This window comes from Anabas testudineus, chromosome 18, assembly GCF_900324465.2.
Source record: "Anabas testudineus chromosome 18, fAnaTes1.2, whole genome shotgun sequence".
Taxonomy (NCBI): Eukaryota; Metazoa; Chordata; class Actinopteri; order Anabantiformes; family Anabantidae; genus Anabas; species Anabas testudineus.
The window spans coordinates 3,923,248-3,974,498 of NC_046627.1; the positions used below are offsets into that span (position 1 = coordinate 3,923,248).

General features: G+C 40.7%; 2 protein-coding genes across 2 annotated transcripts; one reads left to right on the forward strand and one right to left on the reverse strand.

The window, feature by feature from the left end:
* Positions 1–629: 629 nt before the first annotated feature.
* LOC117153052 (NLR family CARD domain-containing protein 3-like) lies at positions 630–14,007 on the forward strand. Its single transcript, XM_033326643.1, has 10 exons — positions 630–679; positions 840–959; positions 1,844–1,922; positions 2,084–2,312; positions 2,483–4,280; positions 5,015–5,188; positions 7,467–7,640; positions 11,764–11,937; positions 13,274–13,320; positions 13,481–14,007. Exons 2-10 carry the CDS (start codon positions 913–915, stop codon positions 14,005–14,007), a joined length of 3,249 nt encoding a protein of 1,082 aa, XP_033182534.1. The 5' UTR covers positions 630–679; positions 840–912.
* Positions 14,008–33,884: 19,877 nt separating this feature from the next.
* On the reverse strand, positions 33,885–39,067 carry LOC117153113 (NLR family CARD domain-containing protein 3-like). The gene is made up of 7 exons (XM_033326752.1): positions 38,968–39,067; positions 38,625–38,778; positions 36,582–38,379; positions 36,311–36,484; positions 35,767–35,940; positions 35,587–35,633; positions 33,885–34,516 (listed from the first exon to the last, which is right to left on the reverse strand). The coding sequence occupies exons 1-7, from the start codon at positions 38,968–38,970 to the stop codon at positions 33,885–33,887; spliced, it is 2,982 nt and encodes a 993-aa protein (XP_033182643.1). The 5' UTR covers positions 38,971–39,067.
* Positions 39,068–51,251: the final 12,184 nt, after the last annotated feature.

Consider the following 51,251-nt stretch of genomic DNA (forward strand, 5'->3'; position numbering starts at 1 on the left):
GTGTACAGGAATCATTAGAGTAGATTGTTATACAGCAAACTGCTGATTCTCAGTCATTTCCAGACCTACAGTGTAGTAAGTCTGTTTGTAGAAACTCTATTTAGACTTTGATGTGACTGAGGCACAGAGGAAGTTTACTGTACATGCAGTTTTTAAAGTATCTCCATGATTTTCTCAGATAACACAGATGATCAGATTATTTTTCTGTGTTTATCTGTAAATGTTGTTTAGTGGTGGAAAAGTTAGTGAAGTATCAGCGTCAGTCCAAATGACTGAGTGAGTGTAAATGTTGGTCCATCATCCTGTGTGTGCTGGGCTGCAGCTTCATGCCTCCATCTAGTGGACTGATAGTAGAAGTAGAGCAGCTGATGGCAGCTTCCTCTGCCTCCCACTGCTGTCTGACTGCATTCAAGTCACACTGATATGAAAGAGGAAAGAAGAGCCAATCAGTGGAGGAGCAGCTGATCTTTGTCCAGGAGAAATGATGGAAAGGAGGATTTCAGTTTTCACTGCACATCAATGATTTGTGTTTCCTCTCCACATGAAGGTAGAAAGTGTGTGTGAGCTGATGTGGATGTGGATTCAACAGCATGGATCAGTGTGAGGACAGAGAGGAGGGAGTCCCTCCCTCTAAAACCACTCTGTGTGAGGACCATGAGAGCCAGACCAAAGCTCAGAGGTGAGATGACTGAGACCATCGGACTGATTCTGTCTCCACGTCTCATCTAGAATTGAATATTTCATCAGGACATTTTTACTTTTCTTTTGACTCTATTTGTCATTTATGAAGGAAACTTTGACTGAATATGTGAGCGTCACCAAAGTTGTTTTTCTATCAGGTCCTATCAAAGACCAGAATCTCCTGGACCAGGACCTGAACCCAGCTGTGTGTCCTTCAAGAGCGACTGGTCAATGAGTGGTCTTATTGAGTTTAAACAGCAACCTTCATCAGACACAGAGTAAGTTGTTGTGAGTTTAAAATCAGTCTGAACAATATGATGTAAACTTTCTCTGATGATAAATTATTGTGTTCTTTTGATTTCTGGATATTTCTGATGTGAGTAAGTTGATTTCTGTTTGAACTGTTGATTTGAAGGAGAAGCTTTCTTCACTATTCTTCCAGCAAACACTCTGATCATGGATCAAATCTCCATCCAGCCAGTAGCTAAACCACTGATCCTGTAGAGGGTCTCTGGGGGCTGCTCCTCTTCTAATGAAGTGCTGACTTGCAGCCAGACGTCAAAGGAAGCAGCTGAACACCACAAATGTTGAACTCTGATCAAATCTTTGTGATTGAAGTTCTCCAAATGAAGATTTTGGTACAAATGTCTTAAAGAATCTTGACTTCTTCACTTCCTGTTGGAAGACTTTAGTTGTAATGTTGCTGAAGTCAGTGTAGAGGACTGTTTGTCCCCAGTGTCAGTACCAGAGCTGACGTCTGAAGATTCATTTAGGATCCACCAACTAATGAATGAATGAAGTTGTTCAAATGTGAATTAGTCAAAGTGAATTGTGTGAGCAGCAGCACTCTGCCTCATACTCACACAGTTCAACATATTCAGACTGGGAGCTGCCCAGTACAACCAGTGTGATCCAAGCAGACTCTGTCTCTAGATGTCTTGTTCCAACACTTGAGCATTGTTCAGTGAGGGAGGCAGAGATATCTGTTGTTCAGAGCTGCTGAGACTAAACCAAAGTGACTGGTGACAGTAAAGCTTCACCACTACAGGGAGTCTCTGATTCACTGTTCACATCCAATCTGTCTTCATGGACCTTTACCTTGTGTGTGTGTCTCTGTGTGGACAGACATACTGTGACCTCATTCTTGATGATTCCTCCACAGAGTGGACCAGGAGAGCTCAGAGGTTCCCAGTGGTCAGTCTGCCCAGCAGCATCCAACACAGCTGGACTCCATATTTCTGGTCTGTACATGTCCAACTACTACTTCTCCATCTGTTGTGTTCTCAATAATCTCCATGCTGCACTTTTTAGACCAGTGGATTGTCAGTCTGTCCAACATGGATCTGATGTTTGGCTCCATGATTTGAGTTGGATTGTGTCATTCATATAGTTTCTGTTCCAGCTGCTGGAGGAGAACATTGTCATTTTTGTGAAGAAAGAGCTGAAGAAGATCCAGAAGGTTCTGAGTCCAGATTACCCACAAGGCTTAGAGAGTCAGAGGGAGGATGAGGAGGTGTTGGATGGTGAGGATGAAGAGCAGAGGAGGAGCAGCAGAGAGGCATTTCTGAAGATCACACTGAACTTCCTGAGGAGAATGAAGCAGGAGGAGCTGGTTGACTGTCTGCAGAGCAGTAAGAGGATTTCTCTAAACATTTAACATCATGGACAAATGAGACATTTACTGAGAGCTGAAGATGTGGAGTGTTAATATGTTGAAATGTGAATCATTTAGGGTCATGAAACTGTCAAACTGTGTTTTCATTAGAAATTATATTGATGATGTTTTTGTGGTTTCATTTAGGAACTGATGCTGCAGTTTGTCAGCGTGAACTTAAATCTAATCTGAAGAAGAAGTTCCAGTGTGTGTTTGAGGGGATTGCTAAAGCAGGAAACCCAACCCTTCTGAACCAGATCTACACAGAGCTCTACATCACAGAGGGAGGGACTGGAGAGGTCAATGATGAACATGAGGTCAGACAGATTGAAACAGCATCCAGGAAACCAGACAGACCAGAAACAACCATCAGACAAGAAGACATCTTTAAAGGCTCACCTGGAAGAGAGGAACCAATCAGAAGAGTGATGACAAAGGGAGTGGATGGCATTGGGAAAACAGTCTTAACACAGAAGTTCACTCTGGACTGGGCTGAAGACAAAGTCAACCAAGACATACAGTTCACATTTCCATTGACTTTCAGAGAGCTGAATGTGCTGAAAGAGAGAAACTTCAGCTTGGTGGAACTTGTTCATCACTTCTTTACTGAAATCAAAGAAGCAAGAATCTGCAGGTTTGAAGAGTTCCAGGTTGTGTTCATCTTGGACGGTCTGGATGAGTGTCGACTTCCTCTGGACTTCCACAGCAATCAGATCCTGACTGATGTTACAGAGTCCACCTCAGTGGATGTGCTGCTGACAAACCTGATCAGGGGAAACCTGCTTCCCTCTACTCGCCTCTGGATAACCACACGACCTGCAGCAGCCAATCAGATCCCTCCTCAGTGTGTTGACATGGTGACAGAGGTCAGAGGGTTCGCTGATCAACAGAAAGAGGAGTACTTCAGGAAGAGATTCAGAGATGAGGAGCAGGCCAGAAGAATCATCTCCCACATCAAGACATCACGAAGCCTCCACATCATGTGTCACATCCCAGTCTTCTGCTGGATCACTGCTACAGTTCTGGAGGATGTGTTGAAAACCAGGGAGGGAGGAGAGCTGCCCAAGACCCTGACTCAGATATACATCCACTTCCTGGTGGTTCAATCCAAAGTGAAGAACATCAAGTATGATGGAGGAGCTGAGACAGATCCACACTGGAATAAAAAGAGCAGAAAGATAATTAAGTCTCTGGGAAAACTGGCTTTTGAGCAGCTGCAGAAAGGAAACCTGATCTTTTATGAATCAGACCTGACAGAGTGTGGCATCAATATCAGAGCAGCCTCAGTGTACTCAGGAGTGTTCACACAGATCTTTAAAGAGGAGAGAGGACTGTACCAGGAGAAGGTGTTCTGCTTCGTCCATCTGAGTGTTCAGGAGTTTCTGGCTGCTCTTCATGTCCATCTGACCTTCATCAACTCTGGAGTCAATCTGCTGTCTGAAGAACAGTCAACTTCTCTCTGGTCCAAACTGTTTAAACCTGAGCTAAGTCTTCTCCACCAGAGTGCTGTGGACAAGGCCGTACAGAGTCCAAATGGACACCTGGACTTGTTTCTCCGCTTTCTGCTCGGTCTTTCACTGCAGACCAATCAGACTCTCCTACGAGGTCTGAAGACAAAGACAGGAAATAACTCAAAGATCAACCAGCAAACAACAGAGTACATCAAGATGATGATCAAAGAGACTCCCTCAGCAGAGAAAAACATCAACCTGTTCCACTGTCTGAATGAACTGAATGATCATTCTCTAGTGGAGGAGATCCAACAGTACCTGAGATCAGGAAGTCTCTCCACAGATAAGCTCTCTCCTGCTCAGTGGTCAGCTCTGGTCTTCATTTTACTGTCATCAGAAAAAGACCTGGACGTGTTTGACCTGAGGAAATATTCTTCTTCAGAGCAGGCTCTTCTGAGGCTGCTGCCAGTGGTGAAAGCTGCTAAAAAAGCTTTGTAAGTATTTGGATAGTTAAATGTCCACATTGTGAAATGGAAACAGTTTCTCTTTCTTTAAATAACTGGGATAGACCCAAACTGTTTGAATGTTTCCTTTCTAATGTCAAGATTTTTGACTTGCAGAAGTTTCCCATCAGCAGTTTACTTTTATTATATACAAATTCTTTGTTTTCTAGTCTGATTATATTTTATTGTATTTCTTTTTAGTTCACAGTCACCATTAAAGGAGATTATTAAACACATGTTAACACAAATGTTGTCATCTTATACATCACTGTTTTTAAGACTGAGTGGCTGTAACCTGTCAGAGAGAAGCTGTGAAGCTCTGTCCTCAGTTCTCAGCTCCCAGTTCTCTAGTCTGGGAGAAGTAGACCTGAGTAACAACAACCTGCAGGATTCAGGAGTGAAACTTCTGTCTGCTGGACTGGAGAATCCACACTGTAAAGTGGAAATTCTCAGGTCAGGTCAAGTTTCTGTTTAAAATAACTGGAGATATTTAAAAAGTACAAAACTGTTGACATGAGAGAGACCCAACCAGATTAAACTTTCTAATGTCACTAGTTTTAAGTTGCAGAAGTTTTTCATCAGCATTTTTACAATATATATAAAATAACTGTACTTTCCTGTCTGCTTTTATTTCATTGTCTTGTATCTTTTTAGTTCAGAGTCAACATTTAAGGTGATTAGTGTTTAATACAAATGTTGTCATGTTATACATCACTGTTTTTTAGACTGAGTGGTTGTAACCTCTCAGAGAGAAGCTGTGAAGCTCTGTCCTCAGTTCTCTGCTCCCAGTCCTCTAGTCTGAGAGAACTGGACCTGAGTATCAACAACCTGCAGGATTCAGGAGTGAAACTTCTGTCTGCTGGACTGGAGAATCCACACTGTAAAGTGGAAATTCTCAGGTCAGGTCAAGTTTCTGTTTAAAATAACTGGAGATATTTAAAAAGTACAAAACTGCTGACATGAGAGAGACCCAATAGGATTAAAGTTTCTAATGTCATGACTTTTAAGTTGCATGAGTTTCACATCAGTATTTTTACAGTTTATAAAATAACTGTACTTTCCTGTCTGCTTTTATTTCATTGTCTCATATTGTTTTTATTCAGAGTTAACATTTAAGGTGATTAGTGTTTAATACAAATATTGTCATCTTATTCATCACTGTATTTCAGACTGAGTGGCTGTAACCTGTTACAGAGAAGCTGTGAAGCTCTGTCTTCAGTTCTCAGCTCCCAGTCCTCTAGTCTGAGAGAACTGGACCTGAGTATCAACAACCTGCAGGATTCAGGAGTGAAGCTTCTGTCTGCTGGACTGGAAAATCCACACTGTAAAGTGGAAATTCTCAGGTCAGGTTCAGTTTCTGTTTTAAATAACTGGAGATAATTAATATGTTCTAATCTGCTGACATGAGAGAGACCCAAGCAGATTAAACTTTCTAATGTCATGACTTTTAAGTTGCATGAGTTTCACATCAGTATTTTTACAGTTTATAAAATAACTGTACTTTCCTGTCTGCTTTTATTTCATTGTCTTGTATCTTTTTTTGTTCAGAGTTAATATTTGAGGTGATTAGTGTTTAATACATATACAGTGAGGGAAAAAATTATTTGAACCCCAGCTGATTTTGTAAGTTTGCCCACTAACAAAGAAATGATCAGTCTATAATTTCAATGGTAGGTGTATTTGAACAGTGAGACACAACAATGACAAAAAAAATCCAGAAAAATGCGTTTCAAAAAGAGTTATAAATTAATTTGCATTTCCACGAAGGAAAGAAGTATTTGATCCCTTCGAAAAACGTGCTTTAGTACTTGGTGGCAAAACCTTTGTTGGCAATCACAGAGGTCAGCCGTTTCTTGTAGTTGGCCACAAGGTTTGCACACATCTCAGGGGGGATTTTGGCCCACTCCTCTTTGCAGATCCTCTCCAATGTTTGGCAACTCGAACCTTCAGCTCCCTCCACAGATTTTCTATGGGATTAAGGTCTGGAGACTGACTAGGCCACTCCATGACCTTAATATGCTTCTTCTTGAGCCAGTGATTTGTTGCCTTAGCCGTGTGTTTTGGATCATTGTCATGCTGGAGTACCCAACCACGACCCTTTTCAATGCCCTGACTGAGGGAAGGAGGTTCTCACCCAACATTTGACGGTACATGGCCCCATCCATCCTCCCTTTGATGCGGTGCAATTGTCCTGTCCCCTTGGCAGAAAAACACCCCCAAAGCATAATGTTTCCACCTCCATATTTGACAGTGGGGATGGTGTTTTTGGAGTCATAGGCAGCCTTCCTCCTCCTCCAAACACAGCGAGTTGAGTTGATGCCAAAGAGCTCGATTTTGGTCTTATCTGACCACAACACTTTCACCCAGTCTTCCTCTGAATCAGTCAGATGTTCAGTGGCAAACTTCAAACGGGCCTGTAGATGGGCTTTCTTGAGCAGGGGGACCTTGCGGGCACAGCAGGATTTCAGTCCTTCACGGCGTAGTGTGTTACCAACTGTTTTTTTGGTGACTATGGTCCCAGCTGCCTTGAGATCATTGACAAGTTCCTCCCGAGTGGTTCTTGGCTGATTCCTCACCGTTCTCATTATCATTGAAACTCCACGAGGTGAGATCTTGCATGGAGCTCCAGACCAAGGGAGATTGGCAGTTAATTTATGTTTCTTCCATTTGCGAATAATTGCACCAACTGTTGTCACCTTCTCACCCAGCTGCTTGGCGATGGTCTTGTAGCCCATTCCAGTCTTGTGTAGGTCCACAATCTTGTCCCTGACATCCTTGGAAAGCTCTTTGGTCTTGGCCATGGTGAAGAGTTTGGAATCTGGATTGATTGATTGCTTCTGTGGACAGGTCTCTTTTATACAGGTAACGAGCTGAGAGGGCTGCCAATGTCAGCTCGTTACCTGTACAAGATCCACCTGGGAGCTAGAGATCTTGCTGACGGATAGGGGATCAAATACTTATTTCCTTCATGGAAATGCAAATTAATTTATAACTCTTTTTGAAACGCATTTTTCTGGATTTTTTTTGTCATTGTTGTGTCTCACTGTTCAAATAAACCTACCATTGAAATTATAGCCTGATCATTTCTTTGTTAGTGGGCAAACTTACAAAATCAGCTGGGGTTCAAATAATTTTTTCCCTCACTGTATTGTCATCTTATTCATCACTGTTTTTCAGACTGAGTGGCTGTAACCTCTCAGAGAGAAGCTGTGAAGCTCTGTCCTCAGTTCTCAGCTCCCAGTCCTCTAGTCTGAGAGAACTGGACCTGAGTAACAACAACCTGCAGGATTCAGGAGTGAAGCTTCTGTCTGCTGGACTGGAGAATCCACACTGTAAACTGGAAACTCTTAGGTCAGGCCAAGTTTAAGTTTCAAATAGCTAGAGTTATTTAAAAAGTCAGAAACTGCTGACATAAGAGAGACCCAAGCACAATAAACTTTCTAATGTCATACGTTTTTAGTTGCAGAAGTTTCCCATCAGTATTTTTACAATATATAAAATAACTCTGCTTTCCTTTCTGATTGTAAACTTCACATCAAATTAAAAAACTCACCACGAGGATTTAACTAAACAAGTAGGCAATAGTACAAGTTCTAACACTAACTGATGCAGTGAGTAGCTTCTCATTTCTTAAACAATCATTTTAAAAGATACATCCTGTGGTCACAGAAAAGATGTTAATCTGTTTCAGAAGGGTCAATAAATTGACATGAATCAAGCAAAGAAAACATGTAAGAATATTGTTAAAAACTACTAAAACTGGCTAAAGAATGGGTAATGTTGAAGTAATGCACTCACTCAATCACACCTAGTGCCTACCAAACATACCTGTGGGGGCAGTGCTATGATCAGGGGTTGCTGCAGTTGGGACTGTTATTGTATGTACCCAAAGAATAAAGTCAGGTGACTAACTGAATATACTGCATGGCCAGGTTATTTCATCATTGGAATTTTGTTAAATCGTAACTGTGGTTAAGGTTGTCATGTTATTCATCACTGTTTTACAGACTGAGTGGTTGTAACCTCTCAGAGAGAAGCTGTGAAGCTCTGTCCTCAGTTCTCAGCTCCCAGTCCTCTAGTCTGAGAGAACTGGACCTGAGCAACAACAACCTGCAGGATTCAGAAATGAAGCTTCTGTCTGCTGGACTGGAGAATCCACACTGTAAACTGGAAACTCTCAGGTCAGGTCAAGTTTCTGTTTTAAATAACTATAGAAATATTTTAAAAGTCCAAAACTGCTGACTTGAGAGAGACACAAGCAGATTAAACTTTCTAGTTTTAAGTTGCAGAAGTTTCCCATCAGCATTTTTACAATTTACAAAATATTAATCCTGTGGTCGTGGAAAAGATGTTAATCTGTTTCAGAAGGGTCAAAATATTGGCATGAATCAAGCAAAGACAGCATAAGCATAAGTAGATTGTTGAAACTACTAAAACTGGGGAAAAAAAACTGCCCAAGGAATTATTAAAGAGTGGAATATATAGAATGACCAGGTTATTTCATCAATGGATTTTTTCTTCACTTATGGGAAAGGCATATTCCAACAAAATACCAGGATTAATTGGGCTCACATTGTGAAAAAGTGTTTCAGGGAGCATGACACATCATTTTCGACCATGGATTAGACACCACAGAGTCCAAACCTTAACCTGTCATGGTTCCAGCCTCGTTGCTCCTGGTGTTGTCCCCGTGCTTTTATTTTGGCGACTTCCTGTTTCCTCTTCCCAGTCTGATTGCCTTCACTCACCTGATTGGCTACACCTCGTTACCCCCATATTATAAATACCGGCCCGCTCACCTGTTTCCCCTGCCAGATAGTCTGTTCTCGACACCCGGACACTATCCAGCGTTTCTTGTGGATTTAGTTTTGGATTTTTCGGACTTTGCCTGTTCTGGACCCCGTCTCTTGCCTGACCCCCTGGTACTGTGAGTTCTGTTTATTCCCTGTCTTTCCCTCTGCTCACGGTACCAGACCTGTACCTGGACCTGTACCCCTGTACCCTGTCTACCCTGGATTCCCCCTCATTGGACCAACCTGACCTGACCCTGCTTCCCCTCTGGTTCAGTGAGTTCTCCCTCTGTTCTATTTCGCTCCCTTGTTGTCCCCTGTCCTGCTCTGACTGTTTGGACTGCTTTTGTGTGTCGACCTGGATTGTCTTCCTGTTGTGGATTAGCCTGTCGAATTTAGCTTTGAACTGCCTGCCTGTGTATGACCCGGATTACCCTCGACCTCTGTGGATATTGTTTGGACTACATTCTCGTTGTGCTTGTGTGACTCTTGTGTCTCTGTCCATGTGCTCTCTGTCAGTCGGCCATTTTGGTTTTGACATTGTCCTCCATTTTGCCCATGTGCTCTCTGTTGGTCGGCCATCTTGGATTTGACATTACTTCTGGTTTCCAACCAGACCACCACCTACCTCATCTCCTCCCACCTGGTGACTGTTTCATTGATTTACGGTGTTCTGTCACTTATAAATAAACATTGTTTGCTCAGTTCTGTCCTGTCTGATCTCTGACCATGGAGTCCTTCATCCAGCACCTGACATAACCACATTGAGAATACTTTTGGAACAACAACAACCCCACACCATATTCCCCCCTCCACCAAATTTTACACTTGGCACAATGCAGTCAGACAAGTACTGTTCTCCTGGCAACTGCCAAGCCCAGACTTGTCCATCAGATTGCCAAATGGAAAAGCTCTAGAGAACGCTATAGAGAACGCATCTTCACTGCTCCGGAGTCCAGTGGTGGCTTGCTTTACATCACTGCATCCAAACTCTTTGCACTGCACTTGGTGATGTATGGCTTGGATGCAGCTGCTTGGCCATTGAAACTCATTCCCTGAAGCTCTCTGCGCACTGTTCTTGAGCTAATCTGAAGGCCACTTTAAGTTTGGAGGTCTGTAGTGATTGACTTAGCAGAAAGTTGGCGACCTCGTCGCACTATGCGCTTCCGCATCCGCTGACCCCCCTCTCTCAGTTTACGTGACCTACCACTTCATGGCTGACTTGCTGGGGTTCCCAAACACTCCACTTCCACATTCTTATAATACAGCTGACAGTTGACTGTGGAATATTTAGAAGTGAGGAAATTTGGATTTGTTGCACAGGTGGCACGGCAAATGTTTGTAAAAACAGTCTGCATGCCTAGGTGCTTCATTTTATACCCCTGTGGCCATGGAAGTGATTCTGATTATTTGGATGGGTGAGCGAATACTTAGTAATACTTAGCAATATAGTGCATTTAAAAAGTCCCAAACTGCTGACATGAGAGACCAAAGTAGAATAAACTTTCTAATGTCACAAGTTTTAGGTTGCAGATGTTTCTCATAGTAATTTTTACAATATGTAAAATAACTGTACATTCCTTTTTTTTTTTTTTTTCAAATTCATGACATTGTGTTGTATCTTTTTTTGTTTAGTCAACGATTGAGTTTATTACAGTTAAACACAAATGCTATCATCTTATACATAACGTTTTTTTTCAGACTGAGTGGCTGTAATCTCTCAGAGGGAAGCTGTGAAGCTCTGTCCTCAGTCCTCAGCTCCCAGTCCTCCAATCTGAGAGAACTGGACCTGAGTAACAACGATCTGCAGGATTCAGGAGTGAAGCTTCTGTCTGCTGGACTGGAAAATCTTCACTGTAAACTGGAAACTCTCAGGTCAGGATTCATTATCTTCAGTACATTTTCTGCAGCAGGTTTTTTAGACTCAGAGACGTTGTGTACATGAGGATGACATTACCACAATTTTCCTTTAGTTGTGGTAATGTTGTTGTAAGAATTTGAGAAAAAAAAAAAAAAAATTATATATATATATATATATATATATATATATATATATATATATATATATATATATATATATATATATATTTTCTAACTTCACAAAATAACACATTCATGATCTTTCATGTCTTTATTGAACAGATATGTAGCTCTAAACCACACCTCCATTCTTTATATCATTGATTGTACTCCAGGTTTGCTAACACCTGACTATAGTTGAAGTTATGTTACATCAGACAGTGTTTCACTTACTTTTTCCACCATCACTATGTATGTTTAATGATCGGGTTCAATGACGGCATGAAAGATCAGGACTCATGGTCTTTTATCAAATTAAAAAAATAAATAAATACATTAATAATTTGATTTTAAAAATGTGTCTATTTAGTGAAAATCAGGGCTGTTTGACTTCACTGGGAAAGCTAAATGGGAAGCCTGGGAGAAGCAGAAAGTAAAGGGCAAAGAAGATGCCATCAACGAGTACATCAACCTGGTTGAAAAGTTGATCAGATTTCATTCAATGAACAAACGATTCAGAACAGGAAATTAATAATTCTTGACATAATTCTTATTTTTCTTTCCAGTGTATGTCATTAAATTTGCTTCAGATACAAATAGGAGTATGTGATGTTGGTTTGTAAAAAAGTACCAAGTCTAACGTGTGTTGTTTTGTGTGTCTGCAGACTGTCAGGCTGTCTGAACACAGAGGAAGGCTGTGCTTCTCTGGCTGCAGCTCTGAGCTCCAACCCCTCCCATCTGAGAGAGCTGGACCTGAGCTACAATCATCCAGGAGACACAGGATTGAAGCTGCTGTCTGCTGGACTGCAGGATCGGCACTGGAGACTGAACGCTCTCAGGTATGTAGAGGCCTGCTGCAGCCACACACAATGTCTGATGGTTGAGGAAGTAGGGATGTTAATGATTAATGACTGTTTGTTTAGATGAATAAAACAAACGCACCTCTTAGTTATGAAACAAAGAACAATGTGTGAGCATCAGTTTGTGTCTCACTGTGGAGTCGTGTTGATGAACACTGCAGCAGAAAGTAGTTTTGTGCTGGAAACATTTCCTCTCAGCTGATGACAAATCTTCACTGAAGCACTTTACATTCAGCAAAGAAAAGAGGGGAGCTCCTGTAATTCTGACTTCAGTGTCTCATTCTGACTTTGGGAACAAATCTCCTCATGATGAAATCAGGTGTTACATTAGATTCTGTGAACTGAGCAGGAAATTCAGCTTTACTGCCACTACCAGTGTTGACAGATCTCAGGAGAGAAACTAGCAACCAGGTCTATGAGAACAGGTCCAAAAGAAGCGACAGGGCTCTAAAAGCTAACAGAAAAAGCCCAACACAGGCAGAGTTATCCACCTTATAGGTAGAGTTTTTCTCCACAGAATGACAATGAATGAATATCAGAGGATTGAATCAGGTCACAGCATCATGTCTCTGTCTCCTCAAATAGTGATGATTGAATCATCTTCACCTTTCTTAGATCCAGATGTTGTCATGATGAGATCTTGTGTCATATATAGGAGACAGTAAATCAGAACTAGAACATGTTCATTTCATCATTACAATCTGTCAAAGAGGAAAAACTCCTTGTTGGTCCCAGTTGAAGAATTAGTTTTTGATTGAATGTTTTTCTCCTCAAACTCCTGTTTTCACTTTCTGTCTCTGTCTGCTCCAACAAATCTGACACCAAATCAGATGAAGCCACAAAGTCTGTGTGTAATGATCAATATCCAGTAGCTGGAGGTGAACTAGACTTCCTCTGAACACAGGACAACGTGTGAAGCTCAGCTGAGATCAGTCCACAGACATTAGAGAGAGGAAAACACACACACAGAGTTCATGTATGTGGAGTTGAGCCTCTTGGACTTTGCTCTCCAGTTTCCTGCTTCCTGTGGTGTCACATTAGTTTGTCTGGTGACAGAGTGAGACTGAAAGCAGGTGTCTGACACCAAAACTGCTGTGAACTAGAGAATTGAAATCTTTCCTCCATGTCACCTCCCTGCTCCGTAGAATTCCAATATAAGGACTCCAATTCCTTAGTTGTTTGCTGAATGTCCATCCCTACATACAAGCCTCCATTAGAACAGAACCAGAACACACTGTGTGTATGAGAGCCATGTAATGTCCATGTGTGCATGCTGAAAGAGAATGTGCTGCTCTGACCCCCCTCCTCCTTTCAGGGTGGAGCCTGGTGGAGTCCGATGGTTGAGACCAGGTCTGAGGAAGTGTAAGTGTGTTTTTAATAAGACTGATGAAAACAAAGCAGCAACATTCAACCATCTTCAAACTGAGACATCACTCATTCAAATCCCTGATGTCATGAGTCCTCATCAAACTGATGATAGATTAATAACTGCAGCTGGATTGTGTCTTGTTCTCTCCATCAGATTTCTGTCAACTCACCATCGACACAAACACAGTGAACAGAAAACTACGACTGTCTGACAACAACAGGAAGGTGACACGTGAGAAGGAGGATCAGTCATATCCTGATCATCCAGACAGATTTGACCAGTGGCCTCAGTTTCTGTGTAGTAATGGTCTGACTGGTCGCTGTTACTGGGAGGTCGACTGGTGCGGATGGGTTGATATATCAGTGAGTTACAGAGGAATCAGAAGGAAAGGAGACAGTAAAGACTGTTGGTTTGGAAGGAACGATCAGTCCTGGAGCCTGATCTGCTCTGATCGTGGTTACTCTGTTCTTCACAATAACAGATCAACATCCATCTCCTCCTATGTCTCTAACAGAGTATCAGTGTATGTGGACTGTCCTGCTGGGACTCTGTCCTTCTACAGAGTCTCCTCTGACAAACTGATCCACCTCCACACCTTCAACACCACATTCACTGAACCTCTTTATCCTGGGTTTGGGTTCTCGTCTCCTGGTTCCTCAGTGTCTCTGTGTTCAGTGTAGTACTGAGAGTGTCGTCCTGTCAGAGAAATGTCGTCTCTGTTGAACAGATAGTTCAGTCTGTACATGTCTGTCTTTTTCACTCACACACACGTTTTTAGATTCATGGATTCAATAAGTTTCTTCTTGAACCAGTTCTAAATGATTCCTTGTAAACTTGTTCCTCTTCCAGTCCTTTAAAGATGAAGTTCTGATTATTCCAGGATCCAGATGTTGAGGACTTGTCCTGAAGTCTTGTTCTGTCTTTTCTCTCTTTCTCTTTTCGATCCACTGACATTATTAGACATCAGTGCTGCTGTTCATAGTGACGTCAGCACAAATGACCCAACAAGACCAAAGATTCAAGTCAAACACATCCATGAATTTCATGAAGGAAAGTTTCCTGACTTTTGTTCTCCAATCATCTTTATTTGGAGTTAAATGAGTCCAACTAAAGTCAGATCTCCTGAAATGGGGACGATTTGAAGTGACTTGACATTTTAGTGATACTGACCAGGAGTGGACTCACTGTTGTTGTGGACTGTATCTGTAAGTGCTGCTGGTTCATCTACAGCATCCACACACATCTGGAAACACATCTGTGTGTCTGACTTGATCAAACAATGACTCCTGCAGCTGCTGAACCAGAAGCTGAAGTTGGACCTTTCAGAATAAAAGCATGTGTTTGTATCCTGCAGCAGGACATCAGTGTGTTCCTTCAGGCTGCTGTATTGAACCAACACACTGAGCTCAAATTGAGCTTTATTCACTTCAACTTTGTTCTTGGTCTCTGTGATGGAAAAGTTTCAGTTGAACATTTGGAGCAAAATCCAAAGTGTCCAAGTGGAAGAAGAGTTTTTGTGTTGGTGTTAAAGAAGATCTGAGAGTGAACCATCAGAAACATGAATGTGTGGTTGTTAGTAAGTTAAGTTCTAGATATCTACCTAACAGAACCTGTCCCATGGACTAACTGTAGTTTGATGATCTGACTTTAGTTTGGATTGAGCTCATATGTATTTTAATGGTTTTAATAATCTCGTCAATGACCGTTTTTACTAATGTCATATCAGTGTCATTGAAATCAGTAGATTTTTATCATATAAGGATTTAAAAATATTTAAGAATGTTTCATATGTCTTCTTAATATCTTTTTCTTGATATACTGTGTCCCAGCTCTGAACCAGTCGGTCATTCTTTAGTGTGTTAATGTCCTCTGTCCTCACTCATCTCTAGTCGGTTTGCTTGTCTGCTTCAATATTCCTGTAATTATAATTATAGACTGTAAAAACTGGCAGATGATCAGTGGCTCTGACATTGCACATTATAAAGGCTTTTGCGAGGCTGATCCTGAAGTCCCACCGACCTCTTGTCAAACCCTCACTTGATGCCCTCCTTGCCTATCAACCCCAAGGTGGAGTGGATGACGCCATCATACATCTGCTCCATCGCACCAACACTGCTCCAACACCCACCTGGACAAGCCTGGTGGCTTGGATCATGTCTTTTGATTTCTCCAGTGCATTCAATACCATCCGGCCTGCACTGCTGGGAGAGAAATTAATAAAACAAAGGAGCTGGAGGGTCATCCCTCTCTCTATACAGGGGGAGGAGGTGGAGATCATATCTGAGTACAAATAACTGGGAGTGTACTTGGACAACAAACTGGACTGGACTAAGAACTCAGCAGCACTGTTCAAAAAGGCTCAGAGCCGGATTCACTTCCTGAGGAGACTCAGGTCCTTCAACGTCTGCAGCACCATGCTGAGGATGTTTTATGAGTCTGTGGTTCCAGTGTCATCTTCTATGCTGTGGTCTGCTGGGGCAACATGCAGCAACATGAAGGTGTCAGACACTAACAGACTAAACAAGCTGATTAGGAGGGCTGGCTCTGTTCTGGGGGTGGAGCTGGACCCTCTACATGTTGTAGCTAAGAGGAGGATGCTGTCCAAACTCCTCTCAATCCTGGACAATCCCTCGCACCCACTGCACAGTGTGTTGTTGGACTGAGGAGCATCTACAGTCAAAGACTTATTAACATTAAATGCTCCACAGAGAACCACAGGAGATCCTTCCTACCTGTGACGATCAATCTGTACAATTCCTCCCCTCTGTAAGGGGTGGGGGAAGTGATAGTTTGTGTCTTATAATTGCTGTCATTCCACCCTGGACTATAAATATTGAGCCATTTTCATTAATCTCACATATTCTGTACATATATTGAGTTTTCTGTATTAATGTTATTGTGTTTATGTGGATCGTTCTGGTTGTGGTTCCATTTCTTTCTGTCTGTGTTGAGAACAATTGTAATGAGGCAAAACTATTTCCCTCTGGGATTAATAAAGTTTTTTTTGAATCTTGACAAAATGATATAAGTTTACTCAGTGATACAGAATCTACTGTTGTAGACAAACCAGCTGTCCAGGTCCACAACAAGCTCTGATTTTAAAGTTCAACTCTTCATCAAATCCTATTGCAGAAATATTATAACAGGTTTACAGTTTAATTAAAGACACAAAGTTGCTTCTTTAAAAATCTGTCAATTAAATTTTCCTGGTGAAGTTACGCCCCCTGCTGGACGTTTGGATAGAAGTAAACAGTTCGATCTGCCATAGCTCGTTGTTGAAGAAGGACATAATCTACATTTAACACAGAATTAGAGCTGGATTAATGATGGTACTGATGTTAACATTGAGGAATTTTATACTGGACCCGATGGAGGATCGTAGAAAACGGTAAGATTGGTTTAGTTTAAGCTGCTGAGAGGGAACAGGAACATTAAGACTGTGGTTAATGAGGATTAGTGGATTAATTAAAAGAGAAGCAGACATGACGTGTTTAAAACCCATTACCAAGTATCTCAGTACACACTGGACTAACCAGTCTGAGTCTGGGTCTCTGAGTCCTGAACCCTTCATCTGGTCTTTCTTACAACACCAACACTTCCAATAATTGTGTTGTGGTTCATTGAGCTTCACATCTGTCAAGACAAACGAGGAAGTGAAATAGACTTACGTCCATGCTTCATACGTCATCAGTGGTGTCTCTCGACTACACACCGGATCTCACCTGTCCAGGTTTTGGTTCAGTTCCTCTCATCTCTACTCGGTCTGTTCAGAGCTCTGGTCTCTGCAGCCTCCTGCTGAAGCCGACATGTTGTCCTCAGTCACAGTTTATTTCTATGTTGATCATCTCTCTAAATGAACTTTTACTGTTACTGTTTATTACTAGGAACTAAAACTACCTGCTGCAAACTCTGCTAAACATTTACATCAGTACAAAGAGTCAATAATCAGTAGTTTCAGTAGATACTGAGCTGACAGGAGACTCGATGTTTGTTGTTGATGTGCTGCTCATCCTGTTAGTTTGTTGATAGTTTACCTGTGATTCCTGCTGTCTGTGGTTTGATTAAGATACTTACACAACTCTTAGTGTTTATGTTTGTTTTTATTTTTTATTTAAATATATTTAAATATATTTGTATCAGCTACTGTTACCACAACATATATCCAAATCAAGGACTCCCTTGATTTCATAAATGATTATCTTTATGTAGCTGGCAGCTTCATTTTAAAGGAAGATAATGAATCAGATGATCTAATTTCTACTTAATACAATCATATAATGTTGCGTGACCTGTCCTCTTGTTGTTTAAAAGGTTTGTAACACCCAGTATTTGAAAGATCTTGTACTTTTCAGGTAATACTAATGACAGATGAATGTGTAACAGTACATTTTGAACCTTTTAACAATAACCATGATAATAATGATAATAATAATAATAATAATAATCCTATAATCATCATGTTGCGTTGATCACTTTTCAAGGGTCAGAGCTTTGAACCTGATGCTGACAGCTACAGGAACTGTTGGACTTTTGGGATATTTGGGAATGTAAAATGTTGAAGTGTCTGAATGATTGACCAACGATGTACCGAAAGTACCAACATCCATTTTATCTAGGTCGAGTGGAGCTGAAAATGAACATTAGTGCTAATGTGATTAACCCAGGTGAACTCGTCAATCATGGACTGTTAGTAAGAAGTGTGAAGGCTCAACGAGTCTTTTCAGATTGTCATGTTGTCTTAATGTTGTTCTGCAGCAGGGAACGTGTTTCCTCCTGAGTTTCAAACAAAACAAAAGTTATAAACCTCTCAATTTTCGAGTTTTAACACTGAATAAAAAACAGTCAAACAGTTTGATGATGATTTTTGACATGTCCTCTGTGTAGTGTTCTTGAACAGCTCTGGTTCTACTGTGATCATGTTCTGCCCCCTGCTGGTTGATTCCTGTCACTGCATAACTCTCTGCAGGAGGTGGTGACACATAGAAACACAATTTATTATATGACTCTGTTTGATTATCTGATTAATTGAAGTTACTTATATTTAAATAAAGAAGAAAGAAATAGTTCTGATTCTACCATAAACATGTTTATGTGCAAATTAATGTTTTATTAAAATGAAAAAATGAAATTCTGTCAAATGTTTAAATGATACAGTTATTTAGGTATTTAGGTTAAAATCAGAGAGGAGCCGCTCTGTGTGGTGGAAGATGAAGAAAAGTGGCAGCAGAACAGAGCAGAGAGATTAATGTAGACAGAACAGGTTGGTGGCAAAGAGTCAAACTAGACAAGAGTAGAGAGAGAACAAAGGTCACAGGAAGTAAAGTAACTAGACTGTTTAAACAAAGACTGAGGAGTCAAACCTGGACGTGGGAATAGAAGAAGAAGAAGAAACAGGAAGCAACGGCAGCATCATTTATAAACAGGAAGAAGAAGATCACACTTGTTGTTTTCTTATATCAACAAGGAGTGGATAATGCAAACTTCTGGAGCTTGTTTTGGATTTAAAACACTGTTTGAATTTTAATCTCTGGATTTGTGTCTAACTATTTGAAGATACTTTCGACAGAAAGTTGAGCTTGAGATTATTAATATATTATTATTGCAGATGATGTTTAATTCTCGGCTACTTTTGTGTGAGCTTAACAAACTATCAGACTCAGTGACCATACACTGAGTCTTCAATGTGATCCTGCACAGGCATGTTAAATCCTCTTTACCCCCTGGTGCTTTAAGCGTCTTCTCAGATATTTTACTTTCACCATCATCTGCAGCGGAGAAAAGAAAATGAACAAAATCTGTCACCAGGTTACTTACAGTAAACTAGAGGATATGTTTAATGTCACCATAGTTACCTGTTTACTGGTTTTGTGTTCTCTCCAAAAACCCCTAAACGTTTCCATTACCAGTGATATTTAAACTAAATATCACCCCATTGGAGAATCTCAAACCAGAGAACTTTCATCAAATTATAACAAATATTAAAAATTAAGAAAATCATTTTTTTGGCAGTTAATTGACCAGTTATGGCAGCTCTATGAGGCTGATAGAGGTAATCTAATGTTGGCTTTCACTAAATATGAAAGTTGACATTAAGGCCAAACCCAGTCCACGTTGTTTCAGAAGATATGGGATTTGATCAGATGCAGATTGTGAAACTAGTCATGCTTTACTGTTCTTATGAGACAGAAGAGGCTTTCTCCTTCTAAACAGACTTCATGTGTTCAGTCATCCTCTAATTGTTTTGCTGCAGGCTTTAACATTTAACTTGCTCAGTGTCGGGAAGTCTCAGATTTAGGTGAGTTAGTGTGTGTGTGTGTGTGTGTGTGTGTGTGTGTCACAGATCACAGATCAGATGTTGGTGTTGATGAGACTTTGTAGAAAACAGCTGGTATGAGTGATGGGATCAAAGTGCAGTAGATAATGTCTGACAGGAGTTTGAAGAGGAAATGGATTCTGTTGTGTTCTTCACTCATCACCTACCTGACACCTGCTGACTCACTGCCGCTTCTCATCTGCAGGAAACAACAAGGATGGAGGAGACAAGGATGGAGGAGACAAGGATGGAGAATAGAATACGTAAATGTTGGAGTGGCTGCTGCTCTGTCAGTTTCTTTGCTTCTGGTTAGTGGTTTTATCATCTTTAAAAAGAAACAACATTCTAAACTGAGTCTAAACTGCTGCACACACACAGATTGAATTAAAATGTAATGCATTAATATCTGTATCAGCTGTGCAAAAGTCAAATTTGCACAACAGGTGCCGAGTTATCTTCCTTCTGGTTCCTCTGTGTGACCTTTATTTTTACTCGCTGTTAGAAGTTGACTCTGTGAGATTTTACAGAGACTGAATATTGAAGAGGAAAATGTACTGTAACACTGAATCTGTTCATATGATGCAGTTCTACTGTAATAATTAGTGATTACAGTGTGTTAGGTATCAGAATAGAACCACATGACACCAGATTGTAAACTGAATGGTGACACTGAACCAGAATCATCTCCAGTTTCATCTCTGACCAGAGGACAGTGGTTGTTCACCTGTTCTGAATCAGATAATCCTTCAGATAATCCTGCACCAGTCATATAGACAAAAATAACTAAAAGGACCTGCCATAGTAACATTGTCCACTAGAGGAAACTTATTCTACACTTAATACTGACATCTGCTGTAGGAACCATTAATAACAAATCACCTCCATGTTTAAGATGTCTATGACCAGCGTTTCACCGATGATTGACCTGGTTATTGTAGAGAGGAGGGTGTTAATGTTTAACTTCACGCCCGTCACTCTGAACATTTCACCAGCGTTAAGAAGCTTCATTCACTCCATTAAGACTTTTTCTAACTGTGAATTTATTCATGACGACTTTCTTATTCTTATCGATCCTGATCCAGACCTCTGCGTGTGAAGGTGAGATATCTCTCTTTGTTTGTGTAGGACAGGAATATGTAGACTTTACTCTGCTACATCCTGGTTTATACTGAGATTTAATTATTAGTGAAGAGTCGATGAACTAAAAGAGAAACAACATGGAGACGTAGTGTGTTGTTATAAAAAGGTTTTGGTGGAGGGAAATATTATCTTTAATCATCAACTTCTGTAAATGTATAATTATTATTATTATAATTAAATACATTGATTTACTTTTCCTCCTCTCAGTATGTTCAGAGCTCTGGTGTCTGCAGCCTCTTGTTAAAGCTAACATGTTGTCCATGTTTCTAAATGAAGGTTATTGTTGTTTATTACTGAGTGTAGAGTTCACTACTATACTAACATTAGGTTTAACAGTGACCACGTTAACTGGTGACCGACTTGTTACAGCAGCTGTTGGAAACAGGAAGAAAGCTCATTATCTGTCCTTGTTAATGTCGATTTAACTGTTTCTCATTATTTAATTTAATCCAACATGTAGCTAAATAGTATTTTGACAGAACAAGAACTAGTTTGATGAACTGTGTCTCAGTTTCTCAGTAAATCTCTCTCTGTGACTTTCTTTGGTCTGTTTTCACTCAAACATCAAACTTGTGAGTTTCATCTTTGAAACATTGTTAAAGTGAATAAATGTCAACGACTCAACTTCATTTTGTCCTGATTTATCTGAGTAAACGGGACATTTTGGTCTTTAAGCTGCAGGAATCTTATCAACGTGAAGTGGAGGAAGTGGGAGCAGTTTTCACTGAGGACGAGGTACCAGCACACACTTCTGAACAGTGTTGTGGCTTCACCACATGTAGGTCGTGTTTCCTTTCATTTACTGTGTCTCAGCTTTTGAGCTGCACACAGGCTGAAACCAGAGGCAGAGATTTAGCCTCTTTCCCACTGAGAACCAGCAGATGGCAGAGTTGGACTGGAGCTGGGACCCAGTGATGAGGATCTCACAGAGAACAGAGAACTGTGTCAGTGATGTGAGAACTGGATTTGTTATGTTGTTGGTTTCTGTGAGGAGCTGTTGATCCAGGTCTGCATGATCTGTTTCTGTGCTGAATTCAAATGAAGCAGAAACAACATGAAGCCAGAACAAACTGCTCTGAAGAGAACTAGTAAATATCTGGAAGTTTATTTTCTATTAGATCAGATTATTTCTTCTTTTTTCTTCAGAAACATTAGAGATCAAAGTGAAGCCTGGAGGAGACGCCCCTCTTCAGTGTCGGGGATCTAGAGACGCCACCATCACAGTGTTGCAGTGGATCAGACCTGACCTGGAGTCTGGTTATGTCTTCTATAGAGACGGGGGCTCAGTTGAATCCTTTCATCATCCATCTTTTGTGCAGCTGACAGATCCAAAGATGAAGGACAGGGACGTGTCTGTGGTTCTGAACATCACCATCAATGACACAGCAACATATCAGAGTCTAATTATGATGAGAGAAAACCTCCAGCACATTAACAAATTAAAATAATTCCTCTCTATTTAACAGGCGTCACTGAATCAACATCATGCTGCTGTAATTCTCGTTATTATATCTTTTTTTCTTTCTTCTTCTTTTCATTGAGTAAAAAGCATTTTAATCATCAAACTTAACTTTGCAAAAAAACCTGAGTTGTTTAAGGGAGAAACTATTTAAACTCAACAATGTTAACATCCACTTGCATTACTTGGAAACACTTGGAACATTTTACACCATGCAGTAGCTGTAGACAGGTGTTTGGGACGTGGGGAAATTAATTTAAAACAAAGTTAATATAAAATTACAACATAAAATCTATATGAGAAGCTGTAGAAACACCACAAAGTGAAGTCAGCAGAAGAAGAAGAACAAATGTTTTAATATATTATAAATACAGCTTTATTAATTGGAATAAATACTGTTATAAGTTAAGAGCAGAGAAAATCTGACCTGATCAGATCATCCTGTACAAAGTAAAATGTATTAAATAAGTGAACCAGTTGTAAATATAATTTATTCATTATAAACTATTACATTTTTTATAAACAACTCAAAAGATGCTCAGTTTTCTTTCAATTATGACAAATAAAAGCATCAAAACGTCACATGTGAGAAACTAGAACCAGCGAAAGTTTCTTTAAGTAAATGTATTAATTATGAAACAGAAACACAGATCATCCTAATTTTACATTTATTTGTTTTATATCCAGTTCTTCCATCTAATTACTTATTTGTTTTATAACTTTGTTGATGATGTTTTATTATGAACTCTTGATTGTAATAAACAGGAGGGAAATGATAGAAAATGTGATTGTTATACATTATACAATGCAGCTGCTGTGTTCCTGTGTCATCATAAAAAGATCATGTCAGGAGTCTTAACTAACTGTTGGAAACAGATGAACTGTGTAACCTGCCCTGAATGTGCTTCACCCCCACATACTCCCTAGGAACATACCACCGTTCAATGAAACATATGTAAGTGGAAACATCAATTAGAATTGATCCACTTCTCTTTCATTCAGTCAGCACTTTATTCTAAACAGGACCATTCATCACTCAGCTGGTGTCCACATGTCTGAATGAATGAACCTAGTTCAGTTTCTCTCCTCACTCTTTATCCAGGTCTCCTGCACTGATTTTTCAAATCCAGCAGATGTTGCTATGAATCCATTCACCAACACAGTGTCAACACAGTTAGAGGAATGAGCCCCACACTCCATGAGGCATCATCCACCATCACTATCCAGCAGCTCTCTGCTCTGACTGTCTCAGGCTGAACTGACTCTTCACTAAGCTCCGTCCCTTTAGTTATGTCAAAGTTTTTGACTGCAACTCAATTTTAAACACTAAATTTCCCTTTAACTGTTTATAGAAACATTATTGTGAGAAGAAAAATGTGTTTTAAACAGTGAACTGATTAAAACCAACTTTCTCCCTGTGACTCGCTTTACATTAATAAATGAGGCTTCATTCATTCAGAAAATATTTAGCACCACAACATAATGATTATATGATTACATTTACTACTAAACATTATAAACTATATAGGAACTTAATTTTCAGGAGATAGAGTTGTACCTACACAAACATATGAACACATCATTTATTAAAATTCCCTTCACAGAAACTTCTTAGAGAAAAAAATATATAAAAGGACTGAAACTATTTGGAATCTATTTAAAACAATCATATTATAAATAAAAAGTGTTGTGTCATATTAAAACAGTCGGCTAAAAGTTTTCTCCACCAGTTATTCACTGTGAAACTAGACTGTGCTGGAAGAAGAACCTGAACCGGCTCAGCAGCAGCAAACAACACAAACTTTATCTAAAGGAAAATGAAACTAATCCAAGATTCTTATTTTTGCTCAGTTGACGACAAACAAAAACACAAAAGGCACAAATTAAACATCACAAAGTTAGAAATAAAAAAACCCAGTTCACCAAAAACAGTGATGACGCAGGCAGTGATATGTGTGTTTGTCCTCGTCATAGTGTATCTGTCCGATTTCTAGTAACATGAACACACAGTGATGATCAGTGGTGTTTCTGGAATCACTGGCATCTTGCTGCAGACACAGACTCATGTTGAGGTTTAAAGTCACATTAAATAATAAGGTTCTTCTAAAAAGCGGCTCAGATCAGAGTTGTTGTTTCTCTAAATCCAAACGATCCAGCAGGTTCTGAGTGTGTCAAACACTGAGCTTCACCATCGTCTCAGAAAGTGAAGCTTCAGGCTACAGAAAGAGGAGAAAACCAGTGTTTGGACTTAAAGGGATTTAATATGATGTTGTTAAATAGATTAAAGCCACGTCTACTTTGGTTGTATCTGTGTTGTAATGTTTGAAGAAAAGCTCCCTGACACATCGACCTCCAGCCTTTATTGTCTCCACTGTTTGGTTTTGTGTGTTCTTGTGTTGCTGTGTTGATTGGACTTTTATTTCAGTCTGTTACCTTCTAAATGCCACAGTGATCCTCTACAGTTTGATGCCAGGCTCTAAGCTTTATATCGACTGTAGACCTACAGAAACATGTCAGTCCAAAGCTTCCTGGAGCTTCACTCAACAAGAGATTTCACGACATCAAGAGAGAAAATAAAGTGAGTGAAGTGAAGTCAGGTACGTTTGGTAGAAACCAGTTGTTGAACATTGTGGGAAACAAACTTCATGTCATTTAAGAATGAGAGGAGAACGTGGAAAGACAAATGAAATGTGTGAATCTGATGATCCAACACATTTACTAGTAAATCTTTAGAGGCTGCTCAGTGGATTTATTCTTCTGGATGTTTCCCAAACGTAGAACTGCTTCTTTAAAGTCAAACTACATCACATGTTTGTTTGGATCAGAATGAGATAGAAGACAATTCAGCGTAAACTTATGAAGCTCCCATTAAATATTTCGGCCCCATTCCTAAAATACTGAGTATCTGCTGATACAGATTTGACTTCTGCTGCTGTTTTCATCATGTTAATGACAGCAGACACTTTTCAATGGGACTTTGGTTTGTGGGCTGCTGAGAGATGGTGCTGCCTCGTTTCTAAATCAAGTCCAACTCAAACTGAAACCAACACAAAGTTCCCCGTAGACGTCTAAATAAGTCACTTTTCACTGTGTGTTTCTTTCATTCAGACAGTTTGTGCTGTAAAAATGAGCTCTGTGTTTGTCTGTGTCTGTCTCACAGCGCTGTCAGTCACAGACACGTTTGTGGTGGAAAGCATCTTTTCTGTCTCCATACAAATAAAATCTGTGAACCACGCTTCCAACATCAGCCCAGGGCGGAGGAGTAATCAGATTACTCTTTAGCTGCACGTAGACTCAGATTTCCAGTGACCAGGTGACTTGAGTCCATGTAAACACACTGACTGACAGACTGTGAAGCTCTCTGAGTTACAGTCAGGTTCAGAACAGGTCGGACTTTAGTTTCAGACCTGCTGTTGGTCACTTGCTCCATCAGCAGCAGAACTGTTGTTTCTGTATCTTCTTCATGATGAACATCACAAAGACGATAAGAACCAAAGCAGCAACCACCAAGTCGACTCTCAGCCCAACACGTCCTCGCCTGTTTCCGTCCTCGTCTCCTCCGTTCACCATGTTTCTTGTTGTGAGACCTGCAGAGCAGAAAGCAGCTGAGAGGATCAGCTGTCACATCATCTACTGCACTTTGACCCCATCACTCATTCCAGCTGTTTTCTACAAAGTCTCATCAACACCAACATCTGATCTGTGATGTTTCATTCATCCTCATCATTGATTCATTCATCAATAAAAATCAGTCCAGGACACAGATTTAAAGGTACAATATGTCAAATCAGACAGCTTCTCATGATGTTTTGCTTCATCCAACTAAAAATCCAAAAACCTCCCAAATATCAAAGTTATTATTGTAAAAAAGCTGCAAATTTTCCCATTGAAGAACCAGAAATCATCAATATTTGGTCATTTTGTTCATTATCAGTGGACAATTATCAGTGGACACACAAGTCAGGTATTTATTCAGGGTGACTGTGGGTTAGATAGAATCTGGAAATAGAAGGTATGTTTTGTCCATTTGAAAGATAAATCTGTAAAGAGAAAGTTCATATTTGAAACTTGAAGTTGGAGAAAATAACAGAACCAAGCTGTAAATGAGTCGGTGAAAGTTATTTGAACTGTAATGTAACTTTAATCATATGTATTGAAATGTCTTTGAATACATCATGATTTCTATTCCACCCACACAGAGCTGTCTCTGTCTCACTTTGGTTCACTCAGTCAGCTTCTCATATGTGTAACGCCAACTTTAAAGTAAGTCTATACGCCCACTAGTGCCTGTTGTAAATTCAACATCAGTACGTCACATTTCAGCTTCAGCTGTTAGCTTTACATTTACTATTCTGTCTTTCAAATGGAAACAACTCTGTTGTGAATATTGTTGAACATTGTCCTGTGTAATTCTGAGTGTACTACTCTGCATTGAACACTAGATGGAGACTGTCTCTACATGAAACACAGCAGAACCACTTTGTACAGTGACCTGATGGAAACACAGAGATTCTTTCTGGTTTTATGGAGGAAGACAGAGTCGACTGCGTGTGGTTTAAGTTTGTGTTTAGAAAGTGCTCCACCAGCTTCTCCTGCTACACTGAACTTCACAAACGTCCACTGTGCTTGTTTGAGCTGCAGCATTAACCAGAGGAACGTCCACACAGGCTTTCTGCTGTTATAGGACAGCCTCACGTTCACCAAGCAGCTTCACTTCACTTCAAAAAGAACTTTCTCTACAATCCCTCCATCACTTGGATGCGTGTCACATTGCACATTTTAATTTGTTGTGTTGTAGTGAGTCAGTGTGACCACTGGAGGGCAGTAAATCCTCAGATTATTTCTCCATCAGTCAGTTCAGAAACAACAATCTGACTATTGATCAGTATTTTCAGCTGTTTCATCACATCTGTGTTCACATAGAGTCAGTATCACACTTATCTACTCAACAGCTGGATGGGGATATTAATCACATTAGAGCTGATCATTAATCAATAAAGTTGTCATCAAACAGCAGCTGTTTTTATTATCTGTTTATGGCTTTACGCCTTATCTATGGATCAAAGTCCATAAATAAAAGATTAAATCCTATTTTGGCCACTCTCTACAAATGTTTATGCTTTTTTTTTTTTTTACAAAGAATGTAACTCTACATGTTTTGCTGTCAACACTAAATCTTTCACATCCTCCTCCTATAATCTCTGGTTCTTGTTTAAAGTTTAGTTTCAGTTCCTCTGATGGTCGTGCTGCAGTGAATTATCTCCATGTAAAGTTAATGTCAGTGACATTAGTCTGTGTTTTCTTCTTTCTGATGCTGTTCACACTAACTACTGTTAGTTTGTTTCACTAGAAACAGCAGAAATCTGCTGCTCACTTGTTAAAGTAATTCTACAAATTAACAGAGGTGGGTAGAGTAGCCAATAATTGTACTCAAATAAGAGTAGCTGTACTTCAAAATAATATTACCCATCGTGATGTCCGACTTATTTAGTTATTTTCTGCGAAACTATGTAGACACTGCAGCCAGTTAAAATGATAATGCAGACATGCCAAATAATAAAATAAAATGAATGAAATTGTCATGGTTAAAACCTCCATGCTGCCTGTCTACCCCCATGCCCTTATTTGGGCAACTTCCTGTCTCTTCCTCCCTTTTACTTTCACTCACTTCATTGACTGCACCTGGTTTCCCCCAGGCTACATGTACAGACCTGCTCACCTTCCTCCCCAGCAAGAAAATCTGACCTCAATCTCTGAATAGGTCCGATCCAGCGATTTCCCTTGGACTGTCATTTTGTTATTTCGGACTCTGCCTGCCCGGGATCCTGTCTCCCGCCTAATCCCCTTGTACTGTGAGTTCTGCTTGCTCTCTTTCATTCCCCCTGCTCACAGTACTGAACTTAAGCCTGTCACTGCCTGATTCCCCTTCTAGGACCTGCACCCCTTCTACCCTGTCTCTACTGGATTTCCCCTCTCTGGACCAGCCGGACCTGACCCTTCTTCCCGTCTACCCCTGTGGTTCTGTGAGTTCATCTGTTCTGTTTCCTCTCCCTCGTTGTTCCCTTTTCTTGCTCAGACTGTTTGTTGAGAATTTTGCCTGCCGGACATCTGTAGCACTGCACTGTGTATGACCTGGATTGCCCCTGATTAGCTCGTTGTATATGTTTGGACTGCCTTTGTATATCACCTCGGCCTGTTTTGTCACACTGTGTTTTGGGACTTCATCATATTCTGTGTTAAAGTTTCGACTGTTTTCTCATTGTGCTTCTGCAAAAACTCTTGTTACTCTCCTGGACTGATTACACTGTTGCCAGCCACCATTGCTGGCATTCACTGTCTCCATCTGCTCCACATACTGTCTTTTGGTCGGCCATATTGACCACCACTTCCTGTGACCAAATTCTTCTGTGTCCCCCAGACCTCCACACTCATTCTGCACTGAAGAGTTTCCTACAAGTTTTCACCTGACTCATTCCCTTGTAACCTTGCTTTTAATAAAACCTAGAAAACTCTTTCCTTTACTTTGTGCTATCAATGGCCATGGAGTCCTTCATCCAGCTTGTAACAGAAATAAATGGGGGGGGGGGGATTGTCAGTCTCTCGCAGGCTGCAGATGCAGGAAGACCTGTGTTGACTTTGAGTGGCAGCTTCTTGATCTGAGGAAAGTTATGCAATAGATCCAGACCTGCAGTGGAAGGACATGGAAAAAAAAAAGTATCTTCATCAGAGAGGCGGCTGTTTGTGCTAACATCATCCAACTCTGTGTCTAGATGAAGTCTGATGAATTCAAGTCCTGTGGAAAGATAAATGGTTTTCAAATGAACGTAGGTCTGTGCATTATTCTTACTTTCCTAATGTATAGGCTGCTGGTGTTTGACATGAAGAGTTTCCTGAACTTCTTACTCTTGCCACCCTGTGGTTTAGTCACTGACACACTGAACTCCTAATGACAGTAACATTAACAAATTCAGTGCCATTTGCTAAGGTTAACTTAATCAAAGAAGGCTTAATCGCTTTTTGGTGGAAACTGTCCGATATAAAACATAGACGTTATTAACAATATAATAAACAAATCCATTTACACAGGACACAATGATGCTACCACATTTCTGTATTTACTTATCCAGTAGAACAAATGTAAGAAACTTTTTAGCCTCTGGCTTATTTGAAAATTAAATATGCTAACATTAAAAGAAACAGCTAAACTTACCGCAACATGTTTCCTCAGATTATACGTTGAGTTTTTATACTCTAAAGTGTCTGTGTCTGTTTTGTCAGACAGAGAAGACACCGCATGACGAAGCTGTTTGTTTTCACTGTGTGTAAACTAAACAAGCTTTTGACATGAAGCCAGGGGCTGTTCATCCTTTGGTTGTAGCGTCGCTGGTGGAGAGCCCCGCCAATTTTATTCCTAACAGGACTGACGACTTTTATCCCGCTGTGCTGAATGTAGCGGAGTAAGAGTAGAGTTTGTTCTTCACGAAAATACTCAAGTGAAAGTAAAAAAGTATGGTGCAGTAAAACTACTCATAGAAGTACTTGTATTTCTAAAAGTTGCTCAAGTATATGTAACTGAGTAAATGTAACGCATTACTACCCAGCTCTGTAAATTAACATCACTCTCAGCAGTAGGAAGTTCAGGTCATGTGACCAACCAGTGACCACTTGACCACTCATGTGACTGGAAGCTGAAAGAGGAAGAAACTTCCCTAACTCAAGATGAGAAAAGAGAACTGATCACTTCTAGACCATGATCGTATCAACAATGAACGATATCTGAGGAGGAAGAAGCAGAACAGTGAGACAGAATTTACTAAATCAATCATTTCTTTCATTTTTCTGAATTCTTCATATTGGGTCTGACCACACTGGTAAGTCTGATCTAATTCTGAACTAATGTCTACACAGAAATAACGTCTGTAACTTCTCTCACTGTTTGAAGCAATAGAATCAAGTAGAAGTAGAGTTGAAGGTGAACTAACTTCAGTCTAACTTAGAGTGCAGTACTTGTACTTTGAACAGTACTGAGTATTTCCACAGTGAGACATCAATAGTTTTCATTCAGTTGTGCGACTGTTCTTAGAAACTCTGACGTCAGTGAGATGATTGACTGTTGTCATGTAGTTCACTTTGAACTGAACTAACTTCAGTCCAGTTGTTGTGAAATAATCAGATGTAGTTTGTTGGATCAAGTCATTTTCTGTAGACAGAGAGATTGTGTCTGATCAAATCAGTGGATCTCAGTCCTTCTGTGTGTCAGTGAGTGTAAATGTTGGTCCATCATCCTGTGTGTGCTGGGCTGCAGCTTCATGCCTCCATCTAGTGGACTGATAGTAGAAGTAGAGCAGCTGATGGCAGCTTCCTCTGCCTCCCACTGCTGTCTGACTGCATTCAAGTGACACTGATATGAAAGAGGAAAGAAGAGCCAATCAGTGGAGGAGCAGCTGATCTTTGTCCAGGAGAAATGATGGAAAGGAGGATTTCAGTTTTCACTGCACATCAATGATTTGTGTTTCCTCTCCACATGAAGGTAGAAAGTGTGTGTGAGCTGATGTGGATGTGGATTCAGCAGCATGGATCAGTGTGAGGACAGAGAGGAGGGAGTCCCTCCCTCTAAAACCACTCTGTGTGGGGACCATGAGAGCCAGACCAAAGCTCAGAGGTGAGATGACTGAGACCATCGGACTGATTCTGTCTCCAAGTCTCATCTAGAATTGAATATTTCATCAGGACATTTTTACTATTCTTCTGATTCTATTTGTCATTTATGAAGGAAACTTTGACTGAATATGTGAGCGTCACCAAAGTTGTTTTTCTATCAGGTCCCATCAAAGACCAGAATCTCCTGGACCAGGACCTGAACCCAGCTGTATGTCCTTCAAGAGCGAGCGGTCAAAAAAGGGACAAATTATTTTTTTTAAACAGCAACCTTCATCAGACACAGAGTAAGTTGTTGTGAGTTTAAAATCAGTCTGAACAATATGATGTAAACTTTCTCTGATGATAAATTGTTGTGTTCTTTGGATTTCTGGATATTTCTGATGTGAGTAAGTTGATTTCTGTTTGAACTGTTGATTTGAAGGAGAAGCTTTCTTCACTATTCTTCCAGCAAACACTCTGATCATGGATCAAATCTCCATCCAGCCAGTAGTTAAACCACTGATCCTGTAGAGGGTCTCAGGGGGCTGCTCCTCTTCTAATGAAGTGCTGACTTGCAGGCAGACGTCAAAGGAAGCAGCTGAACACCACAAATGTTGAACTCTGATCAAATCTTTGTGATTGAAGTTCTCCAAATGAAGATTTTGGTACAAATGTCTTAAAGAATCTTGACTTCTTCACTTCCTGTTGGAAGACTTTAGTTCTAATGTTGTTGAAGTCAGTGTAGAGGACTGTTTGTCCCCAGTGTCAGTACCAGAGCTGACGTTTGAAGATTCATTTAGGATCCACCAACTAATGAAGGAATGAAGTTGTTCAAACGTGGATTAGTCAAAGTGAATTGTGTGAGCAGCAGCACTCTGCCTCATACTCACACAGTTCAACATATTCAGACTGGGAGCTGCCCAGTACAACCAGTGTGATCCAAGCAGACTCTGTCTCTAGATGCCTTGTTCCAACACTTGAGCATTGTTCAGTGAGGGAGGCAGAGATATCTGTTGTTCAGAGCTGCTGAGCAGCTGATGAACAGTGAATGTGTAAGAATCATAATAATCAGATTGTCCCTGATGAGCAAGCCGAGGGCGACGGTGGCAAGAAAACGTCCCTGAGAAGGCAACAGGAAGAAACCTTGAGAGGAAACAGATTCAACAGGGAACCCATCCTCATATGGGTGATTACATGCTGTGTAGGCAGCAGGCAGTCCAGTATAACAGTTAATGTTTTTAAGTTAATGTGGAGTCCATAGGGGCCAAACGGCGACGAGATTTCTGACCAGACAAGGGTGGAATGACGCGTAGCTCGACAGAGAGACAGGAAGAGGGAAATGCTTATTCCCCTAATTTCTCTGTTATCTAATTCTCAAAATAAGTTTTACTTTCACTTGTCCTCTACCAGACGTCATGTGAATGGCAGCTTGGGCTGCGCAGTTTCGTTCTTCGTTCACAGCTCGTTCTTGGATCGGTTTCTCCTTTATTTGTCACGTGACAGGTACCAAGTCACTGCTGCGCTGTTAAACAACAATATCAGGGAGGATGTAGGACACAAGTCACTTTATTGTGGTGTGGATTTGCTTTCCTAGGTTTTTACATGGTTTGAATTGCTTGTGGCATTTTATGTCTTATAATTTGTCAGCTGAAGCAAACCATGTTGTCTTCAGTTTATAGTGTCTGAGAAAGTTTATAGTGTCTGATAAAAATGCCCCCAAGTGGGCTACAGGGCCACCTGTTGTAAAATAAACAAAATTAACTAAATGACTCAAAATGATTTGTTCAATTTGCTGTCAAGAGTTAAAGATCTGAGTCAGTTAAAAGAAAGTCTGAGACCGTCTCCAGTTGCCGATAAGCAGTGAAGTTTTTTCTGGTTTGGAAATAAGTCCAGCTGTTGATCTTCTGGGTTGAGTGAAGTAATTTTACTGAGGTCAGGTAAAGAGTTCAAATCATCATTGTTGAATTAATAGAAATGTCGTCTAATTGTTGCTGCAGCTTTTGAACCTTCCTTCTTCATCTGACTGAGCATCTGTAGAAATGTTGCAAAGGGACTTTTTCTCTGTAACCATCAACTTTCCCCAGGCACGTCCACATTTGACCAAGAGAGGAGCCGAGATTTCAAATTCACAGATTTACCAACTTCAAATGTGACGAGTTCCCACTTTAGACCAAAGATTCTTTCTGTCTTTGTCCAGTTTTCTGATCCTCTCCAATTCAGCTTTGACACAGTGGAGATTTCATCTTTCCAATAAGCAGAGAGTGAGTCAGAGAGAAAATGAATGTAGATAAAAACAGCTTCATCGTCCTTTAGCAGTGGAATTGATGCAGCGTGTCGACTGACCCAAACTGTTTTCACTCCTTCACTTTCTAAACACAGACTTGAAGCCTGTGTGAAAGTGGCAATGAAACGTTTCAGATCAGTAGATCCACTGCTGGAGGAGGTGATTCTGTGGTGATCTGACACCTGCAGCAGGTGGAGTCGCCTCGTTTGTCTGTTCACCCTCAGCAGCTGGAAACAATCCAGGTGAGTCTCTGCTGACTGAAACCAGCTTCAGTTGGTGTTAAACCTGGGCCCGACACCAAAAGAAAAACACTTTTGATTCTATTACATCAGCTTTTGGTATCACAGTGACAAAGCAGACAAATCTTTGGGATTCAACAGAAACATAGAAAGAAGAATGAAGGAGATTTCACCTGTTTGTTTCCGATGTGAAAATAAAAGTGCTTTCTGTGATTATTCTTTCTTTGTTCTGTCGGTTTTTGTTGCAGACGGTTCATATGCTGCCTCTCTGCTGCTGCAGGTTGAATGAGCGCAGTGCCTGCATCAAGCTCACCTGAATACACACCTAGACTTCCTCTTACAGATTTCAAAATAAAAGCCAAAAACTGTCCTTTATTTCCATTATATGTTCTTTATTAGATTTTATTAATCACAGTGTGACATATTTATATAATAGAAAGTGGACGAATAAAAAGTTTGTTCATTTATTTCAAATCATTTTACTAACAGTTGATGATGAAAGTGAAGAAATCAGACAAATTAATGTTCAGTGTTTGAGTCTGAGACAGATCTGCTTCACAGTGTTTCTGTCCACAAGAGACTCTCACACCTACACAGTACACAGACATTGAACCAGATATGATCCTGAACCCAGCATAAAGAGGTTCAGTGAATGTGGTGTTGAAGGTGTGGAGGTGGATCAGTTTGTCAGAGGAGACTCTGTAGAAGGACAGAGTCCCAGCAGGACAGTCCACATACACTGATACTTTGTTAGAGACAGAGGAGGAGGAGATGGCTGTAAACCTGTTATTGTGACGGACAGAATAACCATCCTCTTCAGAGTGGAACAGAGTCCAGGACTTATCATTTCCTCCAAACCAACAGTCAGGAATATCTCCTTTCTTTCTGATGCTTCTGTAACTCACTGATACTAAAACCCTTCCCGTCCACTCGACCTCCCAGTAACAGCGACCAGTCAGAGCATTTCTACACAGCACCTGACACCAGTACTCAAATCTGTCTGGATGATCAGGATATGGCTGTTGCACCTTTAACCTTGTCGCCTTCCTGTTGTTGTCAGACAGTTGTAGGTATCTGTGTGCTGTGTTTGGGTCCAGTTCCAGTTCACAGGCATCTGATGGAGAGAATATACAGATGCAGTTTCTCATCTGATGATTTATCAACAACTTTACTGAAATTAAATCATTCACAGTGACATTTCAGATTCAACTGGGAATAATGTTTGCCTCCATTTCAAGTGAAATTCAACAATCCAGGTAGAACAACATCAACAGTTATTGAACATGAGAGTCAAGATGTCAGCAATGTTCTGCTTTGTTTCTGCTGTGGAGCCAAGGATGACGGATCCACATCAAGAACCACATGGACTGAAGAAAGTCTCACTAAGAAAACTGGAACATCATCTTCCACTGCAGTACCAACAACCATCACCTTTCTAAAACTCTTCTTAGCGCCACCAAAGAGCTCGCATTTAGCACCAAGTTCACACCTTTGCTCATCAAACCTTAAAGTGTCATCTGCTACATAACGTTTCCCAACAGTCTGGATTTTTAGTCCAAAGGCTCCAAAAAGCTGAACTCAGTGTTCCTGAATATCCAGTCAGAGGGCTGTGGCTCCACAAATGGCTTTTAAGCTGCTTTTCATTGACCAGGGGCCACATGGAACAAACTCTGTGTGTATGTATGGTCCCTGTGGCCCCAGGTCTCCCATTCAGGGAGGAACTGGAAGGTAAATATAGCTCCACTCACTTTACTCAACTGTTGTGCTTTGTTGTGTTTCTGACCTGGAGATTTTTCAACACTGAACCTTAACCCATCCAGAGAAGAAACCTGAAGCTACTTCAACACAACTTCTATCAGTCCAAGCTGTGAAGTACCAGTTTACCAGCAGCACCTGAAGGCAACACAACTATTCTCTAATATCAGTGAGAGTCAAAGGAGGCAGAAACAACCAAGTTCGCTTTGTGTTGGCTCCATTGTTCAGAAGTGTTGATGAGTTTGGTTAGATCACTGTGTTCACTTCGTTGTGTTTGTAGATTTTAAATGGATTGATTGAATTCTAACATCTTTTTAGACACACTAAACTATGGAGAAATTAATCTTTGAACTTTAGTCAAGAAAATGTCCAAATCTAGTGGAACATGTGCAGCTGTGTTCTCATGGATCAAACTTCAAACACACTCACACTTCCTCAGACCAGGTTTCAGTCTCTGCAGTCCACCATGGTCCAACCTGGAGGAAGAGACAAAGTTAGAATCAGCTTCATTCACCCTCACTCATATCCACCATGAAACGTGAAGTAGAGTTCCTCAGTTAGTCAGAAAGACAGAGAAACAGTGGTAGAGCAGCTGTAGTCTGCCCATACATGAGAGTGTCCAGGCTCCAGTGTGGATCCTTCAGTCCAGCAGAGAGCAGCTTGACTCCCGAGTCTCCTGGATGATTGTAGCTCAGGTCTAGCTCTCTCAGATGGGAGGGGTTGGAGCTCAGAGCTGAGGCCAGAGAAGCACAGCCTTCCTCTGTGATTTGACAGCCTGACAGTCTGACACACACACACACACACACACACACACACACACACACACACACACACACACACACACACACACACGTACGTTGAAGAGCTTGTAGATGTAGATATTTTTGCACTACTGCCAGTTTGAGTCTTACTTCGCTGCAGGGTTCAATAAATGTTTAGTTAACAAGTCAGTTATTTCTGCTCAGTTCACAGCTGAACACAGTAGATCACATTGTTTGCTTTTCTTGGGTAATATTGTTAATTATATTGTATCAGTGAACATCTTCAACACAATATAACTTCCAGTGAATTAAATAGAAGATAAAAAAAAACCCAAATATATGTAATATATTTCATCTGTCAAATGAATTGGTACATAAAGCTAAATCCCAACCTGAGAATTTCCAGTATACAGTGTTGTTTCTTTAGTCCAGCAGACAGCAGCTTCACTCCTGAATCCTGCAGGTCATTGTTACTCAGGTCCAGTTCTCTCAGTCTAGAGGACTGGCAGCTGAGAACTGAGGACAGAGCTTCAATGCTTCTCTCTGAGAGGTTACAGCCACTCAGTCTAAAGAGAAACCAGCAGAACAAAAAAAACCAAGATTAAAATTTTCTGATTGAAGTAAAAGATAAATAGAACCTGGAAATGTTCTGTATTCTCCTACAGAGCTTTGTTGGAGGCTTTGACCACTGGCAACAGCCTCGGTAGAGCCTCCTCTGAAGCAGATAATTTCTTCAGGTCAAACACGTCCAGATCTTTTCCTGATGACAGTAAGATGAAGACCAGAGCTGACCACTGAGCAGGAGACAGTTCATCTGTGGAGAGACTTCCTGAGTCCAGGTACTGTTGGATCTCCTCCACTAGAGAACGATCATTTAGTTCATTCAGACAGTGGAACAGGTTGATGCTTTTCTCTGCTGAGGGAGTCTCTCTGATCTTCATCTTGATGTACTCAGTTGTTTCCTCAGTGTTCTGTGATCTACTTTCTTTCTTTGTCTGCAGACCTCGTAGGAGAGTCTGATTGGTCTGCAGTGAAAGACCAAGGAGAAAGCGGAGAAACAAGTCCAGATGTCCATTTGGACTCTGTAAGGACTTGTCCACAGCACTCTGGTGGAGAAGTTTTAGTTCAGGTCCAAACAGACTGAACCACAGAGAAGTTGACTGTTGTTCAGACAGCAGATTGACTCCAGAGTTGATGAAGGTCAGATGGACATGAAGAGCAGCCAGAAACTCCTGAACACTCAGATGGATGAAGCAGAACACATTGTCCTGGTACAGTCCTCTCTCCTCTCTAAAGATCTGTGTGAACACTCCTGAGTACACTGAGGCTGTTCTGATATCGATGCTGCACTCTGTCAGGTCTGATTCATAGAAGATCAGGTTTCCTTTCTGAAGCTGCTCAAAAGCCAGTTTTCCCAGAGACTCAATCATCTTCCTGCTCTCTGGACTCCAGTGTGGATCTGTCTCAGCTCCTTCATCATACTTGATGTTCTTCACTTTGGACTGAACCACCAGGAAGTGGATGTACATCTCAGTCAGGGTCTTGGGCAGCTCTCCTCCCTCTCTGGTTTTCAACACATCCTCCAGAACTGTAGCAGTGATCCAGCAGAAGACTGGGATGTGACACATGATGTGGAGGCTTCGTGATGTCTTGATGTGGGAGATGATTCTTCTGGCCTGCTCCTCATCTCTGAACCTCTTCCTGAAGTACTCCTCCTTCTGTGGGTCAGTGAACCCTCTGACCTCTGTCACCATGTCAACACACTGAGGAGGGATCTGATTGGCTGCTGCAGGTCGTGTGGTTATCCAGAGGCGAGCAGAGGGAAGCAGGTTCCCCCTGATCAGGTTTGTCAGCAGCACATCCACTGAGGTGGACTCAGTGACATCGGTCAGGATCTGATTGTTGTGGAAGTCCAGAGGAAGTCGACACTCATCCAGACCGTCCAAGATGAACACAACCTGGAACTCTTCAAACCTGCAGATTCCTGCTTCTTTGGTTTCAGTAAAGAAGTGATGAACAAGTTCCACCAAGCTGAACGTTTTCTCTTTCAGCACATTCAGCTCTCTGAAAGTCAATGGAAATGTGAACTGTATGTCCTGGTTGGCTTTGTCTTCAGCCCAGTCCAGAGTGAACTTCTGTGTTAAGACTGTTTTCCCAATGCCAGCCACTCCCTTTGTCATCACTGTTCTGATTGGTTCCTCTCTTCCAGGTGAGCCTTTAAAGATGTCTTCTTGTCTGATGGTTGTTTCTAGTGTGTCTGGTTTCCTGGATGCTGTTTCAATCTGTCTGACCTCATGTTCATCATTGACCTCTCCAGTCCCTCCCTCTGTGATGTAGAGCTCTGTGTAGATCTGGTTCAGAAGGGTTGGGTTTCCTGCTTTAGCAATCCCCTCAAACACACACTGGAACTTCTTCTTCAGATTAGACCTCAGTTTTTGTCCACACACTGCAGCAGGAGTTTCTGAATGAAGGAAGAAGAAACGAAATCAGTGAGTGGATCCTTCAGAAAAACAGAGAATTTCAACATTTAATTGTGTCTCTCGAGTTTTTCTTCCTCCATCAGCCTGATCATCAGTGGAGGACAAAGTCTCTGATCTGATACAGATGTGTGCAGCTTATTTACAGCAGACTTTTTAAATGGAAACCTCTCTCCTGCTGTTTCCATTTCCTCTTTCCATCATGTTCAATCTGTTCAAATGCTCTTACTGCTCTGCAGACAGTCAGCCAGCTCCTCCTGCTTCATTCTCCTCAGGAAGTTCAGTGTGATCTTCACAAAGCATTGTGGGTAATCTGGACAAAGGACCTTCTGGATCTTCTTCAGCTCGTTCTTCACAAAAGTGACAATGTTCTCCTCCAGCAGTTGGAACAGAATGAGAAGTGAACATTTCATTTAAACTGGTAGAAGACAACATGTGATTCATGTGTCAGTCTGAAGACCTTCTGGTCTGAACAGAGCAGCATGGACTCTGTTAGGACCTGAATGGTTGGTTAGTATTCATTCTGGGTTTTATGTAGTTCATAGTTAAAGTGTGATTGTACATGTACAGACCATAAATACAGAGTCCAGGTCTGGTTGATGCTGCTGGGCAGACTGATCCCTGTGAATCTCTGAGCTCTGCTGCTGAACTCTGAGGAGAAGAAATATCAACTTTAAGGAAAACTAGTCAATAAATAGAAGTTTTTTTCCATAACCAACTTTGTTAAAGTGAGAATTTGACATAATTCATTCCTGGAAATGGGGATGGAGAACTTATTCTCTGACAGATGAACAGGCTGGAAGTTGTGAGCCCTATAAACTAATATATTCTATATTGTCAACCACAGGGTGCAGAAATTATTCAGAAAGTACCAAGAACATGTGAATTTACTCAGATAACCAGAGAGAAATGTAACAAGAATGAGCTGATTGTGCTTTTTCACCTCACAGGTTTATTCAGTGTGAAGTTGAACACCACAGAATATTGGAGATCCAAGACCTTAATCTGATCCGCCACAGTAACTTCAACCTCAGAGTCATGTTGTGTTTTTCTCCAAAATATGAGAATAACCTGTTGGACTAAATCATGGGAATCTTTTCTTTCATGTTCAAATCCAGATCTGTCAGGACCTCAGTACCATCGACCTCAGGAAGCATCAGGAGCCTCAGAGAATCTCTAACAGTAGTTTTAGAGAAGCAGCTGTTTGTTTTGTCAAATATTCAGGACTCTGGTCTGGTTTAAAGCCTGAAAGAGGTTTTTGGTTTACAGGTTGTGATTCCTTCTTCGCCCCCTTTCAGTTGGTTTTGTTTTTGTTTCCCCCCAGTGTTTGCACCTGTTCTCCAGCCACGTCCTCTCCCTCCACTCTCCTGGACTTCAATTATGGATTTTTTTTACCATTTCTTTAAAAGCTCCTCCTCTGTTCGTTTTTCGTTTGTTGGATTTTCCTAGAGTTTCTCCCACAACTGGTTAGTTTGTTCATTTGTTTTTTAATAATTCATATATGTTTTTTTGTTTTTTTTTTGCAACACAGATTCACCACCTTTGCTACGTCCTGTACCCTGCCTTTGTTTTTTGGACTTGTGTTTCCCCACTTCTGCGACTTTGTATTTTTGCCTATTTCAATCTCTGTCCGGTTGTAGGTCACTGGTTCTGTTTTAATACCAGCCCTGTGGTATTAATGTACCTGCTCATACAAGGTTACTCATCTTTGATCAACAATACATGAATGACTGAGTGTGACTCTGGACAGCACCTGCTTCACTCCAGGTGGAGTTCAACAAAGCCAATGTCATAATATCAACTTTATCAATGAATTCACCTCCCAGTGTCCAGATTGTTTGTCTGAGTGCATTGTGTGATGTTAGATCAACTTCTTAAATTAGTGAAAGGTTCTAAAACTTATTAGGTAAGATTAACATTAACAAGATGTTACCTAGTTTTTAAGGTCATGTCATAATGGATTAGAGTCTGATTACTTCATAAAAAAGTATATATATAAAAAATAATAATCCACCACTTGCTCCTTCCTTGGAGTGGTCTTATTCCTTCAAGCTTCGGTCCTCCACCAGAGACCTGGGAGCTTGAGGATCCTGCGCAGTATCTTAGCTGTACCTCGGACTGCACTCTTCTGGACAGAGATCTCACATGTTCTTCCTGGGATCTGCTGGAGCCACTCTCCCAGTTTGGGAGTTACAGCCCCCAGTGTTCCTATCACCCCCGGCACCACTTGATCCTTCACCTTCCAAATCTTTTCTAGCTCTTCTTTCAGCCCTTGGTACTTCTTGATCTTCTCCTGCTCCTTCTTCCTGATGTTGCTATCACTTGGGATTGCTACATCTATCACTACAGCCTTGTTCTCCTGTTTGTCCACCACTGCTATGTCGGGTTGGTTGGCCATTACCAGTTTGTCAGTCTGTATCTGGAAGTCCGACAGGATCTTAGCTCTGTCATTTTCAACCACCTGTGGAGGTGTGTCCCATTTTGACTTTGGAACTTCCAGCCTGTACTTGGCACAGATGTTCCTGTACACTATGCCGGCCACTTGGTTATGGCGTTCCATGTATGCCCTGTCTGCTAGCATCTTGAATTCTGGTGTTATGTGCTGGATTGTTTTAGGGGCATCTTTGCCCAGCCTGCACCTGGGGCCTGCTTGGTATGGTAGATCCCAGCTTCTATCAATCTTGTACTCAGAGCCTGCTCCTGTGCTGCTAGGATTAGTGTCTCCAACTTTGTCCAGCCACTGGTAGGATTTGTCGACATCAGCCACTTCTTCTATCTGTCGGTGGTACATACAGTGCAGGGGTTTGGCCTTCCATGAAGATTCCTCCTCTTCCTTCCCTTGCTCCTCTGTAGCCTGCTGCCTGAAGTATTCACTAAGCACGCCATCAGTGGGGCCATCTTCCTGATGTATTCATGGAGCTTCGTTGTTTCATCTTGCATTGTGGCTTTGACGCTCACTAATCCTCGGCCTCCTTCCTTCCACTTAGCATACAGTCTCAGGGTGCTGGATTTGGGGTGAAACCCTCCATGCATTGTAAGGAGCTTCCTTGTCTTGGTGTCAGTGGCTTCCATCTCCTCCTTTGGCCAGCTTATTATGCCAGCTGACCGGGAGGGTGTATGTGTTGATCGCCTGGACTTTGTTCTTCCCAATCAGCGGACGTCTCAGGACTTGCCTTACCCTTTGGTGGTACTTAGTGTATGCTGTTTTCCTTGCAGCCTCTTCGTGCTTACCATTTGTCTGTGGGATTCCAAGGTATTTGTAGCTATCCTCGACATCTGCTATCTTGCCTTCTGGTAATTCTATCCCACGGGTTCTGACCACCTTTCCTCTCCTTGCTACCTTTCGACCACACCTATTCAGTCATTCCGATGTCTTGGCTGTATATCCTCGTGGTATGTATCAACAAGTTGATGCCTCATTCGCTCTTGACATACAGCCTGATGTCACCCATGTAGAGGAGGTGGCTGATGGTTGTGGCATGTCGTAGTCGGTATCTGTAGCCAGTCTTGGTAATGATCTGGCTGAGAGGGCTTAGGCCTATGCAGAGCAGCATACACATTCTGTGCTGAATGTGTATAATTCTTGAAACCAAGATGGCCGACGGAAAGCCAGACAGGTCGACTACCTCAGGATTATCTTGCCAATCCTTTTATAGGAGGAGACCCTTGGAGGTAAAAAAAAAAAAAAAAAACATATACGATAACATCAAGTACCACCAAAAGTATTGATTTTATCTTGATATCTATTATATTTATGTATCATACTACAATGTAATTAGCAGGTTTTGTAACAAAAACTTTATTTTGTCTTGATTTGACAGTTAATGCCATGCCAGTCAATAGATTTGAGCAGAATCTGAGGTGCATTCACTTTCTTAATAACTACTCACAGGAGCAAGGAAATGCTGTTGAGCACATCAACATCAGACCAGTTTTAGATGTACTTGAGAAAACCATCATCTTCCATTCAGTAATCGATCAGATAAGGGGCCTCTGGATACATGCAGAGATTTTAAGCATATCAGGGTTCCTCTAGGCCTGGTTAAGTCAGTGAATTGAGAATGGCTGCACACATAGTCATGCGTCTCTGTGATGACATACAGAAAAAGAATCACAACGTGTTCTCAAACAAAACAATTTCTCAAACAAAAAACATTCGCAACAACAGGGCATCTATGGCACTGACACATGCAGAAGAGTGAAAGAGTGAAAAGCAACTCAAGAGTGAAGGAAGAGGAGCTTGTTCTGTTGTAACCAGTGCTGAAAACATCACATGGCCTCTTCCTGCATCCGGCAATCCCCAGAAGATTTGGCCGAGAGTAGGAGCAAGAAAAAAAAATAATGCTGAACATCCAAAGGCCAGGGGTGTCCTGGTGGCTCTGGGCAGGGGTAGATTGTTGGCTTTAGATGCTGTCACCCACATCAGGTGTGTCCTTGAGCAAGACACTCCATGCTAGTTCCCTGGGCTTCCCACTGCTCCCCCCAGGGGGATGGGTTTAAATGCAGAGGACCAATTTCATTGTAACATGTACATGTGACATATGTTGAATAAAGGCTTTCTTCTTCATTTTATGTGAAGCTGTACAATCAGAAAATGGGAGGTGTATATCTCGTGAATCAGTGTGTTGCCATGTATCCTCACAGACGCAAAAACAAATGGTGGAACATCCGAGTGTTCTTTCACTTTTTGGACATGACGATTGTGAATGCATGGCATCTGTACAGAATGTCTGGATTGGAAAATAAGGATCTTTTGCATATCAAGGCATCTGTGCCCTAATAAACGCAGGTACCATTGAGACAAGCACAAGAGGAAGACCCAGTGTAACTCCACCTCCTTTGAAGCGTAGAGCAGCTTCCAAGAAACCCCCTGAGATTAGGCTTGGCCCTGGAAACCACTAGCCCCAGCTCACCAAAGTGAAAAATGCAAAGAGTTGCCATGATGCTGCATGCCCAAGAAAGACCAAAATACATCTGCAAGCGCTGTCATGTGGCCTTGTGCCCTGGGTGCTTTGACAATTTTCATGCAAGATAGACTTAGTGAAATGATGCACAACTCAATAAACCAGACCATGCAGCTGAATTCCATTTAAATTGTGTATAGAGAGCTATTGAAAATGATTTTGATAGAATATGATCAAGAATGAAGAGCTTAATGATTGTGAAATGCATTAAGCAATGTTAGAAAGCGTAAACAATTATAAACAAATGTAAAAATTAGAAATGTTTCAAAAATTATTTCTTAGCTTTGAGATATAATTTCTTTCTGTGATTTTGTTGACAGGTGAAGAACTCATTAATAGTTGCAATTAAAAAAAAAAGTTCAGTTTGTTTTTTTTTTTATGCCCAAAGGGTAATAAAAGCACTGAGAAAAAAAATCTTGACTATGACTTTCATAATTCCTGCATGAAATTAATTTTGTTGACTTGTGCTTTTAAAGAGTTAATTTTAAAGTGAAGAAACTGGAAGATTTTCAAAAGAGACACGATTTGATGGAGATGGAGAAGTTACGTATGTCAAATACATCTATTGCTACGTCCTCTTCTTGAAGTACTACTAGTTCTACTTTGCCGGTGATACTGTGTTGCTCATTTTCTGTTGGGTGTTTTCCAGTCACTCACCACTGCTGAACGAAGACACCAACCAAACACTACAGTGAAGTTGTCTCTGTCTTCACTGTCATGCACAACACACATTGTCTTGATTCCAAGTTGGACTTGTTGACTTTAGTTGGAGACTGATTTAATTTCAGCATATGATGTTATGCTGTATTATTTGACATAAAGATACACTGTTTAGATGACTGAGTTGTAATAAACAACTATTTCATTTTGTTTTGTTTTGTTTTTAATTTTTCACATTTTCATTTCATTCAGTAAGATCACGGTTTTCCCACTCTCATATACTATAATCTAGTATACAATAATCTAATAATTTACAGTACATGTACAATAAATGTAAAATACTGGCTGCCAGTATTTTACAACAGTAAGATTCTTTACAGTGAAGTTAAATTCATTTTTATTTATATAGCACCAAATCACAACAACAGTCTCTAAGAACTTTACAGTGAAAAGTTTAAGACTTTAGAAAATAAAACTGTAAATGGAATCATGTAGAAAACCCAACAATTTCTTTTCAGTTTGAAATTCTTACCTTCTTTTAACAGGTGGTTTAACATTAAATTTAGGAGGTGTCTCCATAGACCAGTCACTCTCCATGGAGACGCAGCTGGGTTCAGGAGAGTCTGGTCTCTGCTGCTGCATCCTGATACAAACCAACAAGTGACAAATGAAAAGTAGTTTGAAGCTGCCACTGGACTCTTGGATTTTTGAAGAGGACGTGGACACTGTGTACAGATTGTAGCTCTAAGTCATAATATATTAATGATCCCACAAAGGGCCCCCTGGACCAGACGAGGCTCTACGCAGCCGTCTGTGAGTCCTAATGGAGGAGCGGCCATGTTTTACAAAGAGACACAAACCAGCAAGAAGAAGAACGAGCAAACGCACAGAATAAAACATCAATACAATTTGATTCTTCTTCATGTTCGACTGTAAAAATAATAATTTATCGAATGAATCTTCTTTTCTTTCTTCTGCTTCACTGATTTTAAATGAAGTGAAAGCAAACTACAGACTTTGAATGTCACACTTCTTCCTCCTCTATGTTACAGGAAACCACACGAGTCACACACAGACAGAGAGTCTACGTCACACTAGAACCAAAAAGGGAACAAGTTGAACAGAGTGTAAATAAGGTTTGGTGCTCACAGAGCTTTTACTTCAACAGAGTCAGACTCTTTAATAACAACAGGAAGTAAACAGTGGAACAAACTGTTGTCACCAAACTTAGTGAAATTATTGGAGTAAACAGAATCAGTTTTGATCCAGAGCCGTCTGCAGCGCTGGTGTTTGGTTTGATAGTAAACTTAACTTTGAGCATCATGTCACAAATCTTGTTCAGGTATGTTTTTATCATCTTAGAGGTGAAGAGTCTGTTCTCCTGTCTCAGCCATAAATCTATTAATCGGCTCCAGATTGTTCAGAACTAAGCTGCAAGACTCTTAACTAGAAAAAGAAAATACAATCGCATCACTCCTGTCTTAACTTCCTTACACTGGCTGCCAGTATGTTTTAGGATTGATTTTAAGATTTTATTAATAACTTTTAAAGCTCTGCATGGCCTTTCCCCCAGCTATATATCCCAGCTGTTAAAGCCTTATGAGCCTGCACGTAGCCTGAGATCCTCTGGTAGAAATCTTCTTTATGTCCCTGATGTCAGAATGACTACTAGAGGTGACAGAGCCTTGTCAGTTAGAGCCCCTAAACTCTGGAACAGCTTACCCGAGCAAAGAATGATCTTATTTGCTCGGGTAAGCTGTTCCAGAGTTGACTGACTCAGTAACATCTTTTAAATCTCTCCTTAAAACACATCTTTACTGACGAGCCTTTCGTGGTCTTCTTTAAACACATACAAATCTTTCTTTAGGAAGACTCTCCATTAGATTACAATGTCTTTATGTTGGACTGGTCTTCCCAAGGACCGATGCTATTGTTGTTGTAAGTTGTGTTTCTATGATTGTTTTGTTTGTTTTACTGTTTCCTGCACCCCAACCGGTTGAAGCAGATGGCCGTTTAACTTGAGCCTAGTTCTGCTGTTTTATTCTTCACTGTTTACCTAGTGCTTGCTCAAGTTGATCTTGTTGGGCTACATGTGTTTTTGTCTCTTTTGTGAATCACTTTGTAACATATGTTTAGAAAAGTGCTCTATAAACAAATGTAATATTATTATTTTTATTAATAATACCAGGCTACTCATCTTTGATCAGCAATAAATGAATAACTGGATGTGACTCTGGACAGCACCTACTTCACTCCAGGTGATGTTCAACAAAGCCAATGTCCCGTTACATTTAAGATAAGATCCCCTTTATCAATGAATTCACCTCCCAGTGTCCAGATTGTTCTTCTGGGTGCATTGTTTGATGTTAGATTAACATGTTAAATTAGTGAAAGGTTCTGAAACTTATTAGGTAAGATTAACATTAACAAGATGTTGTGTAGTTTTTAAGGTCATATCATCATGGATTTAACTTTGTTTAACAATGTATATATATATAGAATAGAAAAGCTTATTAACATCTAAAAAGGAACTTGTGAATTAAAATGTAAAATGTTACCTCATTGATTTTGTTGAGTTGTACTTTTAAAGAGTTAATGTTAAAGTGAAGAAACTGGAAGATTTTCAAAAGAGACTTGATCTACAAGAGCAAAAGGCGCCTCTATCCGATGGAGAAGTGACGTACAGTGGTGTAAGTCAAATACATCTATTGCTGCTTCCTCTTCTTGTAGTACTACTAGTATTACTTTACCAGTGATTTTCTGTTGTGTGTTTTCCAGTCACTCACCACTGCTGAACGAAGACACCAACCAAACACTACAGTGAAGTTGTCTCTGTCTTCACTGTCATGCACAACACACATTGTCTTGATTCCAAGTTGGACTTGTTGACTTTAGTTGGAGACTGATTTAATTTCAGCATATGATGTTATGCTGTATTATTTGACATAAAGATACACTGTATAGATGACTGAGTTGTAATAAACAACTATTTCATTTTGTTTTGTTTTTTTGTTTTTTTCATTTTTTACTTTTTCATTTCATTCAGTAAGATCACGGTTTTCCCACTCTCATATACTATAATCTAGTATACAATAATCTACTAATTTACAGTACATGTACAATAAATGTAAAATACTGGCTGCCAGTATTTTACAACAGTAAGATTCTTTACAGTGAAGTTAAATTCAGTTTTATTTATACAGCACCAAATCACAACAACAGTCTCAAAGAACTTTACAGTGAAAAGTTTAAGACTTTAGAAAATAAAACTGTAAATGGAATCATGTAGAAAACCCAACAATTTCTTTTCAGTTTGAAATTCTTACCTTCTTTTAACAGGTGGTTTAACATTAAATTTAGGAGGTGTCTCCATAGACCAGTCACTCTCCATGGAGACGCAGCTGGGTTCAGGAGAGTCTGGTCTCTGCTGCTGCATCCTGATACAAACCAACAAGTGACAAATGAAAAGTAGTTTGAAGCTGCCACTGGACTCTTGGATTTTTGAAGAGGACGTGGACACTGTGTACAGATTGTAGCTCTAAGTCATAATATATTAATGATCCCACAAAGGGCCCCCTGGACCAGACGAGGCTCTACGCAGCCGTCTGTGAGTCCTAATGGAGGAGCGGCCATGTTTAACAAAGAGACACAAACCAGCAAGAAGAAGAACGAGCAAACACACAAAATAAAATATCAGCACAATTTGATTCTTCATCATGTTCGACTGTAAAAATAATAATTTTTCGAATTAATCTTCTTTTCTTTCTTCTGCTTCACTGATTTTAAATGAAGTGAAAGCAAACTACAGACTTTGAATGTCACACTTCTTCCTCCTCTATGTTACAGGAAACCACACGAGTCACACACAGACAGAGAGTCTACGTCACACTAGAACCAAAAAGGGAACAAGTTGAACAGAGTGTAAATAAGGTTTGGTGCTCGCAGAGCTTTTAGACTCGATTCACTTCCACAGAGTCAGACTCATTAATAACAACAGGAAGTGAAGAACAGTGTAACAAAACCACACTTAGTGAAATTATTGGACTAAACAGAATCAGTTTTGATCCAGAGTTGAAAAGGAAGACACTGGATTCTTAGTTGAGTGACCTACTGATCAGTGATGAATTGAAAAATTAAACTGAATTCACAAAGTTCCTAGAAACACTTGAAGAAATGAGTTTGTTCATATCAAATAAACAGTTGTTAGAGTCACTGAAACAGCTGCTGGTGGAGATTAGGAACCACATGTTTGAATCGCCTCCATTTTCTTTACATCTACTCTGAGACGATAAAAACAGGAAGTCCTACACACTTGTCTTTCCTCCTTTTCTTTCTATCTGTATGAGCAGAAGTAGATTCTGTCTCTTCTTCTCTCTACAGTCCACAGGGACCGAACAGACTCAGACACTGGGACAGTAACACAATCCTGTTGTCTTAACACTCATTTGCCTCAGCTTCACTTTTCCTCCTTCTGCTCTGCCGACACAAAATGTCTGAACTGACTTTGAGTTGTTCCTCTTCTCTACAAACAGGAAACCACAGGAGTTGTGTTTGTGCTGCTCACACAGATCAGTTTGACTAATGTTTCTCTCATCTATATAAGGTTAACCGCCTTAATTAAATTAAGTTATATGGACTTGAATAGTATATTTACACCCTACACGTCTAACCTGTGTACGTTTAACTAATGACTGATGAATGTCTGTGGGTTTGGTTTTGTTCTGTGTCTCACTCTCCTGCCACACGCCCATATATGGACTTCCTCCACTCTCCACTCTCCACACACCGGACTAATTACAGACTCAGTTCACCTGTGCATCCCTCTGCTTTATAAGCACCCCTCAGTCCTCTGTTGTTTGCTGGTTTGTTGTCATTCATGCTGCACACTTCTCATGGATCCACGCCACTCGTTCGTCAGTTCGTCAGTTCGTCGGTTTGTCACTCTGTCACTCTGTCACTCTGTCACTCAGCCTTTTTGGATCACTCTGGACTGCACTTCCGTTTGTTGAACATTGGTTTCATTCGTGAGTTTATGTTTGTGAGTTGCCTGCCTTCTGCAGTGATTTTGGTTTGTTACTTTGTACATCTACTTTGTTAGTTTTGTCCGCATTAGTGCGTGGTTTTTCGTTGTTACTTTGTCTAGTTGGCTTTGTCTTGTGGTGCTCAAAGCTGCTTCACGTATAGGTTGTTCCTAAGCAAATGCACCTTAGTCATGACTTGAGCAGCCTGTTACAGAAAGATCTTCTAAAGCAGTTTGATGAGGGCTTTCAGTTCCTAAGCAGAACTGAGCTGCAGTGCACATGTTGAAGCCAGTAGATGTGCACGTGGACACACCTCAAAACTGCAGACGAGGACAGACCTGCTGTGCCACCTCCATCCTTCACACAGAGGAAAAGAAAAGAGGAGAAAACCAACGATGAAACTCCAGATTACAAAGATTAAATCCTACACTGCAGATTTCCATTCAACTCTTTAACAGCAACTACACCACACACAGTAAAATAGTTAATATTGTGTTTTTTATTTGAACAGCTCTGGGATCACTAGAATCTGCAAATGATGGTTTTTACTGTGATGCCCACAAACAACTAATTATTCATAGCTTCTAAAATGATAAACTCAGCAAATGACGGCTTATTTACACATAAACACTGTAATTCACGTGCAGCAGTCAGTTCATAAGTCCAATATTCCTTCTATTTTAGTCTGTTTTTGGACTCCACCACCTCCTGAAAGAAATCCACTTTTTAGCTGATAAATCCTCCACTTTTGTCTCCAGGCTTCATGTCAGCCTGTGGTAGACTTCCAAATCTCAGCAATGTGAGAAACCTTGTTTACTGAAAAGGTCAAATTACATATAGAAAACAACATACCAATACTTAACTCTGACCTTAACTCAGTTCTAGTCTGATGTTGTATCACTGATGTTGATGCTGATTATTCCTGGGAGTCTAAAACAGGAACTGGCTCATCATGTCACTGACTGAAGCACTTTCACACTCCAGGAATTCACCTGCCACCAAACTACATTCATGTTTTCACTCATTTTATTTTCGGCTGCTTTCATTCTGAGATATTGATCGTGAGGTGGTGGCCTGATCCTCACCGACTGATCACAGGAACATCTGCAAATTTTAACACCAACAAATGACAGTAATCTGGATTAAAACATGTCATCGGTATCTTTGTTTTCTGTGATATCAGTTATTGATTAGATGTTGATTGGAGGATAAATCCAGACAGTTTGTATTTACATACTTGTCCAAACGAACCTTTAAGGTATCCTGGCAGGGGCATGTCTCTGACTCTCATAACCTCTCCACCGGTGTACCGCAGGGCTCAGTCCTTGGTCCTCTTCTTTTTTCAATCTATACTTCTTCTCTAGGCTCTATCATCCATTCTCATGGCTTTTCTTATCACTGCTATGCAGATGACACACAGCTCTTCCTGTCTTTTCCACCGGATGACTCAACTGTCTCAACTCGCATCTCTGCCTGTCTCTCTGACATCTCTGCCTGGATGAGAAAAAGACACCTTCAACTCAACATACCCAAAACTGAACTTCTAGTCTTCCCTGCCAGACCTTCAACTCAACACAACATCAGCATTAACATTGGATCTGCGGTGATTGTCCCTACTAAGTCAGCCAGAAACCTGGGGGTCATCATTGATGACCAGCTGACGTTCACGGAACACATCGCCACAGTCTCTAGGTCGTGTAGATATGCCCTCCACAATATCAGAAAGATCAGACCCTATCTGACGGAGTACACAACCCAACTCATTGTACAGGCGTTGATCTTATCTCACCTGGATTACTGCAATGCACTACTGATGGGTTTACCGGCATCCACGACCGAACCCCTACAGATGATCCAAAATGCAGCAGCACGCCTCATTATTAATCAACCAAAAAGGTCTCATGTCACACTGCTCTTCAGAAGGATCAAGTTCAAAGCTCTGTCTCTTGCCTACAGAGTGGTTAACTCCACAGCTCCATCTTATCTCAATTCAATCCTTCAGGTCTACATCCCCTCCCGTCCACTGCGCTCAACCAAGGAACGTCGTCTGGTGGTACCAGCACCACACACTAAGACAACACTTTTTCGATTGCACTTTGCTTTGATGTTTTTTCTTCTTGACTTTTGTTTGCTTGCCTTGTTCCTCAATTGTAAGTCGCTTTGGATAAAAGCGACTGCTAAGTGACTAAATGTATATGTATTTAAGGCGTT

Excerpts from the sequence above, each read along its gene's own strand:
- LOC117153113 (XM_033326752.1), bottom strand. Across the intron at positions 36,485-36,581 it reads AAAGCCTCCAACAAAGCTCT|ACTGAGTGGCTGTAACCTCT; the intron begins GTAGGAGAATAC and ends GTTTCTCTTTAG. Across the intron at positions 34,517-35,586 it reads GAAACCTGGTCTGAGGAAGT|ATGCCTGTGAACTGGAACTG; the intron begins GTGAGTGTGTTT and ends TCTCTCCATCAG.
- LOC117153052 (XM_033326643.1), top strand. The coding sequence starts at position 913 with ATGAGTGGTCTTATTGAGTTTAAACAGCAACCTTCATCAGACACAGA. Across the intron at positions 960-1,843 it reads CAACCTTCATCAGACACAGA|AGTGGACCAGGAGAGCTCAG; the intron begins GTAAGTTGTTGT and ends ATTCCTCCACAG. Across the intron at positions 2,313-2,482 it reads GGTTGACTGTCTGCAGAGCA|GAACTGATGCTGCAGTTTGT; the intron begins GTAAGAGGATTT and ends GGTTTCATTTAG.